This window comes from Lolium perenne, chromosome 1 (assembly GCF_019359855.2).
Source record: "Lolium perenne isolate Kyuss_39 chromosome 1, Kyuss_2.0, whole genome shotgun sequence".
Lineage (NCBI taxonomy): Eukaryota > Viridiplantae > Streptophyta > Magnoliopsida > Poales > Poaceae > Lolium > Lolium perenne.
In genome coordinates this window covers 132,283,385-132,355,473 of record NC_067244.2, presented here as the reverse complement: position 1 = coordinate 132,355,473, position 72,089 = coordinate 132,283,385, and the positions used below count along the sequence as shown (strand labels likewise).

General features: G+C 41.3%; 1 protein-coding gene and 1 long non-coding RNA gene across 2 annotated transcripts; both read right to left on the bottom strand.

Moving 5' to 3' along the window:
* Window positions 1-48,823: 48,823 nt before the first annotated feature.
* LOC127302626 (auxin response factor 13) lies at window positions 48,824-52,579 on the bottom strand. The gene is made up of 3 exons (XM_051333138.1): window positions 51,502-52,579; window positions 49,619-50,238; window positions 48,824-49,088 (listed from the first exon to the last, which is right to left on the bottom strand). The coding sequence occupies exons 1-2, from the start codon at window positions 52,492-52,494 to the stop codon at window positions 49,648-49,650; spliced, it is 1,584 nt and encodes a 527-aa protein (XP_051189098.1). The 5' UTR covers window positions 52,495-52,579; the 3' UTR covers window positions 48,824-49,088; window positions 49,619-49,647.
* A 16,858-nt stretch (window positions 52,580-69,437) lies between these two features.
* Window positions 69,438-69,939, bottom strand: LOC127333481 (uncharacterized). The gene is made up of 3 exons (XR_011746128.1): window positions 69,857-69,939; window positions 69,649-69,729; window positions 69,438-69,551 (listed from the first exon to the last, which is right to left on the bottom strand). It is a non-coding gene; the product is annotated as an uncharacterized lncRNA (long non-coding RNA).
* Between the last annotated feature and the right edge of the window lie 2,150 nt (window positions 69,940-72,089).

Sequence of the window (72,089 nt, the reverse complement as noted above, 5' to 3'; positions counted from 1 at the left end):
GGTATGGATGTCTAAGTTGAGAATAATCAATAGCGAGAAATCCGATGCGAGCTTTCTCCTTAGACCTTTGTACAGGCGGCATAGAGGTACCCCTTTGTGACACTTGGTTAAAACATGTGCATTGCGATGATCCCGGTAGTCCAAGCTAATTAGGACAAGGTGCGGGCACTATTAGTATACTATGCATGAGGCTTGCAACTTGTAAGATATAATTTACATGATACATATGCTTTATTACTACCGTTGACAAAATTGTTTCTTGTTTTCAAAATCAAAGCTCTAGCACAAATATAGCAATCGATGCTTTCCTCTTTGAAGGACCTTTCTTCTACTTTTATTGTTGAGTCAGTTCACCTATCTCTCTCCACCTCAAGAAGCAAACACTTGTGTGAACTGTGCATTGATTCCTGCATACTTGCTTATTGCATTTGTTATATTGCTTTGCATTGACAATTATCCATGAGATATACATGTCACAAGTTGAAAGCAACCGCTGAAACTTAATCTTCCATTGTGTTGCTTCAATGCCTTTACTTTGAATTATTGCTTTATGAGTTAACTTTTATGCAAGACTTATTGATGCTTGTCTCGAAGTACTATTCATGAAAAGTCTTTGCTTTATGATTCAGTTGTTTACTCATGTCATTACCATTGTCTTGGATTGCTGCATTCATTACATATGTTTACAATATGATCAAGTTTATGATGGCATGTCACTCCAGAAATTATCTTTGTTATCGTTTACCTGCTCGGGACGAGCAGAAACTAAGCTTGGGGATGCTGATACGTCTCCGACGTATCGATAATTTCTTATGTTCCATGCCACATTATTGATGATATCTACATGTTTTATGCACATTTTATGTCATATTCGTGCATTTTCTGGAACTAACCTATTAGAAGATGCCGAAGTGCCAGTTGCTATTTTCTGCTGTTTTTGGTTTCAGAAATCCTAGTAAAGAAATATTCTCGGAATTGGACGAAATCAACGCCCAGGTTCCTATTTTGCCCGGAAGCATCCAGAACACACGAGAACCTCCAGAGAGGGGGCACAGGCCCACCAAACCCTAGGCCGGCGCGGCCAGGGGGGGGCCCGCGCCCCCCTATAGTGTCGGTGCCCCTTCGAACATCTGACGCCGCCTCTTCGCCTATATAAAGCCCCTCGACCTAAAACCTCGACACGAAAAAAGCCACGGTACGAGAAACCTTCCAGAGCCGCCGCCATCGCGAAGCCAAGATCTGGGGGACAGGAGTCTCTGTTCCGGCACGCCGCCGGGACGGGGAAGTGCCCCCGGAAGGCTCCTCCATCGACACCACCGCCATCTCCATCAACGCTGCTGTCTCCCATGAGGAGGGAGTAGTTCTCCATCGAGGCTCGGGGCTGTACCGGTAGCTATGTGGTTCATCTCTCTCCTATGTACTTCAATACAATAATCTCATGAGCTGCCTTACATGATTGAGATTCATATGATGATGCTTGTAATCTAGATGTCGTTATGCTAGTCAAGTGAATTTTACTTATGTGATCTCCGGAGACTCCTTGTCCCACGTGTGTAAAGGTGACAGTGTGTGCACCATGTGGGTCTCTTAGGCTATATTTCACAGAATACTTATTCACTGTTATGAATGGCATAGTGAAGTGCTTATTTATATCTCTTTATGATTGCAATGTGTTTTGTATCACAATTTATCTATGTGCTACTCTAGTGATGTTATTAAAGTAGTTTTATTCCTCCTGCACGGTGTAATGGTGACAGTGTGTGCATCCGTGTTAGTACTTGGCGTAGGCTATGATTATGATCTCTTGTAGATTATGAAGTTAACTATTGCTATGATGGTATTGATGTGATCTATTCCTCCTACATAGTGTGAAGGTGACAGTGAGCATGCTATGTTAGTACTTGGTTTAGTCGTGTTGATCTTTCATGCACTCTAAGGTTATTTAAATATGAACATTGAATTGTGGAGCTTGTTAACTCCGGCATTGAGGGTTCGTGTAATCCTACGCAATGGTGTTCATCATCCAACAAAAGAGTGTAGAGTATTGATGACCCACAAGTATAGGGGGTGTATCGTAGTATTTTCGATAAGTAAGAATGTCGATCCCAACGAGGAGCAGAAGGTGTTGACAAGCAGTTTCGATGAAGGATTCCCTGTAAATGCTCACAGACAAGTATTCAGGGGGTTTTGATGTAACAAGCGAATAAAGTACGAGTAAGTAAATTGCGAGAGTAACAATTGCAGCGAGTGGCCCAATCCTTTTTAGCACAAAGGACAAGCCGGTTTGTTTACTTATAATGACCAAACGTTCTCGAGGACACACGGGATTTTAGTCTAGTGCTTTCGCTACATACGGCTAAATAATCTTCATTGTTATGATAAGTGTTGTGTGGGTGAACCTATGCTAATGTACCGCCCTTCCTAGGACTAATACATACTTGTGATTATACCCCTTGCAAGCATCCGCAACTACAAGAAAGTAATTAAGAATAAATCTAACCACAGCCTTAAACTCTGAGATCCTGCGATCCCTCCTGCATCGATATACCAACGGGGGTTTAGGTTTCTGTCACTCCGGCAACCCCGCAATTGGCAAACGAATACAAGATGCATTCCCCTAGGCCCATAAATGGTGAAGTGTCATGTAGTCGACGTTCACATGACACCACTAGAAGAATAAAACCACAACTTAAATATCATACCATTGAATATTACTCAACCATAGTTCACTACTAACATTTAGACTTCACCCATGTCCTCAAGAACTAAACGAACTACTCACAAGACATCATATGGAACATGATCAGAGGTGATATGATGATGAATAACAATCTGAACATAAACTTGGTTCAATGGTTTCACTCAATAGCATCAACAACAAGTAGAAATCGATACCGGGAGAGTTTCCCCTATCAAACAATCAAGATCAAACCCAAATTGCTACAGCGGTGACGAGGTGCTGCGGTGGAGACGGCGGTGATGATGGTGGAGATGATGATGATGGTGATGGAGATGATGTCCAGCTCGATGACGGTGACGATGGCGTCGATTTCCCCCTCCGGAGGGGAATTTCCCGGCGGATTCCTGCCCGCCGGAGAGCTCTTTCTCTCTGGTGTTCTCCGCCCCGCAGAGGCGGCTGTAACTCTTCGCGAGGTACCCTCTGTGGCTTAGGTTTTCGGGACGAAGGGTTTCGCGAAGAAAAGGAGGCGAAAGGGGCTGTGGGGCCCCCACACCACATGGTGGCGCGGCGAGGCCATGGGCCGCGCCGCCCTATGGTCTGGGCCCACCTTGGATCCAGCTGGCTCCTCCTTCTGGCTTCCTTCGTCATCTTGAAAAATAGGATTTTTGGTATAATTTCCTTCCACAGTTGATCTTCCGAAATATTGCGTTCTGACGGTGCTTTTTCCAGCAGAATCCTGGCTCCGGTGCTTGATCCTCCAATAATGATGAAACATGCAAAATAGATGAAATAACATAAGTATTGTATCCAAATATGAAATATATCAATGAATAACAGCAAATTATGATATAAAATAGTGATGCAAATTGGACGTATCAACTCCCCCCAAGCTTAGACTTCGCTTGTCCCCAAGCGAAACTGAACTCGGTAAACAGGACCACATGTTTATGGAGTGAAGAGTCGATAAATAAAATACGGACAAGAAGCATCATATTCATTCACACAAGACATTATAGTAAACAACTTCCTCGTATAACTCAACTTGAAACAAGTATAAGGTAATCACAAATAAAGGTGCATAAGAAATCATAGTTGGTGATGGCAAACTTCGTTCTTGGTCAGAGAACAATTAACAGATTATATTTATCTCATTGAGCAGCGCTCTCATGTTAAAGTTTATATGGCACAACTTGCATACTCAATCATAATAGTCTCCTCGTAATCATTGATAACTTGCAAAGTTATATTCATTCAGATAAAACTTGTACTAAACAAAGAAGAATAAAAGACATGATGAAGCAAATCACAATATAATGGTTTGATCACAACTACTCAAATGCTTGCTTGAGATGGAGGGAAATAGGTTTACTGACTCAACATAAAGTAAAAGACAGGCCCTTCGCAGAGGGAAGCAGGGATTAAATCATGTGCTAGAGCTTTTTCAGTTTTGAAATCATATCAAGAGAATAAAAGTAACATTTTGAGAGGTGTTTGTTGTTGTCAACGACTGGTAGCGGGTACTCTAACCCCCTTGCCAGGCAACCTCCAAAGAGCGGCTCCCATTTTATTTTCATTTTATGTGGCACTCCTTCCAGCCTTTCTTTCACAAACCATGGCTAACCGAATCCTCGGGTGCCTGCCAACAATCTCATACCATGAAGGAGTGCCTTTTTATTTTAGTTTTATTATGATGATGACACTCCCCCCAACCTTTGCTTACACAAGCCATGGCTAACCGAATCCTCGGGTGCCGTCCATCAATCACATACCATGGAGGAGTGTCTATTTAGTTTAATTAATTTGGGACTGGGAATCCCATTGCCAGCTCTTTTTGCAAAATTATTGGATAAGCGGATGAAGCCACTAGTCCATTGGTGAAAGTTTCCCAACAAGATTGAAAGATAAAACACCACATACTTCCTCATGAGCTATAAAACATTGACACAAATAAGAGATACTAAGTTTTGAATTGTTTAAAGGTAGCACACGAAGTATTTACTTGGGATGGCAGAAAATACCATGTAGTAGGTAGGTATGGTGGACACAAATGACATAGGTTTGGGCTAAGGTTTGGATGCACGAGAAGTATTCCCTCTCAGTACAAGTCTTTAGCTAGCAAGGTTAATTAGCAAGCATAGGAGTTGAAGGAAACAAACAATTATACATGTGATAGAAATAATCATGCATCTTCCTTGTAAGCACAAACAATTTTAACTTTAGAATAATAAGCTATGAGCTAACAAGAAAGAAAGACAATGAAATAACTACATGTATTTCTCTTTTCTACTTAAACCTCAAAGTGTTGTTGCTATTGACCAATGCTAAGTTTGCCAAAACCAAATAGATTTATTCAATGCTCCCAAAGTGATACCAATACTAACAACAAGGTAAATCATATAATAGAGATTGCAAACTAAAATAAGATGTGCAATATGTAAATGATAAGACTTCTCATTAATATTCCATAACGATAACTCACACCAAGGGATACATAGACAACCAACTAAAGGAGAGATACTTCCAAACTGCAACCCATCTTATATGATAACTTCCCTACTCATGATATGACACTACTTGACAGTAAAAAGTAAAAGGTAGTGATAATGTGATACCGCGGCACTCCCCCAAGCTTGGAACAAACCAAGGGGATGCCAATACCGATGATGAATTACTCCTTCGGCGATGGTGGTGATGAACTCTTCCCGCGCTTCTTACAGATCTCCTTCAGCTTCAGTTTCTCAGCCTGGCAATTCTGCACTAAGACTCGAAGAGAATCATTGTTATCTGAAGTTGGCGATGATGACCTTGTAATGTGAATCGAGTGGTATTCCAACATTCTTTGGAGACGGCAATTCTCCTCCTGGAGTATCTCCACTTCTCTTCTCAGAGCCCGATATTGATCACAAAACTCATCGGTAGTCCGTAGAGCTTCTTCCAACACAGGGAAGGAGTCGAGGCTAAGAGCGGGTGGTAAAGGTCCCTGCAAGTTATGAGAAAAAGAACGTCGAGTGTCAACAGATCCCACCAAGATTTGCTTGCTCCCAACGGCTTGCTGCTCTTGTCTTGATGGCACCCTCTTCACTTCTTCCTCCGAAAGCCCCTTGCCCTTGTTGTTGGAGGCCATGGTGCTTCTAGACCGAAAACAGATCCTGGCAGAAACAGCTCGAAACAAAACACGTCGAGAAAACGATATACGGACCTCCAGGGGTCCGGGGGATTATATAGCAAAAAATTTCGCGACAAAAGGAAAGTACCAGATCGAACCAGAGTCGGAAAGGGGCGACGAGGCGGCCAGACCATAGGTCGGCGCGGCCTGTGTCAAAGCCGCGCCGGCCTATGGTGGCACGCCCTCGTGCGTCCTTTCCACTCCGTTTCGAACTCGTAATTTTTCATATTTTCCAAAAACAGCAAAAATATTGTTCGGAAAGTAAATTGCGAACTTTTCATTACCAGTACTGTTACCTATTCAAAGTCGAGTTCTGGCGGACTGTCAATTTGTCCTTTAATGAAAGCCTCCGGTGTCTCCACTTGAATAATATCAACATCAACATTATAAGAATCACCTGAGATATAATGCTTGAGTCTTTGTCCATTCACCACTTGCGTGGCATTGCCTTGGAGAGAGCTAATTTTGATTGCTCCTGAACGATACACCTCCTCAACAACATATGGTCCTTCCCATTTCGAGAGTAATTTCCCTGCAAAGAGTCTGAGACGAGACCGATACAATAGGACTTTATCCCCAACATTAAACTCTCTTTTGATGATTCTCCTATCATGCCATTTTTTAACTTTCTCTTTAAAGAGTTTAGCATTTTCATAAGCTTCACTTCTCCATTCATCTAGAGAACTTAATTGCAACAACCTCTTATCACCGGCAAGTTTAGGATCTTTATTTAATTCTCTAACTGCCCAATAAGCTTTGTGCTCTAGTTCTAAAGGTAAATGACAAGCTTTCCCATAAACCATTTTATAAGGTGACATTCCCATGGGATTTTTATAAGCAGTTCTATAAGCCCATAGTGCATCCTTCAATTTACTAGCCCAATTCTTTCTAGTTTTATTAACGGTCTTTCCCAAAATAGATTTAATCTCTCTATTTGATAATTCTACTTGACCACTAGTTTGAGGATGATAAGCGGAAGCAATTCTATGATTAATACCATACCTAGCAAGAGTTTTTCTAAAACCTCCATGAATAAAATGAGAACCTCCATCAGTCATAATATATCTAGGCACTCCAAATCTAGGAAAAATAATGTCTAAAAGCATTCTTAAAGAGGTCTCACCATCAGCACTTTTTGTAGGTATGGCTTCCACCCATTTAGTAACATAATCAACAGCAACAAGTATATGAGTGTTACCTTCTGAAGACGGAAAAGGTCCCATGAAGTCAAATCCCCAACAATCAAATGGTTCAATGACAAGAGTATAATTCATAGGCATTTCATTACGTCTGGAGATATTACCAACCCTTTGGCATTCATCACAAGATAAAATAAACTTTCTCGCATTCTTGAAGAGAGTCGGCCAATAAAAACCTGATTGTAGAACCTTTTGCGCGGTTCTTTCTCCGGCGTGATGTCCTCCATAAGCACTACCATGACATTTACTCAATATCTCTTGTTGTTCATATTCGGGAACACATCTTCGCATAATACCATCCACTCCTTCTTTATATAAGTGTGGGTCATCCCAGAAATAATGCCTCAAGTCATAAAAGAATTTTCTCCTTTGCTGAGCTGAAAAGGTTGGAGGCAAGTACTTGGAAACAATAAAGTTAGCATAATCAGCATACCAAGGACTGTCTCGCGAGCTCACCTTTATTACAGCCAATTGTTCATTTGGAAAACTATCATTAACAGGAACAGGATCATAAGCAATATTTTCCATTCTAGACAAATTATCAGCAACAGGATTATCAGCACCTTTCCTATCTACAATATGTAAATCGAATTCTTGCAAAAGAAGTACCCATCTAATAAGCCTCGGCTTAGCATCTTTCTTAGTCATAAGGTATCTAATTGCAGCATGATCAGTATGAATCGTAACTTTTGAATCAACAATATAAGATCTAAATTTATCACAAGCAAAGACTACAGCTAATAATTTTTTTTCAGTTGTAGCATAATTTCTTTGAGCAGCATCAAGAGTTTTACTAGCATAATGAATAACATTCAGTTTTTTATCTACTCGCTGTCCAAGAACAATACTACAGCAAAATCACTAGCATCACACATAATTTCAAATGGTAAGTTCCAATCAGGAGGTTCAACTATAGGAGCAGTTGTTAAGGCTTTCTTTAGAGTTTCAAAAGCTTCCTTACAATCATCATCAAAAACAAAAGGTACGTCTTTTTGAAGAAGATTAGTAAGAGGCTTTGAAATCTTGGAGAAATCTTTAATAAATCTCCTATAAAACCTAGCATGACCAAGAACACTACGAATACCTTTAACATCCCTCGGATAGGGCATCTTCTCAATTGCTTCAACTTTGGCTCTATCAACTTCAATACCTCTCTCAGAAATTTTATGTCCCAATACAATTCCTTCATTAACCATAAAGTGGCATTTTTCCCAATTAAGAACAAGGTTAGTTTCTTCACATCTCTGCAAAACTTTATCAAGGTTTCGCAAGCAACTATCAAAAGAATTCCCATAGACGGAAAAATCATCCATGAATACCTCTACAATACTCTCGCAAAAACCATGAAAAATAGCAGACATGCATCTTTGAAAAGTAGCAGGAGCATTACATAAACCAAAAGGCATGCGTCTATAAGCATAAGTTCCATAGGGACAAGTAAAAGTGGTTTTCTCTTGATCTTTAGTTTTAACAACAATTTGTGAAAATCCAGAATAACCATCAAGAAAGCAGAAATGAGTATTTTTAGACAATCTTTCTAGCATTTGATCAATAAATGGTAAAAGGTAATGATCTTTCTTAGTAACTTTATTAACTTTTCGAAAATCAATGCACATTTTATACCCTACAACTACTCTTTGAGGGATGAGCTCATCATTATCATTAGGCACAACAGTCATTCCTCCTTTCTTGGGAACGCAATGCACAGGACTAACCCATCTACTATCAGCAATAGGATATATAATACCAGCTTCAAGAAGTTTTAATACCTCATTCCTTACCACCTCCTTCATCTTCGGAATTAGACGACGCTGATGTTCAACAACAGGCTTTGCATCATCTTCCATATTAATAGCATGTTGGCAAATAGAAGGAGAAATCCCCTTCAAATCATCAAGAGTGTAGCCAATAGCTCCTCGGTGTTTCTTCAATATTTCCAATAACCTTTCTTCCTCAATCTCTGAAAGCTTGGAACTAATAATAATAGGATATATTTTCTTATCATCAATATGAGCATATTTAAGATTATCAGGCAAAGGCTTTAAATCAAAAACAGGGTCTTCCTTTGGTGGCGGTGTTGTACCCAGATCTTCCACCGGTAAATCATGCTTGAGAATAGGTTGGCGAAGAAAAATTTCCTCAAGCTCATCTCTTTCTTTCCTAAAAACTTCACTCTCGCTATCCTCCAAATGTTGCTGCAAAGGATTATTAGGAACAAGAACAATAGATGCACACTGCTCCATTTTAAAATCATCACTAGGCAAATCAGCTTTATAAGGAGTTTTGGTAAATTTAGAGAAGTTAAACTCATAAGATTCACCAGCAAATTTAGTCAAAATTTTCTCTTTCTTGCAATCTATAATAGCTCCACAAGTATTTAGAAAAGGTCTACCAAAAATGATAGGACAATAATCACTAGCAGCAGAACCAAGTACCAAAAAGTCAGCAGGATATTTAATCTTACCACATAGAACTTCTACATCTCGAACAATACCAATTGGAGAAATAGTTTCTCTATTAGCCAACTGAATAACCACATCAATATCTTCAAGTTCACAAGAATCAATTTCGTGCATAATCTCCGTGTAAAGCTCATAAGGAATAGCACTAACACTTGCACCAATATCACATAATCCATAATAGCAATGATCACAAATTCTAACAGATAGCATAGGAACACTAACTTGTTTGGGTTTATTAGGATGTGAAACAATATTAGAAGCATCTTCACAGAAAATAATATGACCATCCTCCACATTTTCAGTCACAAGATCTTTAACTATTGCAACCGCAGGTTCAACTTTTATTTGTTCTTCAGGTTCTACAGGTTTCTTTTCACTTTTATGAACCGCACTATTTATAACAGAGTACTCCTTCATTTTGGCAGGGAAAGGAGTTTTTTCAATATAAGCTTTAGGAATAACATGATCAGCAGTTTCAACTACAACGCATTTATTAATAGATGAATCAATTTTATCTTTATACGGTTCATGATACTTATCAAAATTCTTCTTTGGCAATTCATAATGAGAGGCAAAAGCTTTATAAAGATTTGTCGCAACTTGAGAATCAAGACCATATGTAGCACTCATATTACGAAATTTATCAGTATCCATAAAAGCTTCAATGCATTTATAATCATAAATTATACCTGATTCCCTATCCTTGTCGTTCTCCCAACCTTCAGTATTTTCTTGGATCCGATCAAGAAGGTCCCTTTTAAACTCTTCTTTGTTGCGTGTAAATGATCCAGAACAAGAAGTATCCAGCAAGGTCTTGTCTTGAAAAGAAAGTCTTGCATAGAAATTATCAATAATAACATTACCAGGAAGCTCATGAATGGGGCATTTGAGCATTAAAGACTTCAATCTCCCCCAAGTTTGGGCAATACTCTCTCCATCATGAGGCCAAAAATTATATATGCGATTCCGATCCTTGTGAATTTCACTTGGAGGATAGAACTTAGAATAAAACCGGGGCACAATATCATTCCATTCAAGAGAATCCCCATTATCCAGTAATTTATACCAATGCGCCGCCTTACCAGACAGCGATATAGAGAATAGTTTCTTCCTCACTTCATCCACAGTAATACATGCACACTTGAATAAACCGCATAATTCATGTAAGAACAATAAATGATCTCCAGGGTGGACAGTTCCATCCCCTTCATAGCGGTTATCCATAACACGTTCAATAATTTTCATAGGTATTTTATATGGTATCACTTCCTCACCTAGCGCCTCATCCACTACCGTTGCAGCAGTAGTAGATTTCCCAAATAGAAATTGAAGAGAAGATCTCTCCATAATGACTTATAGCAGCAGGCAGAAATAAAATCAGCACAAATAGTAAAGGTTTTCCTTACCAATTCCACTTACCAATAGCGCTTCACTCCCCGGCAACGGCGCCAGAAAATAGTCTTGATGACCCACAAGTATAGGGGGTGTATCGTAGTATTTTCGATAAGTAAGAATGTCGATCCCAACGAGGAGCAGAAGGTGTTGACAAGCAGTTTCGATGAAGGATTCCCTGTAAATGCTCACAGACAAGTATTCAGGGGGTTTTGATGTAACAAGCGAATAAAGTACGAGTAAGTAAATTGCGAGAGTAACAATTGCAGCGAGTGGCCCAATCCTTTTTAGCACAAAGGACAAGCCGGTTTGTTTACTTATAATGACCAAACGTTCTCGAGGACACACGGGATTTTAGTCTAGTGCTTTCGCTACATACGGCTAAATAATCTTCATTGTTATGATAAGTGTTGTGTGGGTGAACCTATGCTAATGTACCGCCCTTCCTAGGACTAATACATACTTGTGATTATACCCCTTGCAAGCATCCGCAACTACAAGAAAGTAATTAAGAATAAATCTAACCACAGCCTTAAACTCTGAGATCCTGCAATCCCTCCTGCATCGATATACCAACGGGGGTTTAGGTTTCTGTCACTCCGGCAACCCCGCAATTGGCAAACGAATACAAGATGCATTCCCCTAGGCCCATAAATGGTGAAGTGTCATGTAGTCGACGTTCACATGACACCACTAGAAGAATAACACCACAACTTAAATATCATACCATTGAATATTACTCAACCATAGTTCACTACTAACATTTAGACTTCACCCACGTCCTCAAGAACTAAACGAACTACTCACAAGACATCATATGGAACATGATCAGAGGTGATATGATGATGAATAACAATCTGAACATAAACTTGGTTCAATGGTTTCACTCAATAGCATCAACAACAAGTAGAAATCGATACCGTGAGAGTTTCCCCTATCAAACAATCAAGATCAAACCCAAATTGCTACAGCGGTGACGAGGTGCTGCGGTGGAGACGGCGGTGATGATGGTGGAGATGATGATGATGGTGATGGAGATGATGTCCAGCTCGATGACGGTGACGATGGCGTCGATTTCCCCCTCCGGGAGGGAATTTCCCCGGCGGATTCCTGCCAGCCGGAGAGCTCTTTTCTCTCTGGTGTTCTCCGCCCCGCAGAGGCGGCTGTAACTCTTCGCGAGGTACCCTCTGTGGCTTAGGTTTTCGGGACGAAGGGTTTCGCGAAGAAAAGGAGGCGAAAGGGGCTGTGGGGCCCCCACACCACATGGTGGCGCGGCCAGGCCATGGGCCGCGCCGCCCTATGGTCTGGGCCCACCTTGGGTCCAGCTGGCTCCTCCTTCTGGCTTCCTTCGTCATCTTGAAAAATAGGATTTTTGGTATAATTTCCTTCCACAGTTGATCTTCCGAAATATTGCGTTCTGACGGTGCTTTTTCCAGCAGAATCCTGGCTCCGGTGCTTGATCCTCCAATAATGATGAAACATGCAAAATAGATGAAATAACATAATTATTGTATCCAAATATGAAATATATCAATGAATAACAGCAAATTATGATATAAAATAGTGATGCAAATTGGACGTATCAAGTATGCATTTCTCTATTCTGTTATGTGATCAAAGTTGAGAGTGTCCACTAGTGAAAGTATGATCCCTAGGCCTTGTTCCTAAATACTGCTATCGCTGCTTGTTTACTATTTTACTGCGTTACTACTGTTGTGTTACTACTGCTTGTTTACTGACCTGGGCAAAGCACTTTTCTGGTGCCGTTGCTACTGCTCATATATATATTCATACCACCTGTATTTCACTATCTCTTCGCCGAACTAGTGCACCTATTAGGTGTGTTGGGGACACAAGAGACTTCTTGCTTTGTGGTTGCAGGGTTGCATGAGAGGGATATCTTTGACCTCTTCCTCCCTGAGTTCGATAAACCTTGGGTGATCCACTTAAGGGAAAACTTGCTGCTGTTCTGCAAACCTCTGCTCTTGGAGGCCCAACACTGTCTACAGGAAAAGGAGGGGGGCGTAGACATCACCCTTCCGCCTACATATAGCCTTCGTCGCGAAACCCCCAGTACCGAGAGCCACGATACGGAAAACTTTCCAGAGATGCCGCCGCCGCCAATCCCATCTCGGGGGATTCAGGAGATCGCCTCCGGCACCCTGCCGGAGAGGGGATTCATCTCCCGGAGGACTCTACGCCGCCATGGTCGCCTCCGGAGTGATGAGTGAGTAGTCTACCCCTAGACTATGGGTCCATAGCAGTAGCTAGATGGCTGTCTTCTCCTTATGTGCTTCATTGTCGGATCTTGTGAGCTGCCTAACATGATCAAGATCATCTATCGGTAATGCTATATGTTGTGTTTGTTGGGATCCGATGAATAGAGAATACTATGTTATGTTGATTATCAATTTATATCTATGCGTTGTTTATGATCTTGCATGCTCTCCGTTATTAGTAGAGGCTCTGGCCAAGTTTTTACTCTTAACTCCAAGAGGGAGTATTTATGCTCGATAGTGGGTTCATGTCTCCGTGAATCTGGGGGAGTGAGAGAAACCTCTAAGGTTATGGATGTGCTGTTGCCACTAGGGATAAAACATTGATGCTATGTCCGAGGATGTAGTTATTGATTACATTACGCACCATACTTAATGCAATTGTCTGTTGTTTGCAACTTAATACTGGAAGGGGTTCGGATGATAACCTGAAGGTGGACTTTTTAGGCATAGATGCATGCTGGATAGCGGTCTATGTACTTTGTCGTAATGCCCAATTAAATCTCACAATACTCATCATATCATGTATGTGCATGGTCATGCCCTCTCTATTTGTCAATTGCCCAACTGTAATTTGTTCACCCAACATGCTATTTATCTTATGGGAGAGACACCTCTAGTGAGCTGTGGACCCCGGTCCATTCTTTACATCTGAAATACAATCTACTGCAATTGTTGTACTGTTCTCTGCAAACAATCATCATCCACACTATACATCTAATCCTTTGTTACAGCAAGCCGGTGAGATTGACAACCTCACTGTTTCGTTGGGGCAAAGTACTTGGGTTGTGTTGTGCAGGTTCCACGTTGGCGCCGGAATCCCTGGTGTTGCGCCGCACTACATCTCGCCGCCATCAACCTTCAACGTGCTTCTTGGCTCCTACTGGTTCGATAAACCTTGGTTTCATACTGAGGGAAAACTTGCCGCTGTACGCATCACACCTTCCTCTTGGGGTTCCCAACGGACGCGTGCTGTACGCGTATCAATATGCAACCATCACAAAGTATCTTATGATTGCCATGAACAAGACACTACTCAAACAAAGACATAATGGTATAATACATCATGGGAAAACGATAGATTGCCTCACACATCATGTTTGCCAAGAGATTACAATGGGTAGAGGAAGATGGTGATGTTGTAGATGATGATTAAGATGATGAAGATGGTGATGACGCCTTCACAGGAGGGGGGTGGAGTCCACCGGGGGAGATTCCGGCATCGAGTCCCCCCTCTGATCTCTGCGCGGTGATGGGTGTGCTCGTCACACGCAGGCACACTGATAACCCACAAGTATAGGGGATCGCAACAGTCTTCGAGGGAAGTAAAACCCATATTTATTGATTCGACACAAGGGGAGGTAAAGAATACTTATAAGCCTTAACAACTGAGTTGTCAATTCAGCTGCACCTGGAAAAGCACTAGTAACAGGGGCGATGTGAAAGCAGCAGTAATATGAGAGCAATAGTAACAGTAACACAACAACAGTAGCAGTAACACAGAGGCAATGGCACCAGAAAATAATTGATAGTACTCCCAGTGTCATATAGGAACGAGTATATGATGATGAGAGATGGACCGGGTTCCCAGCTATCTACACTAGTGGTAACTCTCCAATAACAAGTGACAAGTGTTGGGTGAACAAATTACAGTTGGGCAATTGATAGGATTGAAATAGTATTAAGACAGAACATCAATTATTAATCATGTAGGCATGTTTTCCATATATAGTCATACGTGCTTGCAATGAGAAACTTGCATAACATCTTTTGTCCTACCAGCCGGTGGCAGCCGGGCCTCAAGGGAATCTACTGGTAATTAAGGTACTCCTTTTAATAGAGCACCGGAGCAAAGCATTAACACTTGGTGAAAACATGTGATCTCATATCTAAGCCATCCCCTCCAGTTATCCCAGTTGCTGTCACTCTGAGGCCTCGGGTTCCGGACATAGACATGTGCAAACAACTTGTAGATACAATCTAAGCAATAATTATAGAGCTTAAATATAAGATCATGCCACTCGTGCACTAGTGACAAGCATTAAACACAACAAGATTGCAGCAACAATAACTTCACAAACTTATAGATAGACTGATCATAATGTAACAATTCATCGGATCCCAACAAACACAACACCGATTACATCAGATGGATCTCAATCATGTAAGGCAGCTCATGAGATCATTGTATTGAAGTACATGGAAGAGAGAGTACCAACTAGCTACTGCTAGAACCCGTAGTCCATGGGGGAACTACTCACGGAGCATGATGGAGGCGGTGGCGTCGATGGAGATGGCTTCCGGGGGCACTTCCCCGTCCCGGCGGCGTGCCGGAACAGAGATTATGTCCCCCGAATTGGAGTTTCGCGATGGCGGCGGCGCGCCTGGAGTCTTTCTAGAATATGATCGATTGTTTTTAGGGTTTTCGCGTCGCGAGGAATATATAGGCGAAAGGGCGGCGTCGGAGGGGTCCCGAGGGGCCCACACCACACTTGGGCGCGCCCCCCTCCTAGGCCGCGCCGCCTTGTGGTCTGGAGGCCCTGGGCCTCCTCTCCATCTCTCCTTCGGTGTTCTGGTCCGTCTCGGTAAAATAGAAGGTTTGGCTTTTGTTTCGTCGAATTCCGAGGATATTGCCCGAACAGCTTTTCTGGAACCAAAAACAGCAGAAAACAGGAACTGGCACCTCGGCATCTTGTTAATAGGTTAGTCCGGAAAAATGCATAAAATCATTATAAAGTGTGAGCAAATCATGTAGGTATTGTCATAAAACTAGCATGGAACATAAGAAATTATAGATACGTTGGAGACGTATCAAGCATCCCCAAGCTTAGTTCCTACTCGCCCTCGAGTAGGTAAACGATAAAAAGGAATAGTTTCTGAAGTGACATGCTACTTACATAATCTTGATCATACTATTGTAAAGCATATTAGATGAATGAAGTGACTCAAGGCAACGATCTATAGTTGCTAACAAATAGATAACATATAGCAAAACTTTTCATGAATAGTACTTTCAAGACAAGCATCAAAAAGTCTTGCATAAGAGTTAACTCATAAAGCAATAAATTCTTAATAAGAGGTTTTGAAGCAACACAAAGGAAGATTTAAGTTTTAGCAATTGCTTTCAACTTTCAACATGCATATCTTATGGATAATTGTCAACACAAAGTAATATGATGAATGCAAATAAGCAAGTATGTAAGAATCAATGCACAGTTGACACAAGTGTTTGCTTCTAAGATAGAAAGAAGTAGGTAAACTGACTCAACATAAAGTAAAAGAAAGGCCCTTCACAGAGGGAAGCAGGGATTACTAATTTTGTGCTAGAGCTTTTATTTTGAAATCATAGAAACAATTTTGTCAACGGTAGTAATAATTCATATGTGTTATGCATAAGACATCCTATAAGTTGCAAGCCTCATGCATCGAATACCAATAGTGCTCGCACCTTGTCCTAATTAGCTCGGATTTCCATGGATTATCATTGCATTACATATGTTTCAACCAAGTGTCACAAAGGGGTACCTCTATGCCACCTGTATAAAGGTCCAAGGAGATAGATCGCATTTGATTTCTCGTTTTTGATAAATCTCAACTTGAGGACATCCATACCGGGACAACATAGAAAACAGATAATGGACTCCTTTTTAATGCTTAAGCATTCAACAACAGATAATACTCTCATAAGAGATTGATGATTAATGTCCAAGCTGAAACTTCCACCATGATACATGGCTTTGGTTGGCGGCCCAATGTTCTTCTCTAACAATATGCATACTCAAACCATTTAATCATGACAAATCACCCTTACTTCAGACAAGACGAACATGAATAGCAGCTCACATGATATTCAACAAAGGTGTGATAGTTGATGGCGTCCCCAGAAACATGGTTACCGCTCAACAAGCAACTTATAAGAAATAAGATACATAAGTTACATATTCTTTACCACAATAGTTTTTAAGGCTACTTTCCCATGAGCTATGTATTGCAAAGACAAGGAATGAAGTTTTAAAGGTAGCACACAAGCAATTTACTTTGGAATGGCAGAGAAATACCACATAGTAGGTAGGTATGGTGGACACAAATGGCATAGGTTTTGGCTCAAGGTTTTGGATGCACGAGAAGCATTCCCTCTCAGTACAAGGCTTTGGCTAGCAAGGTTGTTTGAAGCAAACACAAGTATGAACCGGTACAACAAAACTTACATAATAACATATTGCAAGCATTATAAGACTCTACACTATCTTCCTTGTTGCTCAAACACTTTTACCAGAAAATATCTAGACCTTAGAGAGACCAATCATGCAAACCAATTTCAACAAGCTCTATGGTAGTTCTCCACTAATAGGTTTAAACTACATGATGCACGAGCTTAATCATGATCTACTTGAGAGCTCAAAACAATTGCCAATTATCAAATTATTCAAGACAATATGAAGCATTTTCTATTTCCAACCAAATAACAACAAGTACAGTAGCTTCCAACTTTCGCCATGAACATTAAAAGTAAAACGAAGAACACCAGTGTTCATATGAAAAAGCGGAGCGTGTCTCTCTCCCACACAAGGATTGCTAAGATCCGATTTTATTCAAACACAAACAAAAATAAAAGCACACAGACGCTCCAAGTAAAGCACATAAGATGTGACCGAATAAAAATATAGTTTCACTAGAGGTGACCTGATAAGTTGTTGACGAAGAAGGGGATGCCTTGGGCATCCCCAAGCTTAGACGCTTGAGTCTTCTTGAAATATGCTGGGATGAACCACGGGGGCATCCTCAAGCTTAGACTTTTCACTCTTCTTGATCATATATCACCCTCCTCTCTTGACCCTTGAAAACTTCTGCCACACCAAACTTCTCATAAACTTCATTAGAGGGGTTAGTACTCAAAAAACTTTAATCCACTTTAGTCCTGTAGTGACACATTGCAAGAACTCAATAAAACATTAGCTACAGCTCTCCACGTCTAGAAAGCCTTACTTAAAGTCCACAAGAGACAATGCAAAAAATAGAGACAGAATCTGTCAAAACAGAACAGCCAGTAAACCCGATTTTTTTAGAGGTACTTCCATTGCTCAAATCAGAAAACTCAAAACTAATGAAAGTTGCGTACATATCTGAGGAGCACGCATGAAAATTGGCAAAAAAATTTGGGTTTCCTACAGAGAGACCTACTCAAATTCATGACAGCTAGAAATCTGTTTCTGCGCAGAAATCCAAATCTAGTATCAACCTTCTATTAGAGAGTTTACTTGGCACAACAATGCAGTAAAATAAAGATAAGGAGAGGTTGCTATAGTAGTAACAACTTCCAAGACACAACAAAATAGTAGCAAAATAAAAACATGGGTTATCTCCCAAGAAGTGTTTTCTTTATAGCCATTAAGATGGGCTCAGTAAATGTAATGATGCTCTCGCAAGAAATAAGAGTTGAAGCAAAAGAGAACATCAAGAATAAAATTCTAAACACATTTAAGCCTAACCCGCTTCCTATGCATAGGAATCTTGTACACAAATAAATTCATGTAGAACAAAGTGACAAGCATAGGAAGATAAAACACAAGTAACTTCAAAATTTTCAACATGTAGAGAGGTGTTTTAGTAACATGAAAATTTCTACAACCATATTTTCCTCTCTCATAATAATTTCCAGTAGCATCATGAACAAACTCAACAATATAACTATCACATAAAGCATTCTTATCATGAGTCTCATGCATAAAATAATTACTACTCCCAACATAAGCATAGTCATTCTTATTAATTGTAGTGGGAGCAAATTCAACAAAGTAGCTATCATTATTGTTATCATCACCATAATCATCAAATATAGGAGGCATAGTATAATCATAATAAACTTTATCCTCCATAGTAGGTGGCACCAAAATACCACTATCATTATAATCATCATAAATGGGAGGCAAAGTATCATCAAAGAAAATTTTCTCCTCCATGCTTGGGGGACTAAAAATATCATGCTCATCAAAACCAGCTTCCCCAAGCTAAGAATTTTCCATAGCATTAGCAACAATGGTGTTCAAAGCATTCATACTAATAACATTTCCATTAGCATGCATATAAAGTTCCATAGGTTTTTTAATTTTCTCTTCAAACACCTCATGTCCTAATTCAAGATAAATACTATAAAGATCTCTAATATTTTTGTTGTTTTCCATTAAGCCTAACTAGTAAAATAAAAACAAGAAACAAAAAGATGCAATTGCAGGATCTAAAGGAAATAGCTTCGAGCACTCACACACCGGCAACAGTGCTAGGAAATAGCTTAGTAGTCGGAGGATGTGAATACCTTTTACCTTACCTCCCCGGCAACGGCGCCAGAAAATAGTCTTGATAACCCACAAGTATAGGGGATCGCAACAGTCTTTGAGGGAAGTAAAACCCAAATTTATTGATTCGACACAAGGGGAGGTAAAGAATACTTATAAGACTTAACAACTGAGTTGTCAATTCAGCTGCACCTGGAAAAGCACTAGTAACAGGGGTGATGTGAAAGCAGCAGTAATATGAGAGCAATAGTAATGTGAATAACACAAAGAGTAGCAAGAACACAGAGGCAATGGCACCAGAAAATAGTTGATACTACTTCCAATGTCATATAGGAACGAGTATATGATGATGAGAGATGGACCGGGGTTCCCAGCTATCTACACTAGTGGTAACTCTCCAATAACAAGTGACAAGTGTTGGGTGAACAAATTACAGTTGGGCAATTGATAGGATTGAAATAGCATTAAGACAGAACATCAATTTATTAATCATATAGGCATGTTTTCCATATATAGTCATACGTGCTCGCAATGAGAAACTTGCATAACATCTTTTGTCCTACCAGCCGGTGGCAGCCGGACCTCAAGGGAATCTACTGGTAATTAAGGTACTCCTTTTAATAGAGCACCGGAGCAAAGCATTAACACTTGGTGAAAACATGTGATCTCATATCTAAGCCATCCCCTCCAGTTATCCCAGTTGCTGTCACTCTGAGGCCTCGGGTTCCGGACATAGACATGTGCAAACAACTTGTAGATACAATCTAAGCAATAATTATAGAGCTTAAATATAAGATCATGCCACTCGTGCACTAGTGACAAGCATTAAACACAACAAGATTGCAGCAACAATAACTTCACAAACTTATAGATAGACTGATCATAATGTAACAATTCATCGGATCCCAACAAACACAACACCGATTACATGAGATGGATCTCAATCATGTAAGGCAGCTCATGAGATCATTGTATTGAAGTACATGGAAGAGAGAGTACCAACTAGATACTGCTAGAACCCGTAGTCCATGGGGTAACTACTCACGGAGCATGATGGAGGCGGTGGCGTCGATGGAGATGGCTTCCAGGGGCACTTCCCCTTCCCGGCGGCGTTGCCGGAATAGAGATTATGTCCCCCGAATTGGAGTTTCGCGATGGTGGCGGCGCCCCTGGAGTCTTTCTGGAATATGATCGATTGTTTGTAGGGTTTTCGCGTCGCGAGGAATATATAGGCGAAAGGGCGGCGTCGGAGGGGTCCCGAGGGGCCCACACCACACCTGGGCGCGCCCCCCTCCTAGGCCGCGCCGCCTTGTGGTCTGGAGGCCCTGGGCCTCCTCCCCGTCTCTCCTTCGGTGTTCTGGTCCGTCTCGGTAAAATAGAAGGTTTGGCTTTTGTTTTGTCGAATTCCGAGGATATTGCCCGTACAGCTTTTCTGGAACCAAAAACAGCAGAAAACAGGAACTGGCACCTCAACATCTTGTTAATAGGTTAGTCCGGGAAAATGCATAAAATCATTATAAAGTGTGAGCAAATCATGTAGGTATTGTCATAAAACTAGCATGGAACATAAGAAATTATAGATACATTGGAGACGTATCACACACCTGTTGGGGAACCCCAAGAGGAAGGTGTGATGAGCACAGCAGCAAGTTTTCCCTCAGTGCGAAACCAAGGTTTAATCAACCAGTAGGAGAAAGGTGTGACTTTTGAAGATGTTGCTGGCTGGCTAGTGGCAGAGCGCACTACCGGCGCCAGCAACAACATGGAACCTGCACACAACACAACCAAAGTACTTTGCCCCAACTTACCGGCTTGTCAATCTCACCGGTTTGCCGAACACAAATGATTAGACGTATCGAATGGAAGGAGATGTTTGCAAAAAGTAAACAGAACATGATTGCAGTTGAATTTATCAGTAAAGGAAATAGGACCGGGGTCCACAGTTCACTGGAGGTGTCTCTCCATAAAGATAAATAGCATGTTGGGTGAACAAATTGCAGCTGGACAATGGACAGAATATCGACTATACATGACAAGATGATTACTATGAGATTTGATATGGGCATTAAAACATAATACATAGACCGTAATCCAACTGCGTCTATGACTAATAATCCACCTTCAGGTTAGTGTCCGCACCCCTTCCAGTATAGAGTTGCAAGCAACAGACTATCGCATTAAGTAATGTGTGTAAAGTAAATAATAGAATTACCCTCGGATAAAACATTGTTGTTTTCTCCCTAGTAGCAACAACACATCTACAATCTTAGATGTTATAAAGTCACTCTCTCAGAAAACTAAAGGCATGAACCTACTATCGAGCATAAATACCCCCTTGATACGCGTACAGCACGCGTCCGTTGGGAACCCCAAGAGGAAGGTGTGATGCGTACAGCGGCAAGTTTTCCCTCAGTATGAAACCAAGGTTTATCGAAACAGTAGGAGCCAAGAAGCACGTTGAAGGTTGATGGCGGCGGGATGTAGTGTGGCGCAACACCAGAGATTCCGGCGCCAACGTGGAACCTGCACAACACAACCAAAGTACTTTGCCCCAACGAAACAGCGAGGTTGTCAATCTCACCGGCTTGCTGTAACAAAGGATTAGATGTATAGTGTGGATGATGATTGTTTGCAGAAAAACAGTAGAACAGTATTGCAGTAGATTGTATTTCAGTATAGAGAATTGGACCGGGGTCCACAGTTCACTAGAGGTGTCTCTCCCATAAGATAAACAGCATGTTGGGTGAACAAATTACAGTTGGGCAATTTACAAATAAAGAGGGCATGACCATGCACATACATATTATGATGAGTATTGTGAGATTTAATTGGGCATTACGACAAAGTACATAGACCGCTATCCAGCATGCATCTATGCCTAAAAAGTCCACCTTCAGGTTATCATCCGAACCCCTTCCAGTATTAAGTTGCTAACAACAGACAATTGCATTAAGTATTGCGCGTAATGTAATCAGTAACTACGTCCTCGAACATAGCACTAATGTTTTATCCCTAGTGGCAACAGCACATCCATAATCTTAGAGATTTCTGTCACTTCCCCAGATTCACGGAGACATGAACCCACTATCGAGCATAAATACTCCCTCTTGGAGTTACAAGCATCTACTTGGCCAGAGCATCTACTAGTAACGGAGAGCATGCAAGATCATAAACAACACATAGACATAACTTTGATAATCAACATAACAAGTATTCTCTATTCATCGGATCCCAACAAACGCAACATATAGAATTACAGATAGATGATCTTGATCATGTTAGGCAGCTCACAAGATCCGACAATGAAGCACAATGGGGAGAAGACAACCATCTAGCTACTGCTATGGACCCATAGTCCAGGGGTAGACTACTCACACATCACTCCGGAGGCGACCATGGCGGCGTAGAGTCCTCCGGGAGATGAATCCCCTCTCCGGCAGGGTGCCGGAGGCGATCTCCTGAATCCCCCGAGATGGGATTGGCGGCGGCGGCGTCTCAGTAAGGTTTTCCGTATCGTGGCTCTCGGTACTGGGGGTTTCGCGACGGAGGCTTTAAGTAGGCGGAAGGGCAGGTCAAGAGGCGGCACGAGGGCCCCACACCACAGGCCGGCGCGGCCAGGGCTTGGGCCGCGCCGCCCTAGGGTGTGGCCACCTGGTGGCCCCATTTCGTCTCCTCTTCGGTCTTCTGGAAGCTTCGTGGCAAAATAGGACCCTGGGCGTTGATTTCGTCCAATTCCGAGAATATTTCGTGACTAGTATTTCTGAAACCAAAAACAGCAGAAACAAAGAATCGGGCACTTCGGCATCTTGTTAATAGGTTAGTTCCAGAAAATGCACGAATATGACATAAAGTGTGCATAAAACATGTAGATAACATCAATAATGTGGCATGGAACATAAGAAATTATCGATACGTCGGAGACGTATCAGCATCCCCAAGCTTAGTTCTGCTCGTCCCGAGCAGGTAAAACGATAACAAAGATAATTTCTGGAGTGACATGCCATCATAACCTTGATCATACTATTTGTAAAGCATATGTAGTGAATGCAGCGATCAAAACAATGTAAATGACATGAGTAAACAAGTGAATCATATAGCAAAGACTTTTCATGAATAGTACTTCAAGACAAGCATCAATAAGTCTTGCATAAGAGTTAACTCATAAAGCAATAATTCAAAGTAAAAGCATTGAAGCAACACAAAGGAAGATTAAGTTTCAGCGGTTGCTTTCAACTTATAACATGTATATCTCATGGATAATTGTCAACATAGACTAATATAATAAGTGCAATAAGCAAGTATGTAGGAATCAATGCACAGTTCACACAAGTGTTTGCTTCTTGAGGTGGAGAGAAATAGGTGAACTGACTCAACAATAAAAGTAAAAGAATGGTCCTCCATAGAGGAAAAGCATCGATTGCTATATTTGTGCTAGAGCTTTGATTTTGAAAACATGAAACAATTTTGTCAACGGTAGTAATAAAGCATATGTATCATGTAAATTATATCTTACAAGTTGCAAGCCTCAAGCATAGTATACTAATAGTGCCCACACCTTGTCCTAATTAGCTTGGACTACCGGATCATCGCAATGCACATGTTTTGACCAAGTGTCACAAAGGGGTACCTCTATGCCGCCTGTACAAAGGTCTAAGGAGAAAGCTCGCATTGGATTTCTCGCTATTGATTATTCTCAACTTAGACATCCATACCGGGACAACATAGACAACAGATAATGGACTCCTCTTTTATGCATAAGCATGTAACAACAATTAATAATTTTCTCATATGAGATTGAGGATATATGTCCAAAACTGAAACTTCCACCATGGATCATGGCTTTAGTTAGCGGCCCAATGTTCTTCTCTAACAATATGCATGCTTAACCATAAGGTGGTAGATCTCTCTTACTTCAGACAAGACGAACATGCATAGCAACTCACATGAAATTCAACAAAGAGTAGTTGATGGTGTCCCCAGTGAACATGGTTATCGCACAACAAGCAACTTAATAAGAGATAAAGTGCATAAGTACATATTCAATACCACAATAGTTTTTAAGCTATTTGTCCCATGAGCTATATATTGCAAAGGTGAATGATGGAATTTTAAAGGTAGCACTCAAGCAATTTACTTTGGAATGGCGGAGAAATACCATGTAGTAGGTAGGTATGGTGGACACAAATGGCATATTGGTTGGCTCAAGGATTTTGGATGCATGAGAAGTAATCCTTCTCGATACAAGGTTTAGGCTAGCAAGGGTATTTGAAACAAACACAAGGATGAACCGGTGCAGCAAAACTCACATAAAAGACATATTGTAAACATTATAAGACTCTACACCGTCTTCCTTGTTGTTCAAACTCAATACTAGAAATTATCTAGACCTTAGAGAGACCAAATATGCAAACCAAATTTTAGCATGCTCTATGTATTTCTTCATTAATGGGTGCAAAGCATATGATGCAAGGGCTTAAACATGAGCACAACAATTGCCAAGTATCACATTATCCAAGACATTATAGCAATTTACTACATGTATCATTTTCCAATTCCAACCATATAACAATTTAACGAAGAAGAAACTTCGCCATGAATACTATGAGTAGAGCCTAAGGACATACTTGTCCATATGCTACAGCGGAGCGTATCTCTCTCCCATACAATGAATGCTAGGATCCATTTTATTCAAACAAAAAAAAACAAAAACAAACCGACGCTCCAAGCAAAGCACATAAGATGTGATGGAATACAAATATAGTTTCAGGGGAGGAACCTGATAATGTTGTCGATGAAGAAGGGGATGCCTTGGGCATCCCCAAGCTTAGACGCTTGAGTCTTCTTAGAATATGCAGGGGTGAACCACCGGGGCATCCCCAAGCTTAGAGCTTTCACTCTCCTTGATCATATTGCATCATACTCCTCTCTTGATCCTTGAAAACTTCCTCCACACCAAACTTAGAACAACTCATTAGAGGATTAGTGGACAATAAAAATTAACATGTTCAGAGGTGACACAATCATTCTTAACACTTCTGGACATTGCATAAAGCTACTGGACATTCATGGATTAAAGAAATTCATCCAACATAGCAAAAGAGGCAATGCGAAATAAAAGGCAGAATCTGTCAAAACAGAACAGTTCGTATTGACAAAACAGAACAGTTCGTATTGACGAATTTTATCGAGGCACCAGACTTGCTCAAATGAAAATGCCCAAATTGAATGAAAGTTGCGTACATATCTGAGGATCACTCACGTAAATTGGCATAATTTTCTGAGTTACCTATAGAGAAAACAGCCCAGATTTGTGACAGCAAAGAAATCTGTTTCTGTGCAGTAATCCAAATCTAGTATGAACTTTTCTATCAACGACTTTACTTGGCACAACAAAACACTAAACTAAGATAAGAAGAGGTTGCTACAGTAGTAAAAAACTTCCAAGACACAAAATAAAAACAAAGTACTGTAGTAAAAACCATGGGTTGTCTCCCATAAGCGCTTTTCTTTAACGCCTTTCAGCTAGGCGCAGAAAGTGTGTATCAAGTATTATCAAAGGGTGGTGCATCTTCAGCGGGGTGTGGAGTTTTCTCAACCAGGCATAGTATATTAGATACATAAGTTTTAGCATCTCCCTTTTCATTAGTCTTAGGCTTGCTACTCTCATCAAACAAATTTTCAGGAACAAGCCAAGCATAGTTATTTTCTAGTGCATCATTCATTGCTAGGAGCTTACATGGTATTGGTGCTTTGATCTCCCCACCATCATTAATATTATTGGTGTACTTTATTCTATCCATATCCATTTTTTCAAGGAGACTAACAAAATTGGTATAAGAACCAAGCATATTATATTTAGCAAAGACCTTTCTAGCCTCTCTTGCTATACCACCAAATTCTCTAAGAAGGGTTTCTAAAACAAAATCTTTCTTTTCCCCTTCTTCCATATCACCAAGTGTGAGAAACATGTGTTGGATTATAGGATTGAGATTAACAAATTTAGTTTCCAACATGCGAACTAAAGCAGCAGCAGCAATTTCATAAGTAGGAGCAAGGTCTACCAAGTGTCTATCCTCAAAATCGTCAATGGTACTAACATGGTTGAAAAATTCCTCTATATTATTTCTCCCAACTATAGACCCACGTCCTACCGGTATGTCTTTCGTGGTAAAATTAAAAGGAAACATGATGAATCAAGTAAAGTAAATGCAAGTAACTAATTTTTTTGTGTTTTTGATATAGCAAACAAGATAGCAAATAAAGTAAAACTAGCAACTAATTTTTTTTTGTATTTTGATTTAGTGCAGCAAACAAAGTAGTAAATAAAACTAAGCAAGACAAAAACAAAGTAAAGAGATTGGGAAGTGGAGACTCCCCTTGCAGCGTGTCTTGATCTCCCCGGCAACGGCGCTAGAAAAAGAGCTTGATACGCGTACAACACGCGTCCGTTGGGAACCCCAAGAGGAAGGTGTGATGCGTACAGCGGCAAGTTTTCCCTCAGTATGAAACCAAGGTTTATCGAACCAGTAGGAGCCAAGAAGCACGTTGAAGGTTGATGGCGGCGGGATGTAGTGCGGCGCAACACCAGAGATTCCGGCGCCAACGTGGAACCTGCACAACACAACCAAAGTACTTTGCCCCAACGAAACAGCGAGGTTGTCAATCTCACCGGCTTGCTGTAACAAAGGATTAGATGTATAGTGTGGATGATGATTGTTTGCGAGAAAACAAGAGAACAAGATTGCAGTAGATTGTATTTCAATATAGAGAATTGGACCGGGGTCCACAGTTCACTAGAGGTGTCTCTCCCATAAGATAAACAGCATGTTGGGTGAACAAATTACAGTTGGGCAATTTACAAATAAAGAGGGCATGACCATGCACATACATATTATGATGAGTATTGTGAGATTTAATTGGGCATTACGACAAAGTACATAGACCGCTATCCAGCATGCATCTATGCCTAAAAAGTCCACCTTCAGGTTATCATCCGAACCCCCTCCAGTATTAAGTTGCTAACAACAGACAATTGCATTAAGTATTGCGCGTAATGTAATCAGTAACTACGTCCTCGAACATAGCACTAATGTTTTATCCCTAGTGGCAACAGCACATCCATAATCTTAGAGATTTCTGTCACTTCCCCAGATTCACGGAGACATGAACCCACTATCGAGCATAAATACTCCCTCTTGGAGTTACAAGCATCTACTTGGCCAGAGCATCTACTAGTAACGGAGAGCATGCAAGATCATAAACAACACATAGACATAACTTTGATAATCAACATAACAAGTATTCTCTATTCATCGGATCCCAACAAACGCAACATATAGAATTACAGATAGATGATCTTGATCATGTTAGGCAGCTCACAAGATCCGACAATGAAGCACAATGGGGAGAAGACAACCATCTAGCTACTGCTATGGACCCATAGTCCAGGGGTAGACTACTCACACATCACTCCGGAGGCGACCATGGCGGCGTAGAGTCCTCCGGGAGATGAATCCCCTCTCCGGCAGGGTGCCGGAGGCGATCTTCTGAATCCCCCGAGATGGGATTGGCGGCGGCGGCGTCTCAGTAAGGTTTTCCGTATCGTGGCTCTCGGTACTGGGGGTTTCGCGACGGAGGCTTTAAGTAGGCGGAAGGGCAGGTCAAGAGGCGGCACGAGGGCCCCACACCACAGGCCGGCGCGGCCAGGGCTTGGGCCGCGCCGCCCTAGGGTGTGGCCACCTCGTGGCTCCACTTCGTCTCCTCTTCGGTCTTCTGGAAGCTTCGTGGCAAAATAGGACCCTGGGCGTTGATTTCGTCCAATTCCGAGAATATTTCGTTACTAGGATTTCTGAAACCAAAAACAGCAGAAAACAGCAACTGGCACTTTGGCATCTTGTTAATAGGTTAGTTCCAGAAAATGCACGAATATGACATAAAGTGTGCATAAAACATGTAGATAACATCAATAATGTGGCATGGAACATAAGAAATTATCGATACGTCGGAGACGTATCACCCCTCTTGGAGTCACAAGTGTCCACTTGGCCAGAGTTTCTACTAGCAACGGAGAGCATGCAAGATCACAAATAACATATATATAATGAATCTCAACATATTATTCAATATTCATCGGATTCCAGCATATCAAACATATGGGATTACATAAAGATGATCTTGATCATGTAGGGCAGCTCGCCAGCTCACAAGATCGATACATGAAGCACAAAGTGAAGAAGACAACCATCTAGCTACTGCTATGGACCAATAGTCCAGGGATGAACTACGCATGTATCACTTCGGAGGCGGGCATGGCGATGTAGACTCCGGCGATGATTTCCCCCTCCGACAGGGTGCCGGGAAGAGCTTCAGAACCCCCTAAGATGGGTTCGACGATGGAGGCCACGATGGAACTTTTCATGGATGGAGGCTCGGGTATCTAGGATTTTCCCGAGAAGATATATAAATAGGCGGAGGATTTAGGTCGGTGGGACGCTTGGTGGGCCCAGACCACCCCTAGGCGCGTGCCAGGTCTAGGCCGCGCCTAGGGTAGCTCTGGCCGACCTGCTGCGCCTCTTCGACTCCCCTTCGGACTTCGTCTTCGCTTCGGTAAAATATTGACTTTGGATTTTATTTCGTCCAATTCTGAGAATATTTCCTGTACAACTTTTCTGAAATACAAAAACAGCAGAAAACAGGGAACTAGCATTGTGGCATCTTGTTAATAGGTTAGTGCCGAAAATCATGTAAAAGTGCAACGAAGTGTAAGCAAAACATATATGAATTGGTGTAAAACAAGCATGGAGCATAAAAAATTAAAGATACGTTTGAGACGTATCAGCATCCCCAAGCTTAACTCATGCTCGTCCTCGAGTAGGTTAGTGATAACAAAGATGATTTTTGAGGTGACATGAAGCCAACACAATCTTGATCAAGCATGTAAACAATTGTGAGCTGGGATCTAAGTACTCTAACATAGGCATGATAGATATAATTCAATTGAACTTAGCATCTATGTTATAACATGAAGAGTAACTCAAACGAAGGATCATGAATAATAGTGCACTGAAAGCAACTCTGTGTTTATAAGCATAGAGTAAACAAATAAAGTAGTACTCAACATGTCCTTTATGGAATAGAAAAACATAAATGCTAGGACACCTTCAAAGTTCAAATGGTGACTAGATATAAGTAATTTGAGAGCAAGCAATAGCACAATCATGAATCAATCAGTAATAATTTTGGGACTATGCACATTGCACTAAAAATGACAATTATGCTCTCTTAATTGGTGCATAAAGTAGAAGATGAAAACTCAACATAAAAGTAAAAGAAAGTCCCTCGCAGAGGAAAGCAGGGATTACTCATGTGCTAGAGCTTTTTATTTTCAAAGCAATAAGAGTGTTGAAAATATTTATTTTGAGAGGTTCTACTCATGTCAACAGTCGTGATAAATAGTATGGCTTATGCATAATTACTTCATGTAAGTTTGATTGCCTCATGCATAATATACCAATAGTGCTCATACCTTGTCCTAATTAGCTTGGACTTCCATGGACTTTCATCACATACATATGTTTTAACCAAGTTTCACGAAGGGGTACCTCCTTGCCTCCTGTACAAAGGTCGTAGAAGATGAATCTCATTTGATTTCTCAATTTTGATGAACTTCTTGAACATCCATGCCGGGAAAGCAAGGACAACAGATATTTGGACTTTTGCCAGATGAAACTTCCACCATGTGAATATGGCTTTAGTTGACGGCCCAATGTTCCTCTCTAACAATATGCATACTCCAATCTTTGCAACTCATGGTAAATCCCCCTTACTTCAAACAAGATGAACATGCATAGTAATTCACATGATATTCAACAAAAGCATATTGATGGTGTTCCCCATGACATCATGATTATCACACAACAAGCAACTTATAAGAACTAAAAATGCATAAGACATAATACTTGCCACAATAGTTTTTTAGACTACTTTCTCATGAGCTATAAATAGACAAAACATGTGATAATTTCTGAAGGTTTAAAGGTAGCACACAAGCAATTTACTTTGGAGTGGCGATGAAATACCACATATAGGTAGATATGGTGGACACAATTGGCAACTTTGGTTTTTGGATGGTTGGATGCACGAGTAGAGCTCATACTCAGTACAGGTGAAGGCTAGCAAGACTGGAATCGACCAACTAAGAGAGCGATAATGGCCATAATCATGCATAGCGACAAAACATTATCAATCAAAGCATAAAGTGATATTAAAAGTCAAAAAATAAATGATCATAGAGCCTTTAGTTGACTGATTATAGTCATAACATATTATAAGCATGCGCCAAGTCAACCCGATAAAGCATCAAAGAAGAATACCACAATATCATGTTTTTATGATAGAAACAACACATGATTCTTTCAATAACACATTATGCACTCTCAACCATTTGAAACAAGTCATGCTAAAACAATAAATACTAAGCATATGACAAAAATAACATTCAACATGACATGCCACAGTCTAGACAAGCTTCCTTTTTTTGCATCACTATAGTCATGAAATATTTTACTCCTATCCAACACTAATCAACTTATTTGAAATAACTCTCAGAGATGAAATACAATATGGACCAGAGAGCTAATATTACACAAATAATGAATACTAACGTGCTCTGAACAAAATGTAAGTGAAAAAACAAGAGCTAAATGCAGTACCAGAAAACTAAAATACTCGTGGAACAATAACAGCGAAAACTAAGCGTTCTATGCAATCAAAAAGGAGCGGGTATTTATCCAAAACAAATGTGTCGGGATCCAACATATGCTATAGCAAACAAAACAAAACTAAACAAAAAAATACGCTCCAAGAACAACACATAGTGTATGAAGCAATAAAAATATAGCGCATAGAGAGATGACATGTTGCTTTGTTGATGAAGAGGGGATGCCTTGGGCATTGCTGTCTACTGTTGGCTTCTTTTTCTGTAGACAGTGTTGGGCCTCCAAGAGCATAGGTTTGTAGAACAGCAGCAAGTTTTCCCTTAAGTGGATCACCCAAGGTTTATCGAACTCAGGGAGGAAGAGGTCAAAGATATCCCTCTCAAGCAACCCTGCAATCACGATACAAGAAGTCTCTTGTGTCCCCAACACACCCAATACACTTGTCAGATGTATAGGTGCACTAGTTCGGCGAAGAGATAGTGAAATACAAGTGGTATGAATGAATATGAGTGGCAATAGCAATCTGAATAAAAGATGGCAGCAAGCAAACATGTAGAAGAACTTGTTGGAAACGGTGTTTCAATGCTTAGAAACAAGGCCTAGGGATCATACTTTCACTAGTGGACACTCTCAACATTGCAATCATAAAGGAATATAAATAAGCACTTCACTATGCTATTCTGAATTACTCTCTGGCAAGATAACGAACACTAATTCATCATGTAGGCAAACCTTAAAGATGTATTCCCAAGTACTAATAAACACCCCACGCTGTCACTGTGAGCATTCATAGGAGGTACTAACACACCACAATTTCATAGAGACATCCAACTCAAATCATAATTCAGTGAACAAGTATTCTGTGAAATATAGCCTAAGAGACCCACACGGTTGATACGTCTCCGACGTATCGATAATTTCTTATGTTCCATGCCACATTATTGATGATATCTACATGTTTTATGCACACTTTATGTCATATTCGTGCATTTTCTGGAACTAACCTATTAACAAGATGCCGAAGTGCCAGTTCCTGTTTTCTGCTGTTTTTGGTTTCAGAAATCGTAGTAACGAAATATTTTCGGAATCGGATGAAATCAACGCCCAGGTTCCTATTTTGCCCGGAAGCATCCAGAACACACGAGAACCGCCAGAGAGGGGGCACAGGGCCACCAAACCCTAGGCCGGCACGGCCAAGGGGGGGCCCGCACCCCCCTATAGTGTGGCCACCCTGTCAGCCCTCCTGCGCCGCCTCTTCGCCTATTTAAAGCCTCCGTCGCGAAAACCCTGATATGTTCGACGAAACCAGAGAAAACCTTCCAGAGCCACCGCCATCGCGAAGCCAAGATCTGGGGGACAGGAGTCTCTGTTCCGGCACGCCGCCGGGACGGGGAAGTGCCCCCGGAAGGCTTCTCCATCTCCACCGCTGCCATCTCCACCGCCATCTTCATCACCGCTGCTGTCTCCCATGAGGAGGGAGTAGTTCTCCATCGAGGCTCGGGGCTGTACCGGTAGCTATGTGGTTAATCTCTCTCCTATGTACTTCAATACAATGATCTCATGAGCTGCTTTACATGATTGAGATCCATATGATGAGCTTTGTATCGCTACTAGTTGTGTGCTACTCATGTGATGTTATTAAATTAGTCTATTCCTCCTGCATGGTGTAAAGGTGACTAGTGTGTGCACCATGTGGTTCTTGTCGTAGGCTATGATCATGATCTCTTGTAGATTGTGGAGTTAATTATCATTATGATAGTATTGATGTGATCTATTCCTCCTTCATAGTGTAATGTGCACTATGTTAGTTCTTGGTTTATTTTGCAATGATCTATTATGCTCTAAGGTTATTTAAATATGAACATTGAATTGTGGAGCTTGTTAACTCCGGCATTGAGGGTTCGTGTAATCCTACACAATGTGTTCATCATCCAACAAAAGAGTGTATGTAGCACATATGAGAAAGAGTTATTTATTATGCGATCAATGTTGAGAGTGTCCACTAGTGAAAGTGTAATCCCTAGGCCTTGTTCCTAAATACTGCTATCGCTGCTTGTTTACTGTTTTACTGCGTTACTACTGCTGCGTTACTACTGCTTGTTTACTGTTCTGGGCAAAGCACTTTTCTGGTGCCGTTGCCACTGCTCATACTTATTCATACCACCTGTATTTCGCTATCTCTTCGCCGAACTAGTGCACCTATTTGGTGTGTTGGGGACACAAGAGACTTCTTGCTTTGTGGTTGCAGGGTTGCATGAGAGGGATATCTTTGACCTCTTCCTCCCTGAGTTCGATAAACCTTGGGTGATCCACTTAAGGGAAAACTTGCTGCTGTTCTACAAACCTCTGCTCTTGGAGGCCCAACACTGTCTACAGGAAAAGGAGGGGGCGTAGACATCAAGCTATTTTCTGGCGCCGTTGCCGGGGAGGAAAGGTAAAAGGTACTCACACTCCGGATCTCGGCTACTAAGCTATTTTCGCCATCGTAAGTACTCGAAGCTATTTCCTTTAGATCTTGCAATTGCATCTTTTTGTTTCTTGTTTACACTAGTTAGGCATAATGGAAAACAACAAAAATATGAGAGATCTTTATGAACTTTATCTTGAATTAGGACATGATGTGTTTGAAGAGAGAATTAAAAAACCCATGGAACTTTATATGCATGCTAATGGGAATGTTATTAATATGAATGCTTTGAACACTATTGTTACTAATGCTATGGAAAATTCTAAGCTTGGGGAAGCTGGTTTTGATGAGCATGATCTTTTTAGTCCCCCAAGAATTGAGGAGAAAATTTTCTTTGATGATACTTTGCCTCCTATTTATGCTGATTATAATGATAGTAGGCTTTTGTTGCCACCTGTTATGGAGGATAAATTTGATTATGATTACATTATGCCTCCTATATTTGATGATGAGAATAATAATGATAGCTACTTTGTTGAATTTGCTCCCACTACATGTACTAAAATTTATTATGCTTATGTGGAGAGTAATAATTTTATGCATGAGACTCATGATAAGAATGCTTTATGTGATAGTTATATTGTTTAGTTTGCTCATGATGCTACTGAAAGTTATTATGAGAGAGGAAAATATGGTGGTAGAAATTTTCATGTTATTAAAACACCTCTCTATATGCTTAAAATCTTGAAGTTGCACTTGTTCTATCTTTCTATGCTTGTTGCATTATGCTTCTTGAACTTGTTTATTTACAAGATTCCTATGCATAGGAAGCATGTTAGGCTTAAATGTGTTTTGTATTTGCCTCTTGATGCTCTCGTTTGCTTCAAATACAATTTCTTGCGAGTGCATCATTAAAACTGCTGAGCCCATCTTAATGGCTATAAAGAAAGAACTTCTTAGGAGATAACCCATGTGTTTATTTTACTACAGTACCTCTATTTTATATTTGAGTCTTGGAAGTTGTTTACTACTGTAGCAACCTCTCCTTATCTTAGTTTTGTGTTTTGTTGTGCCAAGTAAAGTCTTTGATAGTAAAGTTCATACTAGATTTGGATTACTGCGCAGTTTCAGATTTCTTTGCTGTCACGAATTCCGACCTGCCTCCCTGTAGGTAGCTCAGAAAATTAAGCCAATTTACGTGCGTGATCCTCAGATATTTACGCAACTTTCATTCAATTTGAGCATTTTCATTTGAGCAAGTCTGGTTCCATTTTAAAATTCGTCTTTACGAACTGTTCTGTTTTGACAGATTCTGCCTTTTATTTCGCATTGCCTCTTTTGCTATGTTGGATGAATTTCTTTGATCCATTAATGTCCAGTAGCTTTATGCAATGTCCAGAAGTGTTAAGAATAATTGTGTCACCTCTAAACATGTTAATTTTTATTGTGCACTAACCCTCTAATGAGTTGTTTCGAGTTTGGTGTGGAGGAAGTTTTCAAGGATCAAGAGAGGAGTATGATGCAATATGATCAAGGAGAGTGAAAGATCTAAGCTTGGGGATGCCCCGGTGGTTCATCCCTGCATATTTCAAGAAGAATCAAGCATCTAAGCTTGGGGATGCCCAAGGCATCCCCTTCTTCATCGACAACATTATCAGGTTCCTCCCCTGAAACTATATTTTTATTCCATCACATCTTATGTGCTTTGCTTGGAGCATCGGTTTGTTTTTGTTTTTTGTTTTTGTTTGAATAAATGGATCCTAGCATTCACTGTATGGGAGAGAGACACGCTCCGCTGTAGCATATGGACAAGTATGTCCTTAGTTTCTACTCATAGTATTCATGGCGAAGTTTCTCCTTCGTTAAATTGTTATATGGTTGGAATTGGAAAATGATACATGTAGTAATTGCTATAAATGTCTTGGGTAATGTGATACTTGGCAATTGTTGTGCTCATGTTTAAGCTCTTGCATCATGTACTTTGCACCCATTAATGAAGAAATACATAGAGCATGCTAAAATTTGGTTTGCATATTTGGTCTCTCTAAGGTCTAGATAATTTCTAGTATTGAGTTTGAACAACAAGGAAGACGGTGTAGAGTCTTATAATGTTTACAATGTGTCTTTTATGTGAGTCTTGCTGCACCGGTTCATCCTTGTGTTTGTTTCAAATAAGCCTTGCTAGCCTAAACCTTGTATCGAGAGGGAATACTTCTCATGCATCCAAAATACTTGAGCCAACCACTCTGCCATTTGTGTCCACCATACCTACCTACTACATGGTATTTCTCCGCCATTCCAAAGTAAATTGCTTGAGTGCTACCATTAAAATTCTATCATTCACCTTTACAATATATAGCTCATGGGACAAATAGCTTAAAAACTATTGTGGTATTGAATATGTACTTATGCACTTTATCTCTTATTAAGTTGCTTGTTGTGCGATAACCATGTTTCTGGGGATGCCATCAACTATTCTTTGTTGAATATCATGTGAGTTGCTATGCATGTCCGTCTTGTCTGAAGTAAGAGATATCTACCACCTTATGGTTAAGCATGCATATTGTTAGAGAAGAACATTGGGCCGCTAACTAAAGCCATGATTCATGGTAGAAGTTTCAGTTTTGGACATATATCCTCAATCTCATATGAGAAAAATAATTGTTGCCACATGCTTATGCATTAAAGAGGAGTCCATTATCTGTTGTCTATGTTGTCCCGGTATGGATGTCTAAGTTGAGAATAATCAATAGCGAGAAATCCAATGCGAGCTTTCTCCTTAGACCTTTGTACAGGCGGCATAGAGGTACCCCATTGTGACACTTGGTTAAAACATGTGCATTGCGATGATCCGGTAGTCCAAGCTAATTAGGACAAGGTGCGGGCACTATTAGTATACTATGCATGAGGCTTGCAACTTGTAAGATATAATTTACATGATACATATGCTTTATTACTACCGTTGACAAAATTGTTTCTTGTTTTCAAAATCAAAGCTCTAGCACAAATATAGCAATCGATGCTTTCCTCTTTGAAGGACCATTCTTTTACTTTTAATGTTGAGTCAGTTCACCTATTTCTCTCCATCTCAAGAAGCAAACACTTGTGTGAACTGTGCATTGATTCCTACATATTTGCATATTGCATTTGTTATATTGCTTTGCATTGACAACTATCCATGAGATATACCTGTTACAAGTTGAAAGCAACCGCTGAAACTTAATCTTCCTTTGTGTTGCTTCAATGCCTTTACTTTAAATTATTGCTTTATGAGTTAACTCTTATGCAAGACTTATTGATGCTTGTCTTGAAGTACTATTCATGAAAAGTCTTTGCTATATGATTCACTTGTTTACTCATGTCATATACATTGTTTTGATCGCTGCATTCACTACATACGCTTTACAAATAGTATGATCAAGTTTATGATGGCATGTCACTCCAGAAATTATCTTTGTTTATCGTTTACCTGCTCGGGACGAGCAGAAACTAAGCTTGGGGATGCTGATACGTCTCCGACGTATCGATAATTTCTTATGTTCCATGCCACATTATTGATGATATCTACATGTTTTATGCACACTTTATGTCATATTCGTGCATTTTCTGGAACTAACCTATTAACAAGATGCCGAAGTGCCAGTTCCTGTTTTCTGCTGTTTTTGGTTTCAGAAATCCTAGTAACGAAATATTCTCGGAATCGGACGAAATCAACGCCCAGGTTCCTATTTTGCCCTAAGCATCCAGAACACACGAGAACCGCCAGAGAGGGGGCACAGGGCCACCAAACCCTAGGCCGGCGCGGCCAAGGGGGGCCCGCGCCCCCCTATAGTGTGGCCACCCTGTCAGCCCTCCTGCGCCGCCTCTTCGCCTATTTAAAGCCTCCGTCGCGAAAACCCTGATACGTTCGACGAAACCAGAGAAAACCTTCCAGAACCGCTGCCATCGCGAAGCCAAGATCTGGGGGACAGGAATCTCTGTTCCGGCACGCCGCCGGGACGGGGAAGTGCCCCCGGAAGGCTTCTCCATCGACACCGCTGCCATCTCCACCGCCATCTTCATCACCGCTGCTGTCTCCCATGAGGAGGGAGTAGTTCTCCATCGAGGCTCGGGGCTGTACCGGTAGCTATGTGGTTAATCTCTCTCCTATGTACTTCAATACAATGATCTCATGAGCTGCTTTACATGATTGAGATCCATATGATGAGCTTTGTATCGCTACTAGTTGTGTGCTACTCATGTGATGTTATTAAAGTAGTCTATTCCTCCTGCATGGTGTAAAGGTGACTAGTGTGTGCACCATGTGGTTCTTGTCGTAGGCTATGATCATGATCTCTTGTAGATTGTGGAGTTAATTATCATTATGATAGTATTGATGTGATCTATTCCTCCTTCATAGTGTAATGTGGACAGTGTGTGCACTATGTTAGTTCTTGGTTTATTTTGCAATGATCTATTATGCTCTAAGGTTATTTAAATATGAACATTGAATTGTGGAGCTTGTTAACTCCGGCATTGAGGGTTCGTGTAATCCTACGCAATGTGTTCATCATCCAACAAAAGAGTGTATGTAGCACATATGAGAAAGAGTTATTTATTATGCGATCAATGTTGAGAGTGTCCACTAGTGAAAGTGTAATCCCTAGGCCTTGTTCCTAAATACTGCTATCGCTGCTTGTTTACTGTTTTACTGCGTTACTACTGCTTGTTTACTGTCCTGGGCAAAGCACTTTTCTGGTGCCGTTGCCACTGCTCATACTTATTCATACCACCTGTATTTCACTATCTCTTCGCCGAACTAGTGCACCTATTTGGTGTGTTGGGGACACAAGAGACTTCTTGCTTTGTGGTTGCAGGGTTGCATGAGAGGGATATCTTTGACCTCTTCCTCCCTGAGTTCGATAAACCTTGGGTGATCCACTTAAGGGAAAACTTGCTGCTGTTCTACAAACCTCTGCTCTTGGAGGCCCAACACTGTCTACAGGAAAAGGAGGGGGCGTAGACATCAACGGTGCACACACTGTCACCTTTACACACGTGGGACAAGGAGTCTCCGGAGATCACATAAGTAAAATCCACTTGAATAGCATAACGGCATCTAGATTACAAGGCTCATCATATGGATCTCAATCATGTAAGGCAGCTCATGAGATCATTGTATTGAAGTACATGGGAGAGAGAGATTAACCACATAGCTACCGGTACAGCCCTTAGCCTCGATGGAGAACTACTCCCTCCTCATGGGAGACAGCAGCGGTGATGAAGATGTCGGTGGTGTCGATGGAGATGCCTTCCGGGGGCACTTCCCCGTCCCGAAGGCGTGCCAGAACAGAGACTTCTGTCCCCCAGATCTTGGCTTCGCGATGGCGGCGGCTCTGGAAGGTTTCTCGTACCGTGGCTTATTCCTCTCGATGTTTTAGGTCAGGAAGGCTTAAATAGGCGAAGAGTCGGAGTCGGAAGGGCCACGGGGGCTCCACACACCAGGGGGGCGCGCCTCCTCTCTTGGCTGCGCCGCCACCCCGTGTTGTGGCTCTGGGCCTCTCCTCTTGCCCCTCTTCGGTGCTCTGGAAGCTTCCTTGAAATATAAGATCGTGGGCGTTGATTTCGCCCAATTCCGAGAATATTTCCTTACTAGGATTTCTGAAACCAAAAACAGCAGAAAACGGGAACTGGCACTTTAGCATCTCGTCAATAGGTTAGTTCCGGAAAACGCATAAAATCATCATAAAGTGTGAACAAAACATGTAGGTATTGTCATAAAACAAGCATGGAACATCTGAAATTATAGATACGTTGGAGACGTATCAGCATCCCCAAGCTTAGTTCCTACTCATCCTCGAGTAGGCAAACGATAACAAAGATATTTTCTGAAGTGACATGCTACTTACATGATCTTGATCCAATAATGATGTAAAGCATGTGAGCTGAGATCAAATTATTAACAGCAAATGTCTATATTGATATAAGAGATGAAAATGCAAGAGTTAAACAAGCTAGAAGTTTTCATGAACTAGTGCTTTAAAGACATGAAACCGTACAAAGTTCATTAAAGATGTGTTAAGTATTCAGCGTAGAAGTTCTATCCTTCATTCCAAGCATCAAGTAAATTTTCACAACATAAGAAGGATTCAGTCAAGTAAACATAAACATGAACGTCATGAATCAACTGTTTCGAAGTCTACTCAACCGGTGAGCGCAAGCATTTGGTATTAGCACCAGGATGTTATGGCATAAAGAACGTTAATGGGGGTTTGGAAGGCCAAATGGAAGAAAGTCTTACAAAGCTATAAGTGATTATTAGACAAGAGGAAGTCTTATAATCGAAGCTATGCAAGGAGTAGTGATTGCCATGCAACGGATGCACATAGAGCTATATGTGTATGAAAGCTCTCCAATGGAACTAGTGGGGGTGCATCCAACTTGGTTGCTCACGAAGACCTAGAGAACTTTTGAGGAGGCTCATCATTGGAATATACAACCCAAGTTCTATAGTGTAAATTCCCCACATAGTTATACTAGTAAAACATGAAAACTCTCTCATATGGAGTATAGGTGCTAAACATGAGTACAAATGATGACTATGAATACTGCAGGTGCTAAAACATGAGCACAAGTGTGGATAAAAGATAGTAATGCTGCCCCCTTTTTCTTTATTCTATTTTTCTTTCTTTTTCTTTTTTTTCTATTTTTTCTTTCTTTTCTTTTTCTCTTTTTGATGGCCTCCATGGCTATTTTCACTTTTAGGGGCAACAACCTAATATGACAACACACTTTTTGGTACAAATAACTCATAATGAATAAAACATGCTGTATAAAACTGTATGCCTCTGCCAGTGTAGCAGGATGTGCAATGATCTAGCGTAACATGGGTAAACCACACATCATCTGTATAGAATCATGCAAAGCAATATGTAAATAATAAATGACAACATGTAATGTAATGTAAAATGGAAGTTGCATGGCAATATATCTCGGAACAGCTATGGAAATGCTGTGGTAGGTAGGTATGGTGGCTGTTTTGAGGAGATGTATGGGCTTATGTGTAGAAGAACAAGAGAAAGTCCTCCCACGGGTTTGGATGTACCGGCGAAGTATGCACAATTCTCAATGTGAGCAAAAGACAATGCACAGTACCGAAGAGGCTAGCAAATTTGGATGGTGGAAGTGCCAAAAACCGTAGCTTAACATTAGTCAAAAAGAACTCACAAGCTTATTGCAAACAACTAGCGGGTTCATCATTAAGAGCATGATTAAAATTTTACTCCAAGGAGGGCCGTTCACGGTGGCACAAGTACCCCGCTAGCTCCCTAGACCTTCAGCACAACTTAGTTATTACGATGAACTCTCAGACATGGAAAGCTATCAAGTCCAACTACACCTTCAACTATTTAAATAGAGTTTGTAGTACGGCACAAGCTTAAAGACAACAATCCACTACTAATTTTAACTTATTTATCCAGCAAGCCTTAACATCTAAATACCTCAAAACGTTTGCAAAGAATCAAGTTATCAAAGCTTAATGATCTACAAGATTATGCAAGTATTTCATTATACCACTACCACATGCAACATTTTCTGTTTCCAACCTTCGCCATGAACATTAAAAGCTACGAACACTAGTGTTCATATGAACAAGCGGAGCGTGTCTCTCTCCCACACAAGCATGAATTTATTCAGAGAATGAAAAATAACAAAAACGAAAATAAAAGCACACAGACGCTCCAAGTAAAGTACATAAGATGTGACGGAATAAAAATATAGTTTCAATAGAAGAAACCTAATAAATTATTGATGAAGAAGGGGATGCCTTGGGGATCCCCAAACTTATACGCTTGAGTCTTCTTGAAATATGCAGGGATGAACCACGGGGGCATCCCCAAGATTAGACTTTTCACTCTTCTTGTTCATATATCATCCTCCTCTCTTGACCCTTGAAAACTTCCTTCACACCAAACTTCTCATAAACTTCATTAGAGAGGTTAGTACTCAAAAAACTTTAATCCACCTTAGTCCTGTAGTGAAACATTGCAAGAACTCAATAAAACATTAGCTACAGCTCTCCACGTCTAGAAAGCCTCACTTAAAGTCCACAAGAGACAATGCAAAAAACAGAGACAGAATCTGCCAAAACAGAACAGCCAGTAAAGACGAATTTTTAAGAGGTACTTCCGTTGCTCAAATCAGAAAACTCAAAACTAATGAAAGTTGCGTACATATCTGCGGAACACGCAAGTAAATTGGCAGATTTTTCTGAGTTACCTACAGAGAACCCTGCCCAAATTCGTGACAGATAGAAATCTGTTTCTGCGCAGAAATCCAAATCTAGTATCAACCTTCTATTAGAGACTTCACTTGGCACAACATTGCAATAAAATAAAGATAAAGAGAGGTTGCTACAGTAGTAACAACTTCCAAGACACGACAAAACAGTAGCAAAATAAAAACATGGGTTATCTCCCAAGAAGTGCTTTCTTTATAGCCATTAAGATGGGCTCAGCAATTTTAATGATGCACTCGCAAGAAATAAGAGTTGAAGCAAAAGAGAGCATCAAAAAGCAAATTCAAAACACATTTAAGTCTAACCCACTTCCTATGCATAGGAATCTTGTACACAAATAAATTCATGAAGCATAATGCAACAAGCATAGAAAGATAAAACAAGTGTAACTTCAAAAATTTCAGCATATAGAGAGGTGTTTTAGTAACATGAAAATTTCTACAACCATATTTTCCTCTCTCATAAAGATTTTCAGTAGCATCATGAACAAACTCAACAATATAACTATCACATGAAACATTCTTATCATGAGCTATATGCATAAAATTATTACTCTCCACATAAGCATAGTCATTCTTATTAATTGTAGTGGGAGCAAATTCTACAAAGTAGCTATCATTATTATTCTCATTATCAAATATAGGAGGCATATTGTAATCATAATTAAATTTATCCTCCATAGTAGGCGGCACCAAAAGACCACTATCATTATAATCATCATAAATAGGAGGCAAAGTATCATCAAAGAAAATTTTCTCCTCAATGCTTGGGGGACTAAAAATATCATGCTCATCAAAACCAGCTTCCCCAAGCTTAGAATTTTCCATATCATTAGCAACAATGGTGTTCAAAGCGTTCATACTAATATCATTGCTACTAGCATGCAAATAAGATTTCATAGATTTTTTAATTTTCGCAGCAAACAATCCATGTATTAATTCAGGAAATAGATTAAAAAGCTCATAGTTGCTTTCCATTATGCCTAACTAGTGAAATAAAAACAAGAAACAAAAAGATGAAATTGCAGGATCTAAAGGAAATAGCTTCGAGCACTTACAACGGCACCAGAAAATGGCTTAGTTACCTGGGACCAGAGTGTGAGTGCCTTTTACCTTTCCTCCCCGGCAACGGCGCCAGAAAATAGCTTGCTGTCTACTGTTGGCTTCTTTTCCTGTAGACAGTGTTGGGCCTCCAAGAGCAGAGGTTTGTAGAACAGCAGCAAGTTTTCCCTTAAGTGGATCACCCAAGGTTTATCGAACTCAGGGAGGAAGAGGTCAAAGATATCCCTCTCAAGCAACCCTGCAATCACGATACAAGAAGTCTCTTGTGTCCCCAACACACCCAATACACTTGTCAGATGTATAGGTGCACTAGTTCGGCAAAGAGATAGTGAAATACAAGTGGTATGAATGAATATGAGTGGCAATAGCAATCTGAATAAAAGATGGAAGCAAGCAAACATGTAGCAGAACTTGTTGGAAACGGTGTTTCAGTGCTTAGAAACAAGGCCTAGGGATCATACTTTCACTAGTGGACACTCTCAACATTGCAATCATAAAGGAATATAAATAAGCACTTCACTATGCTATTCTGAATTACTCTCTGGCAAGATAACGAACACTAATTCATCATGTAGGCAAACCTTAAAGATGTATTCCCAAGTACTAATAAAAACCCCATGCTGTCACTGTGAGCATTCATAGGAGGTACTAACACACCACAATTTCATAGAGACATCCAACTCAAATCATAATTCAGTGAACAAGTATTATGTGAAATATAGCCTAAGAGACCCACACGGTGCACACAGTGTCACCTTTACACACGTGGGACAAGGAGTCTCCGGAGATCACATAAGTAAAATCCACTTGAATAGCATAACGACATCTAGATTACAAGGCTCATCATATGGATCTCAATCATGTAAGGCAGCTCATGAGATCATTATATTGAAGTACATGGGAGAGAGATATTAACCACATAGCTACCGGTACAGCCCTTAGCCTCGATGGAGAACTACTCCCTCCTCATGGGAGACAGCAGCGGTGATGAAGATGGCGGTGGTGTCGATGGAGATGCCTTCCGGGGGCACTTCCCCGTCCCGGCGGCATGCCAGAACAGAGACTTCTGTCCCCCAGATCTTGGCTTCGCGATGGCGGCGGCTCTGGAAGGTTTCTCGTACCGTGGCTTATTCCTCTCGATGTTTTAGGTCAGGAAGGCTTAAATAGGCGAAGAGTCGGAGTCGGAAGGGCCACGGGGGCTCCACACACCAGGGGGCGCGCCCCCCTCTTGGCCGCACCGCCACCCCGTGTGGTGGCCCTGGGCCTCTCCTCTGGCCCCTCTTCGGTGCTCTGGAAGCTTCCTTGAAATATAAGACCGTGGGCGTTGATTTCGTCCAATTCCGAGAATATTTCCTTACTAGGATTTCTGAAACCAAAAACAACAGAAAACAGGAACTGACACTTCGGCATCTCGTCAATAGGTTAGTTCTGGAAAACGCATAAAATCATCATAAAGTGTGAACAAAACATGTAGGTATTGTCATAAAACAAGCATGGAACATCAGAAATTATAGATACGTTGGAGAAATATCAGACATCCCCAAGCTTTGACGCTTGTACCTCTTAAATATGTATTGGGGTGCAGGGCATCCCCAAGCTTGAGCTTTGGTTCATTCTTCATCTCATCACATCATTCTTCTCTCTCTACACTTGAAAACTTCCTTCATATAAAACTTCACACAATTCTTTATTAGCAGCATTAGTACAATCAAAATAAACAAATTCACTTGCGTTCAGTACTAACATATATCAAACATCTATTAAAGCGTAAGATACTGTAGCAACCTTTAAAAAAGCTCTTTGATAAAAAAACTCAAAAAGAAAGAGATTTAAGAGACACAAATAGTGCTATCAAAACAGAACAGCAGGTAAAGATCGATTTTTTCAAAAATGCTCTGTTGCTTATCTCGGAAAGTGGTCAACTAACGAAAGTTAGAGAATAACCAGGGGCATATACATAAAAAAATGATAGCTTAAAATTCCGCTCTGGCTATTTTTACGAATTTTTAGGGTAACAACACAGAATCTGTTTTCAGGACAGCAACTTCCCCAAACATTACTTCTTGATGATAATATTCATTTCAAAGCAAAAGTAGACACAAAACTTATAAAGGACGCTCAAAGATTTTTCAAGAATTCTATGTTGCTCGAAAATCAAAGTTTAGAAGTGTTCAAACCAAGATATTTAATATGAGCCAAGTGGGGTGCCTTGGGCATCCCCAAGCTTATGGTCTTCACCAGTGTGAAGCCTTTTTTTATAAAAAGCTATGCAAACAGTAAATAAAAGAAAGTGCTAAGGTGATTCATTTGTCTGTTGTCTTGTCTTCTGAAGTATGGATATGACCCGCCACAAAAAAAATCAAAATGGGCTTTTCCTACCAAGGGGTAAGAGGTACCACAGTTGACGCTCTTGAGTAAATTATATGTTTACAATGACAGGCTTAAGTGTCCTAACTAAATTAGCATGTGGTGTGGGTACTCATGGTGAAGGTGCATGAGACATTCAACTTGTAGGATGTCAAGCACATAAACAATAGAATCTCTGAAACAAAAGATGCTTGGAACTCCATCCTTATGATTACCATTGACATGAAATACATATCTCAAGACTTTATTTTATGCTTCCAACTATCTTTTATTTTATTGGAGGACTAGCACATATGTTCCCTACTTATTTTCTTTATCCAAGAGTAAAAAGAGTCAAAATACTCAATGTATCCAAAATTAAACAAAAGAGTCTTCCAAAAATTCTATAGGTCCATCCAGGTATGCTTTATGATCTATAGTACTTTTCATTTAGTTGAACACAAGACCACTTATTGTAAAATATATCATTTTTATAGCTCACTTGCTTATTGTTATTCTTTAAGGATTGAACCTTGTGAACTTTTTGTGACAATGAAAAAAAGTAAAGCAACAAACTACAAAGTACATGTTAGTTTTATGACCTTTATGTTTGAGGACGAGCATATGTTAAGCTTGGGGAGGATGTTGATGCATGTAAAATGAATTCATAAACTTTGTAGTGTGTTGACACATATTCCCACATTTTTGCAACATATATGATGTTATATCCATGTTTTATATTGATTTTTGGGGATTTACCAATGATCCCTCTTATTTTGGTTATAATTCTACATGATAGGAAAACCCTGTTTGACCTAAACGATGTCAAATTGAGCTAGGGTTTCGGGAATGTCAATATTTCATCAAGGGAAGCATCTAAAGCGCTTGGATCTCACGATATGGGCCATGAGGGCCAAAAAGCCCCTGGTGGTGCGCCCAGCCAGGGGGCATGCCACCTGGTGACTTTCCCTCCTCGACCATCTAATTTGCTTGATTCTCTCGTCCACGGACTCCATCTGACCTAAAAATCCCTATGTAAAGGACTTCCCAAGGTTTCCTCGGGGGAGCGCCGCAGAAACACCGAAACACCAAAATAGAGCCAAAACCAGCGAAGATTGGAGGGGGAAACTCCACTGGAGCCGCCACCGGAGGGATCTCCATCTTCTTCAACGTCTCCACCATCATCACCATAATGAAGAGGGAGTAGTCCACCCCTATACTATGGGTTTGTGGCAGTAGCTTGATCTATTTCTCTCTTGTTCTTCATAGATGTAGTATCATATGAGTTGCCCAACATGATTATGGTCATATATGTAATTTCCTATGTGGTGGATCTTTATTCTATTTTATTGATGTATGATATTGGAACCTATTGTGTGTAAGATGTATTGATAGATGCGTATCATGTACCTCATTCTTAAGTACTTGTTCCGATCCAACTTGTACTAGATGGAGTAGCATGGTTGTAGTGATTGAATACTGACAATAAATTCAAGATCGACTATGGTATTATTTACCTTTATTTTGATGCCTCACTAGGGATAAAGTGAATACATGTGATAAAATTATCATGTGACAGTGTGATAATCTTGTTTGTTCAAGGTAGCATATTTGATATTTAAATATTTTGTCAAATTAATTAAGGCTTTACTCTGTTGATTCTTAATTCAAGATTGCTTGGAGTTTTACCTTTCTTGAGGAGTATAAGAGAGATGTGTTGCATCATCTCTATGTTATGACATAATGCTCATATTAATGATTATCAAACACATGTTGAAGTTTCACCAATATTATATCATTGATGAATTGTTTGTGTCCACTACAACTTAAAAAGAGAGTAGGCAAGTGAACCCATGAATGTCGGTCCATTTTAAATCATTAGAAACACCTTTCAAACACTATTACCACACTTTATAATTATTGTTATTTATTAATCCGAAAATACCAACAATACTTTCTCCACATACATACAGATACACACAAAACCCAATTACCATTAGCCTTATTTGCTATTATTTAGTTTAGTTTAGTTTACTTTACTTTAATTTTATCCCTGTATTTCTTATTACTAATACGAAAACTTTTGCTTGACAACCACACGATGGAGTTGGGGACACAAGGCAAAAACTTTACTTTACAGGTTGCTAGAAGAGTAGAGGAAGAATTCAGCTTCTAAGCCAATTCTCCGAGAGTTCGATATAAACCCTCGAGTCACCCTCTTGTGGGGAAAAGATGCTTGCGACAACACTCTGCACTTGCACTTGCAGTTCCAACAAGTTGGTACACATAGAGTTTTTGCCATCAAGGAGGCATGTGGAGGAAAGGAAGGAGGAGGAGGAGGCATGGAGGAATGGGAGGAGGCATGGAGGAAGAGAAAGATGAGGTAGGGAGGAATGGGAGGAGGCAGGAATGGATAAGGTGGAGTTAGTGAGCATAGGTTAGCTTTTCAAAATTTTGAAAACTTAGCTGTAGCGCACCACAAGTCCTGATGCGATATTGCTATTATATATGTTTTTTATTTATTTTTCATCAAAATCTAAATCCTCCAAAAACTCAGGTTTTTATTTTTATTTTGAGCAATCTAAAAAATTGGTAAATGGCAGTAGGCAGTTGAAGTCGGATGTAACCTTTTCTATTTCGTATGAAAAACTTTTTCATGTATGCAAAATCCAGAGTCACTTTACCGATAGATGGCGCCATTTTGTAAAAGATGTCAAAATTCAAGTTTGTTAATTTTCATAACAACTAGAACACATAATACATGCCATCTCCAAAGGATTTTAAAATTTAAAATCTCTGTCATTTTTCTTTTATTTTTCAAAACTGAAAAGTTGATCCATGGGGTGGAAATTTTGGGCACCCCTTAGCAGTGACGCACCCATGAAATTTACAAAAAGAAACTCCAAATTGGATATGTCTAAACCGTCTGTCTTGGCACAACACTCTAACAGTGGGACCCATTGTCAGAAATATCATTAGCACGGCTAAAAACCTGATTCTGTGCACATTGCAACGAATTCTTACAATACAGGTGGTTTTTTGCAATTTAGATGAATAATGGTGGCTTTTAGAAATTGGCGCAGTAATGTGGTGTTTTTTTGAAATTTACTCCCATAGGGCTTGGCGACTTGCGCACCATGTTGGCGAACCATTTTACTATATGAATGATGCCTTGCTGGCCGATTGTACTCAGCTCGGCCCTTGGGTATGCTCCGACTCCAGATTGGCTGTCGGGTCACTGTCCCTTTTTCTTTGTGTCAGCAAGCTGCAATACTTATTTTCCTTGCACATCGAACTTTCGTTCTCATCAGCGACAACACTTTAATAAAGTCAGAGAGATCAGATATCTCTCCTTACAAGGAAAAAAGACTACAAAAGACCGTTTTGACTGCCTTTTGATGAAAAGCAGGCACCAATTCCATAATTAATGAATGATGAAAGATAGGACCTTAAACAGAACAACACATTTGGAAAACACCAACTGCATGAGTTTCAACAGATCAGGTGAAGCAGAACAAAACTTAAATCGAAAGGAAGAATGAACCATAAAAAATCCACAAGAATAACTGGGAACGCAACCGGATATAACATGGTGCATATGTTTTCTTGTTCAGATGCGTAAGAGCCAAACTATTACAAAAAGTGAAAGAAAAAACATGGCAGCCTAGTCGTGCAGCAGCCAACGTGCCCATGAAGCGTCAAACTTCAATTTGTTGGCTTGCAGCCATCCACAAGTATCCCTTCCTGAATTCAAGTCTGAGAACCTTGTGTAGTGTAACGCAGAATAGCAGCCTCACCAAACTTAATTTCACTACAGGAACATAAAATAAATGGCTAAATAATCTAGCAGAAACAAAGTAGAACTTGTTAAATAGACACTAACAATAAAATTAAAAATTGCACAAACACTAAGAAATCGTCATATTTTGGAGTTTTTAATTAAATTATGCCAGATCAGGTATCCTTCAAAAGATGGAACATAGTTCCGCTGAAACAAGGAAACATAAAAGTACAGTGCACCCCAGTCGAAGGGTTGTATGGACTGACAAAAATATTGATCACTACATTGACAGAATAAGCAAATAGGTGGATGCCACCTTGGTATTTCGTTAACTAAGAGGGACACCGTTCATCAAGAAGGCATGCTCATTGTTTCGCTAATTAAGAGGGAGACATTGTTCACCATCAAAAGCTACGAGAGACAATTTATATTAAAGCTGTTCTGAATGGCCCGATAGGCATCATTACTACATGGCCTTTCACAATTAGATCTGAATGGTCACGTAAAAAACATTTCTGCATTATCATTTCAAGAGAATGAATATTAATGAGATATAGTACCTTCCACTGCAGTGTATATATGCCACAATTCAGGCTTCTTCCCTAGAATCATTCTGGCTGGGGCCATCATCTGTACCAAGATTGAGGTCAAATGGACTTGTGGAAGAAGCATCTTCATTAGCAGTTTTATCTGCCACAGCCGCATCAGGAACTTGGTTCACTTCTTCCGAGGAACCATTGGTGGCATTCTGCACAGGTGATGTGATCGTTGTGCCAAACAGCTGTATGCTCCTCACTTCTTCAGGAAATTCAGAAGGAGGCATGTTCACTGAATTGTTGGGTGGAGATCCACCTATTTCTTCAGGATTCACAACCTCAGAGGAGCCACCACTGGAACTCGGCGGAATCTGACGATCCTGTGGGAACAGCAGCTGAGTTGTGAACTCTGTAGTAGATGAAGAGGGAAACTGATCAGTGGGGCCAATGTGCCTGGCTCCCTGCATGCCAGCAGGAACAGGTGGCGAATCCAGTAGCATTGCCAGGTTCTGGTATTCAAGTCCAGCAGTCGTGCCATTGTACTTGAACTTCTTCAGGATGGGAGGGTACCCAACGAGTTCGACTTGCCAAGCATTAACATGTCTGTTTCTTAATGGCACCGACGATGATTCATCCCAGTCTATCTGCAGATACATCAAGCAGTAAAGTCAGATAAAAACAATGCGGTGAAGTGGTAAGCCAAACTGACCCAAGTGTCAAGTTCAGACTGTTAATCGACAGGTTCAGTTAACGGAAGCCGGAGATGAAAGCTCAAGATCAACAGCTCACATCGCTCCCCTAGCCACTTTAGTGTTTACCGTCATTTGTCATTAATAACTGCAGTGTTTCTACCGTTGTCCTGTCGTCTATATAAGACTATCAGTTGCTTCCTGTAGCTATGTTGTGAATTATGAGCTGTGACTCAAACACAAAACATGCAGCTGCAATATATATACACTAAAGTAGCTACAATAAAATACAATTTCCTATTGTTCTTCCTGTTCTTGAAGAATTGGAGATCACGCACACAATTGGGGTCTGACACAAACATAGCAACACAAAACAGGTAAGCAAAGAATCTTGGGAGCCACTAATAATATAAAATACATTGGGCATTCATGACTGTGAAGAGCTAATGACATATACTCTGCTTTACTTCAGTAAGCTCTGAATTTGTCAGGATCGAATAAAAAGACTGACTGCTGATTTCAATTCATGGCATGACTTGTTGATAACATTAAATGTAAGAACCAATGAAATAAAATGAATCCTATGGGAAGAGGAGTTCTCTTTTGTTGTAGCAAAGGAATTTTCCATAAGGTAATGACCTAATGTTTTTTCCTATAAGATTTACACTGCAAGATTCATATAGGATTAGTTCCTATGGGATATGTTCCTATGAATCAAACAACTAACATACGAAAAATTCCTGTAGAATGAAAATTCTACACTATTCAAATCCTACGAATCAAAGGAACCCTTAGTATAGGTAAACGTACATTGCTAATTCCAAATCAGAATTGACACAAGCATGCATGAGGTGAGTCAGACGAATAATCGGTTGTATATTTGGATGTTCAGAAACGGACAAGTGATCGAAGCCATCCGACAGAAACCAACCCCACTTTAAAAACTGAACTATCAAACAATGACAACAGCAACCGTATGCTATGCATGCAGCAAATCTAATTAAACGAAAAGTACAAGTGGCTAAACATAGTTATAAATTATTTGCAGGACAAGGTTGCTTGCTAGTACTACTCATTCATGCATAACCTACCAAAAGACTTGAACCAAACATGATGTCAAAGTCAAACTGGCAATATATAGTGAACCAAACAGAGAGCGATGAGAAATACGGCTTGAACAATTAATTAAGTCAGCGATCAGATGGATGATATACGGACCTCGAGCATGCGCCAGATGCCCTTGTCGACGGCTTTGACGACGCCGTTGATCCACTCGGAGCGGCGCTCCTCGGCGTCGAGGAACTTCATGCGCACCTGAAACCCAGGGTTCCAGTCGGGGAGCGTGGCGTCCTCCACCTCCTTCTTGGGCACGACGAACTCCCCGGCGCCCTGGCGCGGGTAGTAGGTGACGGTGAAGGGCCTCCCCTCGGCCGCCAGCCGAGCGGCGTCGTCCACCTCCTGCGGCGGCACCCGCGCCCGCGCGTTGTGGGGCCGCCCGCGCTGGCCCGGCGCGGCGCCCTGGCAGGCGGCGGGGTACCTGGGCGCGCGGCGCACCCCGGCGAGCAGGTCCCCGTCGGGGCGGCGCATGAAGACGACGGCGTCGCCCGCGACGAGCAGCTTGGCGTTAACGAACTTGCTCCAGCCGGTGGTGAGCAGGTGGCGGCGCGGCGTGCCGCGGTAGATGTGGCGGAACTCCCAGCCCGCGCCGAGCAGGTCCCGCATCCGGAGCGTCTGCACGGGCGGGTCGGCCGCGAAGTCGAGAGGCGGGAAGACGAGGTCGGCGCAGGACCTGGGCACGGAGAAGCCGCCGCCGTTGTTGGCGTCGCTCTGCGTGAGCTGCTTGGCGTAGTAGCAGAAGCCGCGGTGCGGGTGATCCTGGCTGGGGGCAGCGTCGGCGGGGTCGCGGTGGGGGCCGGGGACGAGGGAGACGGTGGCGTAGGGCTCGTCGGTCTTGGGGTCGGCGAAGAGGCGGACGGCGGCGACGGTGCAGGGGAAGATGTCGGGGAGCAGGGAGGGGGGCGGGGGCACGGGGCACTGCTCGGAGTGGCCATGCCGGAAGTAGTAGACCTGGGAGCCCACGGCGGGGATGCGGGACAGCGGGGTCGCGCATGCGAGCCACACGTCGCGGTCGATCGGCGTCGGTGTGTCTTCGGCGGGCGGTGGCGGTGGCGGTGGCGGCGGCGGGATGTCGGCAGCGGGCGTCTCCGCCATTTTTGGGGAGGGGTTATCTAGGGTTTGGGCGGGAGATGAGGAGGAGGTTGAAGGAAGCCGGAGATGGTGGCGTGCGTGTCCTTAGTCTTACACGGGACGGAAGACGAAGAAGCAATCTCCAACACGCTCCTAGCTAGTACTATGTCGCTAACCAAATTTGGGGGCCGGCATCCATGAAGAACTGGGCCTATGTACAGCTTCAAATTTGGTTTTTCATTTGGCGAAGAGGCCCGAGATGATTCCCGACGAATTTTTTTTCTTATCGCAATTAATCGAGCTATATGTTGCTAAAAAAATAGAGCTTCAAAATATGAGCAATTTTCTACATAATTTAATCAACAAAAAACAGGTTAAACATGACTGAAAATATAGGAATCAAACTAATCATGCAATCTAACCGATAGTACGAAGTAAGCGTGCACACGAGATGTAAGGGTCTGTTTGGATTGTTGCCGATGGTTACCCTTCCAAAATTTGGCGTTGACCGAGAGCAGAAGGCAGCGTTTGGATTGAAGCCGAGTTCCACGAGCCATACCAAAATATCGGTCGCTGCCTCAGATTTCACGCCCGCAAGCTGGCGAAACAGGGGCCGACAAATCCCTCGCCAGCTTGCAGCATAAAACATATCACAATTAGTTGTAAAAGGAAGAGGCCTAAGACAAGGAGACCCTATTTCCTCTCATCTTTTTCTCTTGTGTGCTGAAGGGTTCTTGGCACTACTAAATAAGGCGGAAAATGATTGGCTTATACGGGGTATTAAACTTGCAGCACTAGCTCCTCGCATTAACCATCTTCTTTGTGCGGATGATTCGTTGCTGTTGTTGGAAGCCAATGTTCAGGGTGTGGAGACCATCAAGTTTATCCTTCAAACTTATGAGGAAGGTTCCGGGCAAATGGTAAATAGAGAAAAGTCTTGGTCATGTTTAGTAAAAGTGCATCGAGGAGAACAAAGAATTTGTTGCTGCAATGTTTGAAGCTGGGATCGGAAGTGACTGACGGGAAGTATCTTGGTTTGCCTACGTACGTGGGATGATTGAAAACTCAATGTTTCGCTTAGATAAAAGAGAATATTTGGAAGAGAATTCAAGGTTGGAAAGAAAAATTGTTGTCAATGGCGGCAAAGGAGATCCTTATTAAGGCAATGGCTCACGCGATTCCTACATATGCTATGGCTTGTTTTGATCCCACCAAGTCTCTGTGTGATGATATTGGACATCTAGTGTCTCGTTTTTGGTGGTCTCAAAATGATGAAATGAAGAAAATGCACTGGGTTCGATGGAAAAAGATGAAACTTCCAAAGGAGGAGGGAGGTTTGGGCTTCCGTGACTTGTACTCTTTTAATCTTGCAATGTTGGCATGCCAGAGTTGGCGCCTGCTCCAATCCCCATACTACTTATGTACTCAGGTACTGCAGGCTAAATATTTCCCATATGGCAATCTTCTAGCTGCTAAGCCTATTGTGGAAATGAGTTATGTATGGCGAAGCATTTTGAAAGGTTTAGAGGTACTAAAGAAGGTATGATCTCGTGAAATACATTAACCCGACATGGCTCCAATATTCGGATATGGGAAGATCCATGTCTCCCGTGTGGAGTTACACGGAGGCCTACAACCCATAAAGGAGATTGTGATCTGAATTTGGTTTCAGAATTGATTAATGAGATGACAGGAACAGGGAACATAGATCTTATTGTGCAACATTTTTGCATGTGGATGTGCCCACTATTTTGGGTATTCCATTGCGTGAACACTGAGGATTTTGTGGCATGGCATTTTGATACCAAATGAGTGTTCACGGTGAAATCGGCTTACAAAGTTCATGTTGATATGGAGAAGAGGGCATGTGTTAAACAAGTCAGACAAGGGTCTATTAACGAGTCTCTTAAAAATGAGGGTTTTAACAAAATTTGGAGGGTCCAATGCCCCCCGAAGGTGCATCATTTCCTTTGGAGGTTTGCCCATAACAGTCACCCACTGTATATAAATATAGCCCGAAGAGGAGTGGATTTTGATACACGATGTGATGTATGCCACCAATATTATGAGGATATGGGGGGTCACCTTTTCTGACATGCAAATTGTACAAACAGAGATGGCGTGTACTTATGTTAGAAGATGTTCGTCTCAAGCTATTGCCATGTTGTTCCGCTCTGTAGGTACTACATGAGATTTTTTGAATTACCTATTAATGATCAGTTGTTGTTAGTTGCTTTCTTGTGGAGTTATTGGAATGAAAGTAACCGTGGGAATCATGGTGAGCAAAGGCAGTCAATTGAACAGTTTCAGTTCACCGTCCGTCGGCATGTCAATGAATGGAACCAATATCTAAAGAAGAGAAAAAACCAACTATACAAACTGAAAAGAAATGGGTTGGCCCGCTTATAGACTTTTTCAAGATAAATGTAGACGTTGCATTTCGGGAAGCTACTGATTCTGGTGGATGGGGAGCAATTTACCGTGATGTTTATTCAGATATTTGTTTTGCCGGTGCTGGTCCTCTTGGGGATATGTCTAATGTGTTACATGATGAGGCTACAACACTCTCAAATGTAATTCAACTTGCAGAACAGTTGGGAGTAGGAAGGGCTATATTTCAAACTGACTACAGCAACCTTCAACGAGCCATGACGTCACATTGAAAAGACGTGGAACCCTCATTTGTGGTTTTGGTAATTTATGACAAATCCTATGGACTAATGGTTGCATTGAGGTTCTCTTATTGGTTTTGTCCGTATGCAATGTGTAACACCCCAGGTTTCCAGACAGTTGCGGGGTAAATTTAGAAAAGGGATGTGCATTTCATCGCAAAAACTGGGAAAAATTCGCGCTTATTTGCATAAAAACCTAAGGGGGTCAAGTTTCTCTCTCGACACCATTTAGGGTTTAGGGTTTCAAGAGTGCGATAAACTTGGACATGACCTCTTTTGAATTAGGGTTTTGAAAAAGGGGAATCAATTGAATTGATACTCACATTTGAATATTTGAAAGTGAAATGAGTTTGAAGTGGTATTCAAACTAAAACAATGCAAATTGAATAAGGTAATTAAAACAATATTGTAATAGCAATATAATTCAAATAATAAAACGATATAAATAAGTCACAAATAGCTCAATAGAGAAACTTGAGCTTTATTGATCATCACACAAGATTCATTTTCTTTACAATATTCAATTATGTTACAACAAATTGATTTAGAAATGAATAAGGAAAATAAAAAGGAAAATTATAACAATACAAGATGAAACTATTCTAAACCTAGCTACTGTCTTGATCATCTTGCTTCATTTGATCTTCTTAAACCCCTCCAAGAACACAAACACGAAACACAAGAAGTTACCAAGTGGCAATGCCACTTGGGTGTCAAGAAAAACTTCACAAGGAAGATAACCACAAGATCATACGAGATGATCCACTCATGGAACAAGTTCCAAATGCAACACACACACACAGCTCACAGGGCATACTGCATGCCTCACACATCACACACACACAGAGTGGCTAGTCACCAGATGAAAACCATCTTGGTGTTGACCATAGGAAGAACTGGCCAATGTTATAAATAGCAAAGTCCCATCGAATCAAACCATCCATCGACACACACACAGCCACAAGCCATCAAGAAGAACAAGATATGTTCAAATTGTTCATCCTCAAGAACACCAACCCTAGAACCAGAGAGATGGGAAACTAGAGCCATTGCAAGCAACATCAGCTAGGAGGAGAAGGACAACATCCACCAGAAGACCAACAACAGCAACTGAAGAAATCCTTGATGGCGTGTACTCGACGTATGCGGACACGCTGTTGGGGAACCCCAAGAGGAAGGTGTGATGAGCACAACAACAAGTTTTCCCTCAGTACGAAACCAAGGTTTAATTAACCAGTAGGAGAAAGGCGTGACTTTTGAAGGTGTTGCTGGCTAACTAGTGGCAGGGCGCACTACCGGCGTCAGCAATGATGACCCACAAGTATAGGGGATCGCAACAGTCTTCGAGGGAAGTAAAACCCAATTTATTGATTCGACACAAGGGGAGCCAAAGAATATTTGTAAGCCTTAACAGCGGAGTTGTCAATTCAGCTGCACCTAGAAACAGACTTGCTCGCAATAGTTTATCAGTAGCAACAGTTTTGTAGCAGTAGCAGTAGTGAAATATAAGCAGCAGTGTAACAAAGACAACAGTAGTGATTATAGTAAACAGCAGGATTAAAATACTGTAGGCATAGGGATAGATGAACGGGCGATGCATGGATAAGAGAACTCATGTAACAATCAAGGCAAGGCATTTGCAGATAGTAATAAAACAGTATCCAAGTACTAAACAACCATAGGCATGTGTTCCGTATATAGTCGTACGTGCTCGCAATGAGAAACTTGCACAACATCTTTTGTCCTACCAGCCGGTGGCAGCCGGGCCTCTAGGGAAACTACTGGTAATTAAGGTACTCCTTTTAATAGAGTACCGGAGCAAAGCATTAACACTCCGTGAACACATGTGATCCTCATATCACAGCCTTCCCCTCCGGTTGTCCCAATTTCTGTCACTTTGGGGCCTCGGGTTCCGGACAGCAATATGTGTATACAACTTGCAGGTAAGATCATAAAACAATGAATATCATCATGAATCAATAACATGTTCAGATCTGAAATCATGGCACTCGGGCCCTAGTGACAAGCATTAAGCATACCAAGTTGCAACAATATCATAAAAGTACCAACAACGGATACTAGGCACTATGCCCTAACAATCTTATGACTATTACATGATCAATCTCATCCAAACCCTACCATCCCCTTCAGCCTACAGAGGGGCATTACTCACACATGGATGGGGGAAGCATGGATGGTCGATGGAGAGGCGTCGGTGGTGATGATGGTGATGATCTCCTCCAATTCCCCGTCCCGGCAGGGTGCCAGAACGGAGTTTCTGGTCCCGAGACGGAGTTTCGCGATGGCGGCGGAGTTCTGGATGTCTTCTGGAAATATGGTCGAACCCCCGTGCGTTTTTAGGTCGAAAGCCTTAAGTAGTCCAGAGAGGAGCGTCGGGGGGCGCCCGAGGCGGCCTCACCATAAGGCGGCGCGCCCCCCTCCTTGGCCGCGCCGGCCTATGGTGTGGAGGCCGTGGGCCTCCCCCTGGCCTACCCTTCTGGCTCCGTTTGTCTTCTATAAAAATAGGCCCTTCGCAATTATTTCCGGGGATTTTCCTGAAAGTTGATTTTCTGCACAAAAATAAGACACCAGGGCAATTCTGCTGAAAACAGCGTTAGTCTGTGTTAGTTGTATCAAAAATACACAAATTAGAGGCAAAACAATGGCAAAAGTGTTCGGGAAAGTAGATACGTTTTGGACGTATCAACCCCCCCAAGCTTAGTTTATTGCTTGTCCTCAAGCAATTCAGCTAACAACTGAGTGCGATAAAAGAACTTTCACGAACGCATTTGCCCATATGATGTAAATATTCTCATGATATGGACGAGTACTTAGGTAATTCATAATAAGATAAATGCAAATAAAGTCATCTAATAGTTATGTCAATCATGAAAAAGATACCAACAAACTAATAATAAGCATCATGAAACACTTCTATAAGCAGGATTGCAATGCTCATAAAAAGATATGATAAAGTGGTATCTCGCTTGCCCGTATTTGTACAGCAAAACATAAATGCCCAGGCACCTCTGAATTTCATGGAAAGACTGGAAGTAAAGAGTATCAAAGATAAAAGCATCAAAAGTTATACTACAGTTAACCATATTCTGGGACAAGCATATTATACTAAGAATGACAACTATGCTCTCAAGAAGGTGCTCAAAGAAAGGATGGTGACTCAACATAAAAGTAGAAGATTGACCCTTCGCAGAGGGAAGCAGGGATTAACATGTGCTAGAGCTTTTCATTTTCTAAAGACAGAAGTGAAATTGTTTTGAGAGGTGTTTGTTGTTGTCAACGAATGGTAGTGGGCACTCTAACTACCTCGTCAACCAGACTTTCAAGAGCGGCTCCCATGAAGGACGTTATCTCTACCAGCAAGGTAGATCATCCCACTTCTCTTTTGTTTACACATGTATTTTAGTTCCATTATGGATGACACTCCCCCCAACCTTTGCTTACACAAGCCATGGCTAACCGAATCCTCGGGTGCCTTCCAACATTCTCATACCATGGAGGAGTGTCTATTTGCAAATTAAGTTGCTTACTGATAAATCAGGGCAAAACATGTGAAGAGAATTATTAATGAAAGTTGTAATTAATTGGGGTTGGGCACCCCGTTGCCAGCTCTTTTTGCAAAATTATTGGATAAGCGGATGTGCCACTAGTCCATTGGTGAAAGTCTGTCAGGACTAAATGACAAGGTTGAAAGATAAAATTCCACATACTTCCTCATGAGCTATGAAACATTGACACAAATTGAGAAGTACTTTGAAGGTTTTAAAGGTAGCACATGAAAATTTACTTGGAATGGTTTGAAATGCCATGCATAGGTATTTACGGTGGACACTTTGGAATAACTTGGTTTTCAGGGGTTTGGAAGCACGAGCAGCATTCCCGCTCAGTACAAGTGAAGGCTAGCAATAGACTGGGAAGCGACAATCAAGAGAGCAATAACTGTCATAATCATGCTTGCGACAGAATAAAATTAACGGAGGCATAAAAGTGATACAAGAACTCTGAAGCAAAGTAAATCATCGAGGCTTAATTGACTTTTTGTTTAGTCATATGCATGCGTGAGCATGTGCCAAGTCAATTCAAACGAGTTATTCAGAGGAGGATACCACAATATCATACCTATCTATGAATAAAACAATGCAAGCAAATATTCATGACATGCTACTCATATTAATAAATTGGAGCTAAACATGAGAGATCATGAACTACTAGACTTTCATTAAATGACATATACCTCACATGAACCAACTAAGCATGCTCACATGGATGAGTATACGTACAAAAATGAAAACAAATAGAGTTCATACCAGCCTCTCACCATAGTCAAGTTGTCGTAGATCGTCATTATTGCCTTTCACTTGTGTAGCTTGAATAATATGGAATGAAAACCAAGCTCCAACCACCGGAGACCGCTGAACTCCATAGTGAACTTTACAAAACCAAAGAAGAACAACAAATATTTTTGGTGTTTTCGAATTGGAAATAAGAACAAAAAGAAACAAGCAAACAAGAGAAAATCTTTTTGGATTTTCTCATAGCAAACCAACGATAGTAAATAAAGCAAAATAGGAACAAGAAACCAAATAAAGAAATGATAAAGAGAAACAACAAAAATATTTTTGGTCTTTTTGTGTTTTAGAAAAGAACAAAGCAAAAATAAGAGAATGAAAACTAAAAGAATCACAGAAAAGCAAAGTGACAGAAATCTGCCAAAACTTGACAGCAGTACAGTAATCAATTTTTTCGAAAATCTTCTGCTGTTCAACTCGAAAAGTGCTCAACTAATGAAAGTTAGATAATAACCTGGGGAACATGCACAAAAATTTGCAGCTCAAAATAACGTTCTTGCTACGCACAGGAATTTTTTTAGTATCAGTCCAGAATCTGTTTTTAGACAGCACTTCCCCAAATATCATCTTCCTCATATTAGAGGCAACCATAAGAAGCGAAACAAGTATATACACATATCCGGCAATTGTAATATGCAACGAATGAGTGATACCGGCATACCTCCCCCCAAGCTTAAGCTTTTGGCCTAAATGGAGGTTAACCCCAGCGAGGGTTAGGGTTCCACGCTGGTGGATCATACATGGCGTGGTCGTAATAAGACCCCTGTGCCGAAGAAAAGGATGAAGGCTCCACATGCCCAAAATGCTGATGTGAAGAACTTGCTGCGTCGGATGACAAGTCGAGGGAATCCTCGGCCTCCTCCATGCCATTCCCTGCGTGATGGCCGCAACTCTCTATGTTTGCATCAAGTTCATCTTTTGTGACCGACCAACCGTTCCTGGAATCAAGGTTAAACAAAGCAGGTGCAGGCAATCCAACTAGCCTTTCGGATTTAATTACTCTCCACTTTTTCTTGAAAAAGGTTATCTTATAGGAAAGGTTATTATAGTTAGACTGATTAGAAACAAAGTCATGTTTTATCATGGAAACAATATCAAGTTTCTCTACAGAGAGCTGAACATCAAGAGGGTGAGGTTCTACACCATGCATAGCTAGCAAACGAGAAGCAATGAGACCTCCACAAATTCCTCCTTTATCACGGTTAGTAGCAAGTCTAAATGCTATCAAAGCACCCAAATTATAAGTTCTATCATGTTGCAATGCAGTAGCTAAGAAAACCAAGTCATGGATAGATAACTTACTTGCATTCTTTCTAGCCAGAACGCACTTGGTGATAAAGTAAGCAAAGCAGTGAATAGATGGGAGTTGAATACTACGAATTTTACCACTCTCATCCGAGAAACTTGTCCCTTGACAAATCATCTTGTAAAGTTTCAAAAGTTCCGATGGCAGCCCCCTAATCTTCTCACGCGATCCCCACTGTGGCACTTTAATAGCTGCACAAAAATCATCAAAGGGCAAGTTGACAGTTTTATTGTAGATTTTATATTGAACCATGGGGTTAGGTTGGGACCGATGGAATTCAAAATCATGCACCACTGACATGGTTAGTTTTGCATATTGGTAAGGTTCACCAACAACAAAATCTTCTAACCCTGCATTGGAAATTAGATTTTTAACATTCTGAAAAATTCCTGCACTTCTCATGAAATCGGTGCAGGGGTAGTAGGAGGGAAATATCCCCTCTTCACGGTGGACTCTCATAACTTCATGCACCTCCAATTCATGTTGATTGAGTTGGTGTATATTCCACTCCATTTTCTGAAATTTTAACAATCATTATAAAAGTTGATTTTGAGACATATAAATGAGGAAAACTACCATAGGAACTTGATAGAGTACTAAACATGCATCAAAACTAATTTTTACAACTTGAATCAAGCATGCAAACTCACTTAACATGTCACCTACAGCAGCAAAATACTCAAGATATACTCAACTATACAAAATTCTATTTGGATAATCGGAGGAGTCACATACCGGAGAGCAAATGTGCCAAATTTCAGACCGAAATCTGGGCTGAGCAAGGAGATCGAAAAATTCTGAGCTCTCGGGCGAAAACGCGAGTGAGAACGAACTGGTACGAGTTTTTTCGGGAGAGAGAGTGGAATGAGTGGAAGGGATGACTAAGTGGGGCCAGGTGGGGCCCTCACCACAGGGTGGCGTGCCCCCCTCCTTGGCCGCGCCGGCACATGGGGGCCAGCCCTGGGGTGCCCCACTGGTCAGCCCCAGTCACTCCCAGGTTGCATTTCGAAAAATAGGACCAACGGTATAATTTTTGAAATTTTTGAAAACTTCGAAAAATGCACATTTATGGGTGTTAAAATAACTATTTCAGGACAGAAAAAGATTTTCAAACTTCTAAACAACTAAAGCATCTTGCAAAACAAGTAGTACTACAGCAAGTAAAACAAGTGGAGAAAGGAAGAAATGTTGTTTAGCTCTTCCATGCATTTAAAATATACTTGTTAACAAGGTTGATCAAGTCTTGCTACCAAATAGATTTTACATGACATAAGAAGAAATAAACCTCAAATCAATCATGTTACCTTATATTGTATTGATACGGATCCAATCACAATAGTTTGATATTCTTCTTTAGGCTCATATATAGGACAATCAATAACTCCCACTTTGATAGTTCTTGAATTAGAAATTGTATTAACTCCATATACTTTATCAATCCTCTTGGGAAAATAAACAGTATGTTCCTTGTCATCAACATTAAACGTGACTTTTCCTTTATTGCAATCAATAACAGCCCCCACAGTGTTAAGAAAAGGTCTTCCAAGAATAATAGACATATTATCATCTTCGGGCATTTCCAACACAACAAAATCAGTTAATATTAAGCAATTTTGAGTAACTTGAACAGGAACATCCTCACATACACCAACATGAACAGAAGTAGATTTATCAGCCATTTGCAAAGATATATCGGTTGGTATCAACTTATCTAAATCAAGTCTCTTGTAAAGGGAAAAAGGCATCACACTAACTCCTGCTCCCAAATCACATAGAGCCGTTCTAACATAATTATTCTTGATGGAACAAGGGATAGTCGGTATACCTGGGTCTCCCAGCTTCTTTGGAACCTTGCCATTGAAAGAGTAATTAGCAAGCATAGTGGAAATCTCCTCATTAGGAATTTTCCTTTTGTTAGAGACAATATCTTTCATATACTTTGAATAAGGAGGCAATTTAATAGCATCAATCAAAGGGATTTGCAAAAACAAAGGTTTCATCCAATCACAAAATTTATTATAGTGTTCTTCCTCCTTTGATTTTAGTTTCTTAGCAGGAAAAGGCATTTGCTTTTGAACCCAAGGTTCTCTTTCATTACCATGTTTCTTAGCAATAAAATCTTCTTTAGTGTACTTTTTATTTTTAGCATGCTTTTCAGGTTCATCTTCAATCTCATCTTTATCAGAAACATCATTCTTATCATTATCTTTATCATGTTCATTACCACTTTCAGTTTCAGCATCAGAAATAGAAATACTATTAGGATCATTAACAGGTTCAGAAGATTCTACAACAGTTTTATGTTTCTTCTTCTTTTTCTTAGAAGGACCACTAATTTCTTTAGTTCGTTGAGAATCTTGTTCAACTCTTTTGGGATGCCGCTCAGGATATAGAGGATCCTGAGTAGAAACACCACCTCTAGTTGTTACTTCATAAGCATGTTTTTCTTTATGAGTATTTTTTAGCAAGTCATTTTGCACTTTAGTAAGTTGATCAATTTGAGTTTGAACCATATGAAAATGTTTAACAAGCATCTTAACATCATTGGAGGTTCTCTCCACAATATCATGCAATTTACTAATAGCTTGAGAGTTTTCCATTAGATGATTCTCTACTCTCATATTAAAGTTATTTTGCTTAACAACATAATTATCAAATTCATCTAAACATTGATCAGGAGGTTTTGAATAAGGAATGTCTCCTCTATCAAAGCGTTGAAGAGAATGTACCTCAATCGTGGACGAAGGGGGGATTATCTTACATAAATCTTCTATAGGAGGTAAATTCTTCACATCTTCAGATTTAATACCTTTCTCTATAAGAGATTTCTTGGCTTCCCTCATATCTTCATCATTTAATTTAATCATACCCCTCTTCTTCAATATTGGTGTTGGGGTTGGTTCAGGTGTAGTCCAATCATCATGATTTCAGCTTATCCTAGCCATTAATTCTTCAGCTTCCTCTGGAGTTCTTTTCCTGAAAACACAACCAGCACAACTATCCAGGTATGCCCTAGACTCAATGGTTAGTCCACTATAAAATATATCAAGTAAGTCATGCTTTTCCAAATCATGTCCAGACCGAGCTCTAATAAGAGAGCAAAACCTTGCCCAAACTTCAGGCAATTTCTCTCCATCTTCCTGGTCAAAACTATAAATTTTCCGCAAGGCAATATGTTGAGCACTAGCAGGAAGTATTTCCGAAAGAAAACATCAAGCAAACCTTTTGGACTATCAATAGAATCAGGAGGCAAACTATTATACCAAATTTTAGCATCATCCTTTAATGAGAAAGGAAAAAATTTTGCAACAAAATAAGTACGCATCTTAATATCATCAGAAAACAAGCTACTCAAAGTAGAAAGCTCATTCATGTGCTCTACAGCACTTTCTTTTTCAGTACCACAAAAAGGTGTTTTCTCAACAATAGATATATGAGAAAAATCAAGAGAAAAATCATAATCCTTGTCCTTAATGTTTATAGGAGATGTGGCAAATTTAGGATCAGGAGACAGTTTATATCTAACAGCACGTTGTGCAAGAAGCTTTTTAATGTTACTTACATCAGTAGTAGCATTACATTTATCAATAAAATCATCATCAAGTTCCACATAATCTTCATCAAGATCATCACTAGAGTGTTCAACAGACTCAGGTGAATTAACATGTGTAACAGTATTTTCATTAGGAATTTCAGTATTTTCAATTTGTCTAAACCTAGCAATTGTAGCATCTAGAAAAGGACCTAATGAACCATTATCATCAAGCACAGTAGAAGCATCATCAAAATTATCAGAGGAATTTCCAGTTTCAGCAGAAGTACCAACACGTGAAGCTTGTGGTGGTGAAACAAGTTGACTTATCACAGATGGTGAATCAAGAGCAGCAGAGGTATTCAGAGTTGTACCTTTTCTTGTAGTGGATGGTAATATGGCGACTTTAGTATCGCGAGGTTTACCCATGATGGAGGATTTGCAGCGAACAATATCAATTCAGGTGAACTTGCAAATAAAGCTATGCTCCCCGGCAACGGCGCCAGAAAATAGTCTTGATGACTCACAAGTATAGGGGATCGCAACAGTCTTCGAGGGAAGTAAAACCCAATTTATTGATTCGACACAAGGGGAGCAAAAGAATATTTGTAAGCCTTAACAGCGGAGTTGTCAATTCAGCTGCACCTGGAAACATACTTGCTCGCAATAGTTTATCAGTAGCAACAGTTTTATAGCAGTAGCAGTAGTGGTATATAAGCAGCAGTGTAACAAAGACAGCAGTAGTGATTATAGTAAACAGCAGGATTAAAATATTGTAGGCATAGGGATGGATGAACGGGCGCTGCATGGATAAGAGAACTCATGTAACAATCAAGGCAGGGCATTTGCAGATAGTAAAAAAACAGTATCCAAGTACTAAGAAAACCATAGGCATGTGTTCCTTATATATTCGTACGTGCTCGCAATGAGAAACTTGCACAACAACTTTTGTCCTACCAGCCAGTGGCAGCCGGGCCTCTAGGGAAACTACTGGTAATTAAGGTACTCCTTTTAATAGAGTACCGGAGCAAAGCATTAACACTCTGTGAACACATGTGATCCTCATATCACAGCCTTCCCCTCCGGTTGTCCCAATTTCTGTCACTTTGGGGCCTCGGGTTCCGGACAGCAATATGTGTATACAACTTGCAGGTAAGATCATAAAACAATGAATATCATCATGAATCAATAACATGTTCAGATCTGAAATCATGGCACTCGGGCCCTAGTGACAAGCATTAAGCATAACAAGTTGCAACAATATCATAAAAGTACCAACAACGGATACTAGGCACTATGCCCTAACAATCTTATGACTATTACATGATCAATCTCATCCAATCCCTACCATCCCCTTCAGCCTACAGCGGGGGAATTACTCACACATGGATGGGGGAAGCATGGATGGTCGATGGAGAGGCATCGGTGGTGATGATGGTGATGATCTCCTCCAATTCCCTGTCCCGGCAGGGTGCCAGAACGGAGTTTCTGGTCCCGAGACGGAGTTTCGCGATGGCGGTGGAGTTCTGGATGTCTTCTGGAAATATGGTCGAACCCCCGTGTGTTTTTAGGTCGAAAGCCTTAAGTAGTCCAGAGAGGAGCGTCGGGGGGCGCCCGAGGCGGCCTCACCATAAGGCGGCGCGCCCCCCTCCTTGGCCGCGCCGGCCTATGGTGTGGAGGCAGTGGGCCTCCCCCTGGCCTGCCCTTCTGGCTCCGTTTGTCTTCTATAAAAATAGGCCCTTCGCAATTATTTCCGAGGATTTTCCTGAAAGTTGATTTTCTGCACAAAAATAAGACACCAGGGCAATTCTGCTGAAAACAGCGTTAGTCCGTGTTAGTTGTATCCAAAATACACAAATTAGAGGCAAAACAATAGCAAAAGTGTTCGGGAAAGTAGATACGTTTTGGACGTATCAGCAACAACGTGGAACCTGCACACAACACACCAAAGTACTTTTCCCCAACTTACAGTGCGGTTGTCAATCTCACCGGTTTGCTGAACACAAAGGATTACACGTATCGAATGGAAGGAGATGTTTGCAGAAAGTAAACAGAACATGATTGCAGTTGAATTTATCAGTAAAGGAAATAGGACCGGGATCCACATTTCACTAGAGGTGTCTATCCATAAAGAAATAGCATGTTGGGTGAACAAATTACAGCTGGGCAATTGACAGAATATCGATCATACATGACAAGATGATTACTATGATAATTTGGTATTGGGCATTGCAACATAATACATAGACCGTAATCCAACTGCGTATATGAATAATAATCCACCTTCAGGTTAGCGTCTGCACCCCTTCCAGTATAAAGTTGCAAGCAACAGACTGTCGCATTAAGCAATGTGTGTAAAGTAAACAATAGAGTTACCGTTGGATAAAACATTGTTGGGTTATCCCTAGTAGCAACAGCACATCTACAACCTTAGAAGTTATAAAGTCACTCTCCCAGGAAACTAGAGGCATGAACCTACTATCGAGCATAAATACCCCCTCTTGGAGTCACAAGTATCCACTTGTTCAGAGTTTCTACTAGCAACGGAGAGCATGCAAGATCACAAATAACATATGACATGAATATATAATCAATCTTAACATAGTATTAAACATTCATCGGACCCCAGCAAACCAAACATAGAGGATTACATACAGATGATCTTGATCATGTAGGGAAGCTCACAAGATCGATACATGAAGCACATGGTGGAGAAGACAACCATCTAGCTACTGCTATGGACCCGTAGTCCAGGGATGAACTACTCACGCATCACTTTGGCGGCGGGCATGTCGATGTAGATACCTCCGGCGATGATTTCCCCCTTCGGCAGGGTGCCAGGAAGAGATTCAGAACCCCCCGAGATGGGTTCAGCGATGGCGGCGCGACGGAACTTTTCGTGGATTTTGGCTCAGGTATCCAAGGTTTTCCCGAGAAGATGTATAAATAGGCGGAGGATTGAGGTCGGTTGGGCGCCTATGGGCCCCACACCATGCCTTGGTGCGGGCCAGGCCTAGGCTGCGCCAAGGGCAGGTGTGGGCACCCTGGTGTGCCTCTTCGTCCCGCCTCCAGACTTTGTCTTCGTTTCGATAAAATATTGACTTCGTCTTTTGTTTTGTACATACCTAAAAAAGATTCTAAAGAAGTTTAGAATGGATGAGAGCAAGAAAGGGTCTTGCCCATGTTGCTAGGTAAGGTCTTGAGTAAAACTCAAGGTCCGGCTACGGCAGAAGAAAGAGAGAGGATGAACAAGATCCCCTATGCCTCGGAAGTAGGCTCTATCATGTATGCCATGATGTGTACTAGACCAGATATCGCACATGCTGTTAGTTTGACCAGCAGATATCAGAGTGATCCAGGAATGGAACACTGGAGAACGGTCAAGAATATCCTGAAGTACTTGAAAAGGACTAAGGATATGTTTCTTTGTTACGAAGGTGACCAAGAGCTCGTTGTAACCAGTTACATCGATGCTAGTTGGAACACTGATCCAGATGACTCTAAGTCTCAATCTGGGTACACTACAAGAAAAGTTCTGATAGACAACGTCTCAAAATCGTCCGCTAAGGGGTATTTTTCGTCGCCTATGGGCCTAACCCGACGATATGGGTTCTGTTGTCGAAACTGCGTCAGGCAAAGTCCTACGACGATTTTTTCGGTCCGTCGCGCTTGGGCGCCCTTCCGCCACGGAAAATCGGACCGTTGCCCAAGTGTTTCCGGGAGCCCGTTGACTGCTGACGTCATGCAAACTGACACGTGGCAGACGCCGTAAACTGGCAGTTAACGGCGTTAACCGGCTGAAACCCCGTGGTAGATGGTAGGCCCACAAGAGGCCTGCCACGTCTTAAGCGGGCCAGCCCATTAAGTTTGCGGGCCGGGCCAGCTGACTTAGTTTGATCGGTCAACTATATAGCTGGGCTGGTCCATTAGTTACGTGGGCCGGGCCTAACCTCTATGGTTGACTGGTCAAAACTTTAATGGGCCGGCCCAGTAAGCATGTGGGTCGGGCCGAATGCACTCGTTTGACCGGTCAACAGGCAAAAGGGCCGGCCCACAAGACATGTGGGACCCACTTTCCTGTTATCGGGCCATTTACCTAGTGGGGTCCACCTGGGCCGGCCAAAGAAGTTATTGGGCCGGCCCAATTAGCATGTGGGTCCCACTTTCCTACTATCGGGCCGGCCCATTTAGTACGTGGGGTCCACAATAGATCAAATGGGCTGGCCCAACAAGAAAGTGGGCCGGGCCAAAAACACAGGTGGGTCCCACTTTCCTGTTAAAGGGCCGGCCCATTTAGTATGTGGGGTCCACCATATAGCAAGTGGGCCGGCCCAACAAGATAGTGGGCCGGGCCAAAAACACAGGTGGGTCCCAATTTCCAGTTAAAGGGCCGACCCATTTAGTATGTGGGGTCCACCATATAGCAATTGGGCTGGCCCAACAAGATAGTGGGCCGGGCCAAAAACACAGGTGGGTCCCACTTTCCTGTTAAAGGGCCGGCCCATTTAGTATGTGGGGTCCACCATATAGCAAGTGGGTCGGCCTAGCAAGATAGTGGGCCCGCCCAAAAACACAGGTGGGTCCCACTTTCCTATTGAAGGGCCGGCCCATTTAGTATGTGGGGTCCACCATATAGCAAGTGGGCTGGCCCAACAAGATAGTGGGCCGGCCCAATAAGCTGGTGGGGCCCACTTCCCTGTTAACGGGCCGGCCCAATAAGTAGGTGGGCCGACCCAAAATGAAAGTGGGTCCCACACTACTGTAAGTGGGCCGGCCCAATCAGTTGTAGGGCCCTGGTTGTTTGACTAGTCAACTTGCATTAAATTTCATGAGCCTAAAATCTGGTATCAATGATACACACAATTACATACACAAATAAAATAACTAGGAAAATTACAAGGCAATTAATGTGCCCGAATAAAAAAAATTACATAGAATCATTGAGGACTTCTATTAGCATCATCAATAACACGTTGACATTTGGAAATCGCCTTGATTGAATCTTGTGTACTCTTGGTCAACATATCAGCTACAGATCTTAAAGCAGCAATACCATGTCTTTTATAAAGTACAGTCTTGAGATTTTTACTGTTTGATGAAAGGAATGGTCTAGGTTGACGGCTATGAGAGGATGCATCAGAAGAAAGATCAGAACTTTTTGTGGGCCTCTCTTCTGATGAAGATTGCTTCATCACAACTGCATTCTGATAATAATGCAAAAAGAGTTAAACGATGAACTATGCAAACATGTATTAAGCATTGTCGATATGAGATAGTCACAAGTACTAAGCACAGACTTACATTATATCGTTGCATAGGCTCACCCCGGAACCTTTTTTGCGCTCTATCTTCTACTAAGGACTTCTTCATTACACCTGCATTCTAGTAATATTGCAACATAGTTACAACAGTGAACTATTCAAACATTTATTATGCAATGTAGATATAAGATAATAACAAGTTCCATAAATAAGACAATGTATGGAACTTGTACTAAGCACAGACTTACATCATAATGTTGCACAGGGTCGCTTTGGCGACTATCTTCTAATGATGACTGCTTCATTAAAACTGCATTCTGGTAATATTGCAAACATAGTTACAACAATTAACTATTCAAACATGTATTACACAATGTAGAGATCAGATAACAGCATGTAGCAGAAATAAGCACAAGATAAGATAAGATGCATGTACTAAGCACATACCGCTCGTCGCAGTCCTTCTCTTGCGTGCACTAGTTGTGGTCGACATGCCTGTCATTTTAGGTTCAACCATCAAGTGAAATGCTAATCCTCCTGCTCCATTGTCCTTAATCTGTGTTTAGATATCACATTTAAGACCAAGTCAGCTGGTTTCAAATAACAAAAAACTTGAGCTGCCAAATTGAATAAGCCAATATTTACCAGATATCAGATTAAAACCAACTAGATGTTGCTTTTCATGAGATACGAATTTCAGACATTCAGATTTAGAGTAGGGTAATGCCAAGGTTTTCCACATAAAGTAAACTGGCATTAAGAATGACCAAATGTAAGGTCAAATCACCTTCGCAGTTGCTCCAAGACAAGCATATCAAATAGGCAGAAACATAGTAAAGCATGAATGGCATTGCTATGGCAGGGTTCCAAGTGTTAATCTCTTGCATAAGGAACAATGCATATAGGTTATAGATAATAACGGAATTAAACTGCCAAAATTACCAACCAAGAACTCAGATTCCAACCTTCCCTAGCGTCCCCGCTGTTAATGTTGGATATTCTAATAAGTGGTTCGCATGATCAATCCCTAGGAAAAATAACATTGACAGGTTAGTCTACGATAATACAAAGACCAGACATGCACGCAGCAATAACTATACAAGCTGTGCGACAGGAGCATTCATGGAAAAAAATAGCTATAAGCTAAAGACGAGGTATAAGAGCAAGCAGATTGGAAATGCACATAGCATGATTATAAAAGCAGTGTGAGAATAGCAGGCACGAGAAAACAGCTAGCGGCTAGCGGTGAGCTAATGACGTGGTATAAGAACAACCAGATTGGAAATGCCCATAACATGACTATAAAAGGAATAGCATGCAGTACAAAAATAGTTGGCAGCAAATGAATGGGTATAAGGCTATAAGTATGTGGATGCACACAGGTGTCAGTAGAATGAACAGGATGGTAGCGACCGGATAATGCTTTTGTACTGTACAATATTTAAACGAACTTCATGCGAAGTAACACATCAAGAAAGTTAATGGCATATGAGATCTGCAAATAACTACACAAAACATGGCTAAAGAAACACCGCGATCTAACGGGCCAGCGTACTAACCAAGCTGCGGCGGGGTGGACGGGGGCGGCAACTTGCATTCCAGCGGCGGCGAACGCGGGAGACGATGAGTCGACCCTGTTTCAGTAGAAGCGGGCGTTAGTGAAGCAGATCTGGTTGGCTGGCAAGGGATTCGGTGAAGTTGATACAGCCGGTGCGCCGAGCTAGTCGGTGGAATAGATCGGCTTCTGTGGAGGGGGGCCGCGGTGAAGTAGACCCGGTTCCGTTGGAGAGGATCCGGTGCGTCGACAGGAAAGGCGTTGATTGCTATGCTGTGGATGAGGTCGGCGGTGAAGCAGATCCGTCGGTGGCGAGGTCGGCGTTGAAGTAGATCCGTCGGTGGCGAGGTCGGCGGTGAAGCAGATCCGTCGGTGGCGAGGGCGGCGGGGGAGCGGATCAGGTGGGTGGACATCCAACATGATAAGGCTACGCTGTGGAGGAGTATGCCGGCGACGAAGCAGATCTAGTACTGTAGAGAGTCAGAGCTTTGGCGTGTGAGCGTATTTTTGAGCTAATGGGGCGAATGGTTGGTGGGTGGGTGTGGGCTTGTGGGGAGGGTTTGGGATCTAGGCAAGATATTTCATTGTTACCAAATGAGCCCTCCATGGTCGGTGGGTTGTAACTTCCGGACCAGGGTTAAAAGGGTAAAACTGGTCACGGGATTTTCGAATGGATTCGGCGGGATGATTTGGCGCGGGGCCGAAATTTTCAGTTTCAAGCTACGAGCAGAACGACAAAAATAATGTTCTTCCCCAGGGAGCTCTCCTCTTCTCTTTCTCTCTCGAGTCTCTCTCACTCCCCCGGCTCCTCTCCCCTTCTCTCCGGCGGCCTCGCCGGCCGGAGACGAGGCCGACTTCTCTCTGTATATCGTACACCCTCCGAACTAAATTAATTGATTCAACTTTCCTTAGACGTGTATGTATCT

What these genes read in the sequence shown, in the direction of transcription:
- LOC127302626 (XM_051333138.1), bottom strand. Translation starts at nt 52,494, where the DNA reads ATGGCGGAGACGCCCGCTGCCGACATCCCGCCGCCGCCACCGCCACCG. An exon ending in GCATCTGGCGCATGCTCGAG is followed by an intron (nt 50,239 to 51,501) that starts GTCCGTATATCA and finishes ATGTATCTGCAG; the next exon opens with ATAGACTGGGATGAATCATC.